The 72,089-nt window shown below is 26.0% G+C and overlaps 6 protein-coding genes across 6 annotated transcripts; 3 read left to right on the plus strand and 3 right to left on the minus strand.

Moving 5' to 3' along the window:
• Positions 1–24,111: 24,111 nt before the first annotated feature.
• LOC145849526 (putative proline--tRNA ligase, mitochondrial) lies at positions 24,112–27,753 on the minus strand. Its single transcript, XM_082954475.1, has 4 exons — positions 27,686–27,753; positions 26,938–27,101; positions 25,781–26,073; positions 24,112–25,446 (listed from the first exon to the last, which is right to left on the minus strand). The coding sequence occupies exons 2-4, from the start codon at positions 27,077–27,079 to the stop codon at positions 24,580–24,582; spliced, it is 1,302 nt and encodes a 433-aa protein (XP_082810601.1). The 5' UTR covers positions 27,080–27,101; positions 27,686–27,753; the 3' UTR covers positions 24,112–24,579.
• LOC145849540 (uncharacterized) lies at positions 27,102–28,951 on the minus strand. The gene is made up of 2 exons (XM_082954483.1): positions 28,699–28,951; positions 27,102–28,366 (listed from the first exon to the last, which is right to left on the minus strand). Exons 1-2 carry the CDS (start codon positions 28,933–28,935, stop codon positions 27,875–27,877), a joined length of 729 nt encoding a protein of 242 aa, XP_082810609.1. The 5' UTR covers positions 28,936–28,951; the 3' UTR covers positions 27,102–27,874.
• Positions 28,952–41,740: 12,789 nt separating this feature from the next.
• On the plus strand, positions 41,741–52,667 carry LOC145831218 (LRP2-binding protein-like). The gene is made up of 7 exons (XM_082938367.1): positions 41,741–41,969; positions 42,553–42,666; positions 47,321–47,463; positions 48,900–49,057; positions 50,132–50,303; positions 50,962–51,127; positions 52,324–52,667. Exons 1-7 carry the CDS (start codon positions 41,802–41,804, stop codon positions 52,387–52,389), a joined length of 987 nt encoding a protein of 328 aa, XP_082794493.1. The 5' UTR covers positions 41,741–41,801; the 3' UTR covers positions 52,390–52,667.
• A 695-nt stretch (positions 52,668–53,362) lies between these two features.
• LOC145836805 (PDZ and LIM domain protein 3-like) lies at positions 53,363–57,698 on the minus strand. Its single transcript, XM_082944581.1, has 7 exons — positions 57,609–57,698; positions 56,226–56,377; positions 54,351–54,500; positions 54,207–54,276; positions 54,102–54,145; positions 53,785–53,976; positions 53,363–53,555 (listed from the first exon to the last, which is right to left on the minus strand). Exons 1-7 carry the CDS (start codon positions 57,696–57,698, stop codon positions 53,363–53,365), a joined length of 891 nt encoding a protein of 296 aa, XP_082800707.1.
• Positions 57,699–63,924: 6,226 nt separating this feature from the next.
• Positions 63,925–66,308, plus strand: LOC145836816 (trypsin 3A1-like). Its single transcript, XM_082944592.1, has 5 exons — positions 63,925–63,967; positions 64,238–64,415; positions 65,087–65,246; positions 65,653–65,877; positions 66,150–66,308. The coding sequence occupies exons 1-5, from the start codon at positions 63,925–63,927 to the stop codon at positions 66,306–66,308; spliced, it is 765 nt and encodes a 254-aa protein (XP_082800718.1).
• A 2,527-nt stretch (positions 66,309–68,835) lies between these two features.
• On the plus strand, positions 68,836–71,518 carry LOC145836828 (trypsin 3A1-like). Its single transcript, XM_082944603.1, has 5 exons — positions 68,836–68,872; positions 69,283–69,460; positions 70,110–70,269; positions 70,854–71,078; positions 71,360–71,518. The coding sequence occupies exons 1-5, from the start codon at positions 68,836–68,838 to the stop codon at positions 71,516–71,518; spliced, it is 759 nt and encodes a 252-aa protein (XP_082800729.1).
• Positions 71,519–72,089: the final 571 nt, after the last annotated feature.

Below are 72,089 nucleotides of genomic sequence, written 5' to 3' on the forward strand. Positions count from 1 at the left end.
ATTTTTTTTTAATTGTTAACTTTTAAATTTATTTGATTATTAACTTGAATTAAAATAAAGTGTTTTGTTATTGATTAAACTTGATAATGATTAAAGCTAGTTTAACTTAATTTGTGTAAAACTTTATTTAAGTTAGTTGGGTAAGCCAAAACCTAACGAAAATTACACAACTAATTCGAAGTAGGATGAGAATCTGTAACAACAAAATAAATATTATACAGAAGGTTAAACTATTAACGTTGAACTTAAAACCATTTAAAAGTAATAAACTTTTACACGTTTTCTATTGATGATAATGTTTTTATCGAATAAAAAAAACTTTAAACAACTTTAAATGCAACTTTTTGCCATTTTTAGAGATTAAATTGTTTAAAAATATATTGGGATAATAAAGAAAAAAATATTTTTTGATTTATTATTTTAATTTTAAGAGGTTAAAAATTTTAGCAAGGAGGTTCCAGTAGAATTTAGATTAAAACTTTTTTAAATAAAGTGTCTACAATATCTACATTTACTTTAAATACAGGTATTTTCAAATACTAAAATAAGTTGTCAATTTTTAGTTATGTTAAACAATTTAACTTCATCATTGATCATAACTGTAAACACATATAAAGATTGTTTTATTAAAGCTGGCATTAAACAGCCTAATCAAAAACATTAATCTTGTTATCAGTCTCGTTAAACTTAGTTTTTATTACTTTTTATGTTCGCCATTTAACAACATTTTAAACATAAAAAATATACTATAACTAAAATAAATACCAGTTTACTATATTCATGCTTAACTTTTATTTAAAACATTACATTTCCTCTGAGGCTTAAATATTTTTTCTTTTTTTATTTTTTAACCGTAACATTTTAGTAAACTCTATATTGCAACACACAACCATCAACAACTTCGACCTGGTTTCGTTCTCTCAACATTTGTCTTATAAATCCTAATAAAGACGAAACGAGGTCACAGAATTCCACGTGGACTTATTTGATGTTTTTGCAGTTCAGCTTATTTAATTATATTAAAATTTACATTATATCAAAAAGAACTGTACTTTTTACTGGTCTATAAAAACGGTTCAACTACAATAAACATCAATTTTTCTTTTAGTCTTCAAGTCGTTTTTATTTTCGAACCTTCAAGTTTATTTTAGTTTGGTAAGTACATATTTTCAATCAGTTTTTCTTTTTAATGTTTCATTTTATGTTGTTGTTAACGTTTAATAATGTTTTTATCACAACAGACGTTGATCACAAACTTGACATATTGAGACTTATAATTTATTGTGTAATTAGTATCCATTTTTTAATATTTAGTTTTAAGGATTATCAAAGTGTAAATTTGCCAAACATAAGATTTTCTAGTAACATTGCATTGAGTAGTTTTCTACCTTCTAAAACTTTTATTTGATTGAGAATGTATAGCTGACTTTCATAACTTACTAATTTAAAACAAGCATTTTGCACTAAAACCGAAAAATTGTCTAAAAAAAGTTTTTCTGATACCGAAAGAGATTTATACTTTAAGAGTTGATGGTTTTTCTACTTGTTGAGTCTGAGTAGTATTTTTTTACCCTATGGTTAAGTTTTAGATAAACAAAAGTGTTCACTCCTTAATCTAAATAACGGTTTTGTTTAACTTATTTTATAAAATAAAATTTTATTTCCTTAAAAGTATAAAGTAAAGGTATCACATTTCTCTGAAACTTTTTCGTAAAAAATATTATTAGTCTAAAAATTTATAAACTTTTAAATCCACAGTTTCTTCTTCTTGGTCTTTGTTAAAGCTTTAGAATTAAATAGAAATTTTGTTAGAAAACTTTATAATCATTAGAGTTAAAGCTTGTTTAAAATATTTGTCTTAAAAAGACTTATATAATTTTTGTATACAGTTATAAGGAGAAAGTTATAATACAGTATTTAAGTCTTTAACGTTCATAAACCTAAAATAAAAGTTTCGACCATCTTAGATTTAAGCGTAGTTTTTTGGTATTAACCTAAACTTTAGCTTAGGATCAGACTATGTTTTAGGGTAGCCGGACCATGGAAAAGAGCACCATGGTAAGCAGCAACTGATTCACAGTAATAAATAATAACCTCAAATGATGTAAAAAAAACTTTAGAAGCTTACATAACTTTTAGAAGAAAAAAAAAAGTAAAAATAAGTTTTTCTTAAATAAAAGTTTTTTCGATCATGTGAGTGTCCTTTGATGTTTTAATTTATTAATTTAAAGTTCATATATAAACTTGTAACTTTAGCCAACGGAAATATATACTTGAAATCAATAGACAAACTGCTTAAAAATCACACGAAAAGTCGTTAAAATAGCAATAAAAACTTTTTTATTGAAAAAAATTGTTTTGTATGCAACTTTTAATGTTTTTTAAATAGTTTGGTTTTAGTGCTGGTTTTAACTAAAAAAATTAAACATAAATCACTCATTTTAAAACAGTTTAGTAATTAATTTTATTTAGCGCATCATCAGTATAATCTTGCTAAAAACTGATAAAAATATATTGTAAATTTATTTTATACAATGAATTTTAGAATGTCTAGCTAAAAATAGTTACGTCATAAAGTATAAAAGTCTGTTTAAAAGGTGTAAATTAGATTTAAGTTATACTTTGTTGGTGTGAAGTTATTCATAAGACAAAATTGTTAAAACAAATACATTTAATATAGTAAAAATTTTACTTGAAACTAAATTAAGTAAAAAGTACATTACAAAATACGACAAAAAACGACAACAATAATACTAAAAACACAATATTTATAAAGTTTTGTTATTATTTTTTTTTTTAGTTTTATCAAACAACTTTAACATGGTTTAGTTATGTTTTAAACGCCAAAATACTCACGAAAGGTCAATTTTGCACGAAGCGTAACTATTTCACGGTGTCACTTTAACACAGCGTCACTTTTGCAAGAGTCGTAGCTTTTGCTAAAGCGTCACTTTTGCACAAGGTTAGGGTCAGGGTTAGAGTTAGAATTAGGTTCAGGGTCAGTGTTGGAACTAGGTTAAAGTTTAGGATGAGGGCTAGGACTGGTGTCTATATGAACAAAATGAATCATAAATTCAATAGTAGATTATGTTTAATGGTTTACGTAAATTACGATATAAGATAGGAGTGGGTAACATACTGCACAAATGCCGGATCCGGCCTAGAAAGTGAAAATGACCGGTCCACCACTTTTTTTTTTAAACTTAAGTTAAATCCGGTCCGCGAAAAGTAAAGTTGCTGCCCGCGAGAATGTAAATTTGACCCGTTAAACCAAACTTTGTTATTAATACTAGATTTTCTGAAATTTAAAATCAAAGCCGAAAAAAGGTACAACTTACGGCAGATTTTTAACTAACAATAGATATAGTACAATAAATAGCATATAATTAATATTTAGTAGAACTGAATTAGAAAATTGAATAATTTTAGTAAACTTAAAGAAATTAAAGTTCTCCTGAACGCCAATAACTGAATTTTATACATCTGGCTCGCCGACTAAAAGCATTGCCCACACCGAATATAAGAGGTAAAAAATAAGTTATTTTAATCTTTTTTTTTCAAAAATTCTTATAATGATTTATCTCGTAAAAATTAGTTAATTTTTTGAAAAACAAGAGGTTTTAATTTTATTTTTGTACTTTAACATACAATATAGTGTATTTTAAGCATAAAACAAAACAAACCTTAAAATATTATTTTTTAACAAAAGCATTTTTAAAACTTAGAATTTGTTTTCTATCATAAAACATGTTTCAAACATTTTATTTTTAGTTTAAAAGTAAAAAATTTTTACCAAGTATTGAGTACTTTGTTTATTATTCAGTGAAAGATACAGTACTTCTTAGAAATTACAATATTTAATGTTTGTTAATTTTAATCTTTTAGAAATTTGTAAAAGTTAATAGATTACTTTTATAAAATGACAGAGTAGTTTAAAAAAATTAGTAAATTTATAGGCATAGTTTAAAGTTTTATATGCATTGTTAAGTTAAATCATTTTAATTTGTTCAAAGTACTAAGTAGTTTTAATCCAAGAAAAGTGTCGTTTGTAAAAACAGTAGCTATTGATCAAAATATATGTACTCGTTTGTTTTTTAAATCCTACACTTTTTTATAGTTTGCACTAATACAAGGTAAATTATATTGAACAAAAGTGAAAACGAATTAAACTACAGCTTTTATAATAACAGTGCTGTGTTATTCACTAAAGTTTGTATATAAATTACTAGCTTCCTAAAAATTTATCAAAAGTTTTTGTACTATGTGTTGTTGACTTTTAACATGTCTTTGTTGAGATTTTTTACTAGATTATAATAACAATTTAAGGTAAGTTTTAACGATTTTAAAGAATATTTTTATGCAATTGGACTGCAACTGACATCTAACAGTTGATTTTATAAGTGCCATAAACTGTTTATGTCAATTTAAAAAACTACTGTAAAGGATTTTAGTTTGTAATATAAATAAAGAATATCAAAAACTGAAAAAAGCATAGCTCTTTAACTGTTATTTTTTAAATTTATCCTCAGTATTTTCAGGATTTTTACGTTTATCTTGCTTATTAAGATGCAAAAACTTTAACTGCATAAAAAAGTTTATATTACGTTACATTAATAAAAAATCATAAAAAGGTCTTATACAAAATTTACTTAGTTTGTTTATTTTAAAAAATAAAAACATTACATAAAAGAATATTTTAAATGGGATCGGGTCAAATATGCCCGAATACACTTCTGCACAAAGGGTCTATTTTGCACGAAGGTTCATTTTTGCTTGAGAGTAAAAAAAACTAAATATACAAAACATTATAAAAAACCAAGAAAAAAAAGATTAAAAATAATTTACCGAATGAGGGTAAGAGTTAGGGGTGACAGTGATAGGAAAAATGATGATAAAAAATAAATAATAAAAATGTTTATTAAAAAAACATTAAAAAAAGATAATAAAAATAAATTATAAAAAAAAGTTATTGACCGAGAGTAAGGGTTAAGGGTAACAGTGATAGTAAATAAAATAAAAAAGAATAAAAACAACTAATAAAAGTTACTAATAAAAACAAAAAAAAATAAATAAAAAATAGAAAAATTAATCAAGTTAATTAAAAAATATAACAAAAAGAAGAAAAAATATGTAACTGACCGAAGGTAAGGGTTAGAGGTAAAAGTGATAGTAAATGTAAAAATAAAAAAATTAAATTAACAAAAAAGAAAAAAGTAGAAAATTAAATTGATGAAAAACAATTTAATTTGAAAAAATCGACCCGTGCAAAAGTGACCCTTCGTGTTTATTTGACTCCTACCTATTTTAAATAAAGATTTTTACATGCTTTTTCTCGGGTAAGGTAACGTTTTTAGTTGTAAATTTCATAAAACTAAGTTGATGAAAAGTTAGAACAAGTTACAACAAAATTTAAATACAGTTTATAATTTTCTTACGATATTGTATAACTAAAGATGACAAACGTCTCAACTAAAATAACTTTTATTTAATAGATATACGACATTAATTTTGCTCTTTCAGCAGTACAATAGAAGTAAAATGAAAGCTCAGAAAATTATCTTTGCTTTGTTAGTGCTAGTATCATTAACAAACGTAATTAGTGGGTATGATACTAAAGAATTCAGTTCTAAAGAAATGCATGATGAATTTATACAACGTTTCGGAGATTACAAGTTTCACATTTACAAAATGTGCTACTCTTTTGATCTAAGTCTTAACCTTGTGCCTCATTTTTACGAAGAGGTGGATAATGACTATTGGTATGAACTGTGTTTTAACCTTCGTCGCAAGCCGGGGTATTTCAAAAGTTTCATTACCAAAGCAAGAGCACGAATTCTAAAAGAAGTAAAGGCAGAATTTGAAAAGAAAAAAACAACTAACACTGAAAGCTAAGTCATACATTGCGTCCAACTTTTTAAAAGACCACTATGGTTTTTTTAAATGTATTTCTAAACTTACTATGGTGTATTTGAATTAAATTAAAACTGCAAAACTACTGCGTTTTTTTTTTGAACTTATTTTTAATGAAACCGTAAATAAACTGATAAAAATATAAATACATTGCGTCTAACTTTTTTAAAAGAACACTATTGTTTTTTTAAACGTATTTCTAAACTTACTATGGTGTATTTGAATTAAATTAAAACTGTAAAACTACTGCGTTTTTTTTTTTTTTGAACTCATTTTTAATGAAACCGTAAATAAACTGCAACAAAGTCTGTTTATTAATACAATTACAGTTGTGTATATGTTTAAAATAATTTGATTTAAAATATAGTCTCGCTTTATACAGAAACTTAAATATGATTGAAACTTTAATTACAAATAAATAGCTTAGGTAGGAGTTAAAAAAAGTATAAAGTTTTTAGATTAATATATTTTTTGTTAAATACAACCTGAACAGTGTGTATGACCGTTTATAACGGTTGAAACAATTAATTTTATTATGATGAATACTTAGAATCATATTAAGAGAATATTAATGCTTCTGAAACGTTTTAAACATAAAAATTTTGACAAAATACTTTAAACTTGTTTAAAATTAAGCTACTTATATATTATCTTTTTCAATGTATTTAGTTTTTCTAAATTAGTTTTATAGTTTTAATAAAAATGATAAATAACCAGATATTGTTTAGACATGATTAAAAACAGTTTTATAACAAAGTTGTTATTACATATAATAAATATTAAAAACTTCATAACTAATGTAGGTTAAAACCTAAAAATGTACTTATATAACTTAATATGAAAACATCTCAAATAAGGCCATTTTGTTATTCAAACTTTTTTAATATTTTTTTATCAATCTCTTACAAAACAAAAACTGTGTTTTACTAAATACAGTCAACTTTATATATCAATAAAAACTAATATGTTTAATAAAACGAAAGCATTTGTTTTATTAACGAAAAAAGTATCAATCTCTTTGTTATACAATACAACAGTGTTAATAGCACCTCATTGCACATTATATATATTACAAAAAGTTATCTTTGAGTAAAAGAAAGTGAAATTTTATAACTAGAATAGATTGCTTTCTTATATAATATAGGTTAAGTATTATTGTTAGAAAATTAAATCTGAATTATAACAAAGTTGAAGCAAGATGAACTTAGCTTGTTGCATGTTTTTAAATTTTGACTAAATATAGTTCAAAACTTGTCAAAAAAGAAACATATTAAATGACAGTAAAACTAAACATCTAAAGAACAAGAAAAAGCATTAAAAAATATTTATTTAGAAATTAATAAAGTACAAAAATTTTTATATAAAAAGAGTATTCTATTGCAAGTAACTTGAAAAACAACACAAAAGTTATTAATAGATATTTGAAAACGATTTTTTTTATATAATTTAGATAAATATTTTTAAAGGTAATAAAAAAATAAAAATCAATATCAACTTTATATCAATAAGATAGGATTATATTAAACTCAAAATAACTCATACTTTTAAGTATTGGAGTTTATAATATAATATCTTCATATTTATTGTTAATTTTTTAAACAAAAATGTAAAATGTTCAGTATTAAAGTTTTAGTTTTTTTTTAGATGAAATCTAAAAAGTTAGTTTTTTTTTGTTACAATATATATGTTTTTAGCTATATTAAAGCATAAAAGTATAAAATAAATTTTTGCAAATGAAGAAAATCTGAATTATAAACAATGTTAAAAATAAAAGTTTTATACCACTTGAACTGCAGTCTTAAGTAATAGTAATATCTGGTGTTGGTCTGTTTTTTTTTTTAATTTAAGATTTTCAACTTCAAGTAGTTTTCCAATCTGACATTTTTTTAGATTTCCAACGTTCTGTAACCTATGTAGGTACCTTTAGATCATAAATTCAACTTATACTAAGTAATGATACTTAGGGCTACTATATATAATACTAGGCATGACATGAGTTAACATATTTTATATAAAGAACAATTGCAAACACTAACAAATATATAAAGAACATCATACTTTAGAAAACACTTTAAATGTGGTCAAAACCTTTACACAAGATTTAATCTAGCAAGAATACTTTAAGAATGTATAAAACATTTAAGATTTAACTACTTAGAATGTAAATAAGAAATACTTATAAAAATAACACTAATAAAAAAACACTTTATAAAACACAAGAAAACAATATAAATGTCTATTCTTCATCATCACTTTTACTGCAGCATGCTGTGGCTAGAACCTCCCCTCTGTCTGTTGTATCAGCTTATATAAAACATTCCATAACTCAATGTTGCATCAGGGTTTCTGGTCTGCACTTTATATTCTCCTTTTGTCAATGGTATTAAACTTGCATCAGTATAAAACTTGACCTTGCGAGCTTTCTCTAAACGCTGGAATTAACTTTTAGCTCAAAACTTTTAATTAAATCTAAACAAAAATCAAGTGCAACTTGATATCCCCTTTCAGTTCCATACAATATAAATTTTGGTGCTTTGCATATTTGTTTTATTAACTATGTAAAGTTTAATCAAAACAATTTTAATACTAATTTTTTATAATATTATAATACACGTTTTATAAACTAAAAAATAATCAATTAAGTTTGAAGATATCAGAATTTTCTTTCCATTATTTGAGTCAAAAAACAGTCATGTCCCGAGTTAGTCAAAATATGTCCGGAGTCATCATGAGCATACTAAAGTTTTTAAAAACTTCATAAAATCCTAAATTATCCTGAGTGTGTGGAAAAATTTTGATATAAGTTTCTGATACACACAAAAAGTTTTAAGGATATATTTTTAAATGTCAATTTTTTCTATGTTTTTAAAATTTTACAAAATATATAACTTTTTCTTTATCTTAAAATCAGTTTATCTAAAATATTTAGAAGATAGCAAACAGTTTGTAAAAAAGCGGATTTTTAAAAATACCATTTTTTATGTAATTTAAAATTAAATAATTCTAAAATTAATCAATTTTGACTTTTAGATTGAAATATATTTGAAAAAAACCTGTTTATACAAGTTGCTTAAAATTTATTCATTATCTAATTGAACAAATTTAAAAATGATTTGATACAAAACTTGATGAATTTTTCAACTCTATGGTTGATACAAAAACAGTCTTTGATTTATTCATTATCTAAGTAAAAAAGGAAACTACTATTAATAAAATTTTCAAGTTTACTGAAATTTAAATAAAACTTTTTGTAAAGTGAGGTTATCACAGTGTAACCTATTTATTGTTTGTTTTATATTATTTAGTATTTTTTTATGCAAATACTTTTTTGTTTTATACTATTAATTATTCTTATTAAACTATGTTATCAATATTATTTATCAACAATTTAATTTTATTTTATTAGTAGTTATTTATTGATATTTTTGTTGCAATATGTTTATTTTTGAATCATTATCACCATAGTTTTAGCTTGATGGTTTGTTTACAAAATGTTAGCATTTTTCCTGGTAGAAAAATCAATCAAAACTGCTATACTACTGCGGTGCACTACAATAGGTGTGCGCATTTTTAAATCTTAATATTTTTCGAATGCATAAATTTTATAAAAAATCTGATGGAGTTTTCATCAAAGCCGATACACAGTTAACTCTACGCACCGGAATCCGGCTATGCATATTTGGTATTCAAAAATTCGTTTAACTTTTCGAATACTTCATAAACATAATTGAAAAAACAAAATAAGCAAGGAAGTTAAATAATAAAAAAGCAAAGATAAAACTTTTTTTTCTTTTTTTTCTAGATGGCACACATGCGCCAGTGTCCCTCCCCACGCTACGTCCTAGTTTATACTCAAAGTATTTTACATTAAAAAGAATTTGTTATTTCTGTTAATAAAGATATTAAAAATAATATTACTTTAATCTAAACTACTAATTTTAAAACAATAGTTAACAAATTCCGTAGTTAAAACAAGAAAAAAAAACCTTTACAATAGATTCAAACATAAAACAAAACAACTAAGTACTAAACTAGCATTATTCTGTTTGACACTTGCATCAACTTTTCTATTTCTGTTACTTAAACCTTTCATTTATTTTATCCTTTAAATCTAAAAGTAGTTTTTTAAATATCAAAAATAAAATTTCCTTCTATTAAAATTCTCATTCTGGATCATTTAGCGCCTAGTTTAAGGCCATTATGACATATATGCGGAAGAAGATTTCATAAATATTTTGTTTTCTGTAGTCTCTCATTGTATAAAGTGTAAGTCAGATAACTCGATATCTCCAAAACGCTTAATATTATTATTATCGTTTTTTTTTAAAGATTGTTTTGTATAAAATAACAATGTACAGCAGAATTGCCCGAAATAAATAAAATCTAGCTTCATTGCTGTAAAGTACGGATGAAAAAAAAAACTATTACTATTTTAAGTTTGTGTTATATACTGAATATTTTATATTTCTATGAAAAATTCATTTTTTGTAGTTTTGATTTCAATACATTGCTAAAATTAAATTAGTATATTTATTTCTTAAAACAATGACTAGTAATTTTTTTTTTATAGTTTACAATAATGATTACCTTTTTTTAGTGTGTTAATTTTTCTTCTAAAAAATAGAAAATTACAAAGTTAAATGTTCTATTTAAATAATTTAAAAGTTGAAAACATTTTGTTTTATTAAATTTTATTGTAACAAGTTCGAAAAACGAGAATAACTACAAATGGCTTGTTTTTAAATATTTTCAAACACAAGAAATCACTTTATAGCTTCAAGTGTTTTAATAGATTTACTCTAAACAGTGCGATAAATCTAAATTTTAAAAAATAGCGTTCCATTAAAACCAAGATTTAATAATTTAAGTGCAAAAATATTTGTTAACATTGTTTTACGAAATTCGTTATGTATACCGATTAGTTTTTTAAATGATATCACTTTTACTTGTATACTTTTTAACCTCTTTTCGTTTACCATTTTATCACAGTAAATGTTTCAACTTGGAATTATGTGTACAAATTGATAAAATTTCAAATTTTTAAATACCTAACCGTTTCTGTTGTATTTGTAATACTTAAATTTAGTTTTAAAATAAATTGTTCTAAGGTTGATCCACTTAGTTTAACTTTATAAAATTAACTTGTTTAATATCTGATATATTTCGATTGTAAAAATTAAATAGGAATTGTTCTATTAATTTTAGCTTAATCCTTTAAAATATTTTTTTGTTGTTTAATTTCAAAGTTTTAAACTTTTTCTAAAACTGTTTAACTTTATCGACTACCTTTTTTTCAGATTATGGTGAAATAAGTTATTGCATCATTTAAAATAGGATTTATTAAAATCTAATAAGTTTTGACATTTGAATTTTTGGTTTACACTATTTTTTTATAAAATTTGTTTACTTTTATTAGTACATATTAAAAACTGATTTTATTTTTTTAAGTTAGCCGTAACAGTTTTAAAAACTAATTTTAAACAACTTTATAAATAGTTTAAAATAATTAAAATATATAACTGATTATGTTTTGCTTACTTATTACAAAACTATGTATAAATGTTATAAAAAAGGAGAGAAAAAGAAAGCTTAAAATATTTACGCCTTAAAAAAGAGAAACCTCTAAGTATAAAGAATAATGCATCTGTTTTTTTTAATTAATATTGTGATAGTGATTAACTTTAGCCTAAAAATGAATAAGCTTAAAGTTTTAATTGCTTCGCTTTTATTTTTTGCTGTAGAAACAATCAATTTATTTCAGGAAAACGTTTACAAAACAGTTTTTAAACATGATGCACAGTGTTTAGATATAAAGAAAACGGCCTACGGTGGCCATTTTTATCGGTCAAACACGTTTAACCTTAACCGTTTTTTTTCGAATCTAAAAAAGAGAAATTGCACAACAAGTCTTTTATATGAATGCCGTTTACAGAACTTTAAATTTTTTTCACGATATACCAAAATCATTTACGAGTTTTACTGCGACGAAACAGCATTTTTTAAATCTTGTTTAGGTTTCTTAAGTAAATGGGCTAAAGTTAGAAAACAAACAATAAAAAGTATTTATGATCTCGAAATTTATAGTAAAATTGATAAATACAACATGGTGCAAAAAGGAAACGATGTATGTGTTCTGATTCCAATGAAAAAGGCTGAAAGTTTCAGCGAAATAAAAGTTTTCAACTTTTATGACACTAGATGGTTCTTATTTTCTAACACAACAAATGAAAAACCTTTCGAAAGGTTGGTTAATGTGAAAATAAATATTTTTAAACCTTACTTTGAAATGTTTACTTTTGAAACTTTATTAAACCTTTTTTTATTAAGAAGCAAAAGTGTCTAGTTTAGAAAATACTGCTAAAAATATCAAAGCTAATTATCTTTTTTTTAAATTTAGCCTAAAATATTTATTCTAAATTATCAAGTTACAGAAAAGCAAAACATCATTTGAAATAATGAATTAATTTTAATCAGGTGAATAAAATTTTAGCTTAAACAATACTTTGTTTCGTTAGTTTAGTTCACAACTTTTAATGTACATAAGTCACACATACACCATTAAAAAGAGAGTTAATCAATGTTAATCTATTTTTAAACTTAACAGCCAAGCTGGGAAAATAACAAGCTACGTCCTCATCGTTATCGCATCGGTGTCAACGATTTCTTCAAGTTTATTGCTTATATCTATTTTTAAATTACCAAGACGGTATCAAACAACTGTTCACCTCTATAGAGGATTTATTGTTTCAAATAACTTGTTTTATAGCACGGTAATATCAACTTTTTTTATTATTAATTTAATAAAGGCAAACAAGCTTGTTTTAGAACCTTATAATTTAAGACAGTTAATTTACGAAGATAACTTTTTTAATTTTTTGAACTTTGAAAAAAGTGATAACAAATTTATGAACAATACAGTTTTTTCAAACTTTTTTGGAGTTTTTATGATGACTTTTTATTTTGCTTCTCACTGCAGTCTATTTTTTAGCCTTAGCGATCGAGTTTGGGCAATTTTGTTTCCCACTCAACAAAAAAAAATAGGTAAAAAGGTAACAATAGGTGTTATTGTTTTGATAGTTCTGACTTCTTTATTAGTATCTGTTATGCCAATTGTTATTGAAGGTTACAATCTGAGTTATGAGTTGATAAGGAATGTTTTTGTTTTTGTTAGAGGAATCAAGAACTTAACCTTTTTAATAACTATATTTTTAGCCCCCTCAGTTTTATTAATTTTAATGTACACAATTTACATATTTACATTTATAAAATACTACAAAAACATGACTAATACTCGTAGTAGGATTGAAAAAGATATATTTAAAGTACTCAGCTACATACTATTGGTATTTATGATAAACATAATACCGACTTTCATTGTAATGTGGCTATCAAATTATATGGAAATTATCAAAAACAAAAGCTTTTTTGTTATACCAACCAAAAACTTTTACACGCTAATAGATTCATTAATAGTAACAAACATATTTTTGACTTATTTTAAAATAATTTCAGATAACTTTTTTTTTTATAATGGTGATAAAAATATTAAAACAACTTCAAAAAGTTTAGCCAAAAACTTCAAAATTAAGTGTTTAAAAAGGTTTACAAGTAGAAACAGTAATGTGTTTACAAACGGCGTACGTGACTTGACTTTTAATCCTCAGATCCCTCCTATGTTTTTAGAGAACAATGTAAAGAGACCTAGAATTTATAATGAAACTGAACTATAAGTCAATGCAAATGTTCATCGTAACTTTTAAGTAAAGTAAAGTGGACTTTAAGTACATCTATTTCAATATACTCGTTAAAATAAATGTGTGTTCTAATAATGAACTTGTAAATAGTATCGTTGAACTTCATTTTGTTTTGAAATCTTATATTTTATTATCCTTAAATAATAAATTTACTAAAGTGGACAACTTGGAGTTTTGTTATTATATAAAGCTTTTTTTGTAATTTAGTTATTAATTTCGGAATTAGAATAAGTTTTTGAAATAAAAGCTATCATATTTATAGAGTTAGGTATGTTTTTTATGGCAGGCAGAAACTAAAAACGCAAAAAAAAAAGATTAATCTACTAAAGACGTATTCCTTTCTACTATTTTTGAGCAATCATTTTTAAACTTCGTCAGTCTAACATTTTAGTAAATACAATTAACTTCAAGGCAACAGATTTTAATTTTTGATAGAAAATCAAATGCATTTTTACACGAATTTAACGAAAAATTCTGTACAATTCTTCATAATAACAAAGAGTAAAAAGGTTAATGACTCGAAAATTTAAAGTCTTTCAATTTAAAGACAAATAATAATTAAGTTCTTAAAGAAAATTTGAGACTGATTTATTGTTATACTCTTGAATAAGATTATAGTTGCATTAAAAGTAAGCTATTACAAAAATATTACAGTACCTATACTACTGTAAAAAATTACAAGATAGATTTTTAAACAAAAGCTAGCTAATTTTTGTTTAAAATATATAAAAACCTCAATTTTTAATTTAAGAAGTTGCGTCGTAACTTTTTAATAACACAATGAAAAAAATATTAATTTGTTTAAAACAAGCTTACTAGTTACAAACAGTCTAAGACTAACATAAGCTATTAATAATTAGTGTAACACAATAAGTTCGGAAGTTTTTTATTAATTCTGCAAGAAATACTTCATAAAAATTTGAGGTCTCAATGTCAATTAGATTCTTTTTTAATGATTGTTATATTTCTAAGAAAATTCATTAAAAAAAGTTGTGGTCCATAATCTTTTAAAAAAGACTAGTTACGCTAATTATTACTAATAAATAGCTGTTTTTTATAGCTCAAATATAGCTCTAATAGCTTAAGTTTTTAATTGTATAAAGACTAATTTATAGTTGATAAATTACTCTTTTATTTAAAAACCATTGTTGCTTTATAATCACAAAGTCGTTTAACTGTGCTTATAAAAAAAGTGTTTTATTAAAACTAAAACAACTATAAAATATTTAAAGATTGTTAGCCATGGGTTAAAAGCATTAAATTTTTTAAGAAAGAAAGCATAAACTTGCAATTTATTGTTACATAAAAAGAAATAATTTAAAATATTAAAACTATTGTTTTAAACTTAGTCGTTCATAAACACTAGACACTAAAATTAAGTTATAGTTCGTTATGAGCTTCGGTTAAAAGCAAGCACTATTTTTTTAAAGATAAAACTTCCAGTAAAACTTAAGACACGACACAAATTTTTATCCACTTTAGGCTTACTTATTATCATATTAAACTATTTATTTTGTAGCTCTGAACTGCATCATTTAAAACTAAAAATTTAGTCTGTATGTATTATTACTTTGGTAAAAACATCTTTTTTAATTTTTCTAAGACTTTCTAAGGCTACTTGTTTTTTTTACAGAGTATATCTAAACATTGCAATCTTTTTTTTATGTAAATGACCTAACTTTTATATATTAAAGTATATTATTATTGTTAACAACTCAATTAAACTTAATCTTTTTATAAAAGATAGTTAAGTAATACATACTATAGGCATAGTAAATAATAATAAAAATATAACAAAATATTCAAATGCCATGTATGTAAAATAAATAAAAGTTTAGTTTACATAAACTTAAATTCAAAATACTATCAGGCTAACAAATGCAAAAAAAACATTATTAACACGGTATTGAACATTTGTATATTTCTAGCTTATCAAAAATGGGTATCTTAGATCATGTACCGTTTATGTGCTAGTATCTTTAATTTGAATGATCATGCAAACAAATGCAGGTGGTTCTGTTTCAAACAGGCTGTCTTTTTTTTTGTTATTTATTTTATTATAAATATTTTATAGTTTAAGAGTTACTGCTTATTTTTTGAATTTTGATAACATTCTTGCTTCAATTAAAAAATACTTTATAATAGGTATTTAAGAAGTTTGTAAATATAACATTCAGCATAGAAAAAAAGTCAGATAAAATAAGCAAATATAATAACATACGTGAAGCTTCCGACGTTTATTATTTTCTGAGTTTTAACACAGCCTCCACAAAAGTTGACTAAAGTAAAATATAAAAATTAAAACTATGCTGTAAATAACGTTTAGTTTCTAAATCCAAAAACTTAATTATGTTCATTAATAAAAAAAAATCTTAAGATTAAGTAATATATGTTACTTGAAATACTAAACTTTTGCTTTCAAAAGTATAAAATGGATGGAAAATTTTAGACTTTACAATAAAAAACATTAAGTTTTGAGTTCGGAACAAAGTCCCTCAATAAAAAAAGTGCACGGCTAACAAATTCGGAAAATTAAAATTATCAAGACTTTTTCTATAGGGCAACAATTTAAAAAGCAATATATGTTTGAATAAAACAAAAAGACCCAGGTAATTCATACCTACAAATACTTTTTCTTCGAAACTTTCTATAAATTTTTGGAGATATAGCTGAAATAATTTTGAAAATACAGTAGTTTTTAGTAATTTTGAAATTTATTTTTTAATAAGTATCTTTTCCTAAACAAAAAAAGTCTTTATAGGTATTAGTTAGACCCACATAAGCATTTTTTTTAAATATATATTATTTTTCGAGTTGCGGTCCTTTCAAAATTTTCTAAGAATTTTAATTATCATGAAACCAATAATAAATTTAGTTAAAAAAACAAGAAAAACTAGCTAATGTTAAAACTTTGTGTGAAGCATACTAAATATTGAAAAATATTGATTATCTAATAAATCTCTGTAGACATAGAGTATTTCTATTTACTAAAAAAAGATTACAAGTGAGATAAAAATTGTCTGGTATAAAGAACTACTTTTGACCTATTTACTAAATTTAAACTTTGTTAAACTTGTTTGACTGTCATTACTCTTTTGATATCTTTTTTAACAAACTTTAAAAAAAAATTTAATGCCTTTAACAGAATTTTCTCAATATTTTTTATTGGCCTTAAGAAAATTCTACAGTCTAAACGTAGTTGCTTGAAATTATTTTGGGTCTATGCAACTAAGTTTAAGTTCTACCTTAATACATCCTACTAGTTTAGGGCTTCTAAATAAGAAAGAAAGGAGAAATACTTACGTATTATTAAACAGCATTTTTACAAAGTCTTTTAAAGTACCTCATTAGCTAAATTTACTTTAAAAGTTACTACTTCAAACACATTCAACATTTTAAACAAAACATAGTTTAAATTTCAAGATTTTTTTCAAATCTTTTATTTTAATTTAACATTAGTAAGTTATGGATTACATAATTACTTTACATAATTACATGAAATTTAAAAAAACGCTGTAAGCAGCTTAAGTTTATAAAATTTACAAAAGACGAATGTTGCCTTATAAATATCATACTGTCAAAACCTTTTTTGTAAAAAAAGTAAGGTTATTTGTAACACGTGCTAACAGTAGGAGGCAACTTTTTTCAATCGTATTTAATTAAACACAAATGATAACCGATTTTTGTCAAAACATAATTTACAACTTAATTTTTGCTCTATGAGTAGAAAAGGACGTCTTTGAAAAAAAAAAGAGCTAAACTATTTTTATCAATTTTTTTTGTTAAAATACTTACTCCCTATAAATTAAGTTTTAGTTTTGTACGCCATAGTATTTTTTTTCAACACATTTATATTACAAAATTTACTATTCTTTACTAAACAAATTTAATTTTTAAGCCAAAATAAGTAAAAATTTCACACACAAAATTAAATTACTAATATTTAGTCTGATTAAAAAACTTTTAGTCTTGAAACTACAGCTAATAACAAAGCTAAAATAAAAACTTTCAAATTGACCTACTAATCTTTCAACTCGTATTAAAGCAAAATTTCAGAAAACAAAAGAATAGCTAAAAAGCAAACATCTTGCTTAATTTAAGCAAACGTTGCGTAAAACATCCTCAATATGTGTGAATACGATATGGATTTAACATCAAATCTCTGTGGACAAAACAGTGTGTTTTTGTTATCTGGCAAAACATTAGTTTATCTTACTACTGTTAGTATTGCACGGTGTATATTTTTAACAAGAACGTGCAAGCAGATAAGATAAAATTTGCCTGAAAGTGAAAACGTAAATGACTACTTTTAACCTACTTACTAAATTTCAGGTTTGTTTAATTTTGTTTTCTTATTAACCATAAGTTTATCAGTTTTAAATACTTTATTTCTTACTTTCAATCTAATGACAAGTTTCTTATAAAACTGCTTTTTTATCGCCATAAACAAATAACTTTAAACAACTCAAATGCATTAAAAAAGTTGAAACTAAAAAAAAATGTTGATCAGTTCAAAATAAAGAAAAAATAAAAGAAACACAAACATAAAAATATTGGAGTATATGTTTAAATTAAGCTGTTTTTATAAACCAAAATCAAACAGAACATGCTAACAATAGTTAATAAATTAACAACTTAACAACTTAACAAAAACAAATTGTAGATTAATTGATTTTTTTTTTGTTATATGTTGTTCAATTTAACTTTCTTCAAAACAATTTAAATATAATTTTAATAAACTTGCACTAACAGATTAAACTTTTACTTTAAAAATCAGTTTAGTTATTACTTATTTTTGAATATTACTACAACTTTACAAAATACTTACAGTAAAACAAAAGTACAATTGTAGAAGATTTTTAAACGTACACTAAAGATTTCAAATATTTAAAATTTTATACAACCTAAATAAGTCATGCATGTTTTCTTAAGCTTGTTTAAGCTTCTTAAATTTCAATTTTCTTAACTTTTTGCATTAACTACCGTGCTCTAGATTATTTTTAACACTATGTTGTTACATTTTTTGTAAGTTATCTTGTTTGACAAATACAACGAAAACCAGTACATACAAACAGTTAATTTAGAATATTTTAATAACAGTTTTTTTAACTAATTAAACGTCTATTTTATTAATTTACAGTACTTTAATTGTATTTTTTAATTAAAAAGTCTAATTATCAAACATTATTTTATCAAATATTTCTAAGATATTAAATCTAAAAGCAAGCTAGACCAGGCCAGTTGATAGGTCAAAACATTTTTTTTTCAGTTTTGTAATATTCTTTGTTTTCCAATAATGCTTTTTTTCTCATCAAAAATGGATAGTTTTTAAATTACAAGGAAAGAGGTATGCAGCACCTTTATGTTTTAAGCAGATGGCAGTAAATGCTACTGACGATATGTTCATTAATATTGTTTAAAAACTTTCATAGGATATTACTTGCAGTCACACAGTGAACCTGCAACTCGAAAAGGAAAAAAAAAATCTTTAAAAATAAGCTCTTGGAAAGCAAATGTTATAATGTGCTTTAAGCTTCGAACTAAATTTAAAAATTAAGGCTACAAATTTAGTTATACCAGTTGGCTTGAGGTCATTTGAAGATTTTAGCTTATATAAAATAGGATAAATTGAAAGCTAAAAACCCAAATAGAAAAGAAAAAGAGTTAAAAAAATACTTTTAAATTTAATACTTTTCGTTCTTTATACTTTTTAAATTATTTTTTTATATGTTATTTATTTTATAATAGTTTGAAAACTATTTTACAGTGATTTGTTTACTAAGTTTAATTAATATTTTAAAATTTATAGAACTCAATTCATTTAAATATTAAAAACTTTTTTTTTTGCTTCTTAACCTAAGTTTATAAGTTTTTTATAAATAGCACACTTTAACCTTATTAATGATTTTTAAGTTAGAACTTATAAACTAGTATATTTAAGTTATACTAAAACTTACGATCAAATGTTTCCGTTTTTTTTTAAGACTTTAGCCGATGTATTTTTATTTTCAAACTTTTATTTAATGGCTTCATTAGAACATGTATCCTTTTTTTGTAGATAGTTGTACTACATTTTACCAAGTACTTACAAGTTTTTGAAAAATAACAGTATTTAAAATATCAAGCTAATTTGATTAAAAACTTGTAAAAAAACAAAACTTATTTAAAATATCAAACTCTTTTTTAAGTTCAAAAACACCTTAACTTTTAAAATATAAATGGGTAGCTACTATTTTAATTATGATAACTTTTGTTTTAAAATGTATTTTTTTTAATCGTTGAGTAAAAGTTAGGTTACATTTATTACAGTCGTGGACAAGACCTTAAAAGGTATATATACATTCTTTTTTATAAAACTTTAAGTAATAGATCTTAATCTTTAACTCAGTGCGAGTGTGGCCAACTGTGAGTAAGTATAAAGATTGGGCTCAATAAACTCGACTTAATTAAATGTTGATCTATTACAACAAAACAGAACTTTGTAGAATTTTTTAGTTTTAAAACAAAAGATTTATTGATTACAAATATTTTATTTAACAATGCAGAACTTACTTTTTAAAAAATGTTTCTGTCTAAAGTTTAACCAATTAAACGTTGTTGTTCATTGAACTACAAAAAAACACTCAAAAAGTTTCGTACAAGGACTTGGTGTACGAAAAAACCTCTCGGTAATCGATTCATACACGGCAGATGCAGTTTAATATCTTAAGGAGTTGAGGACGTTATTGAACATACTTTTATTTATATTGTGTATGACGAAGAAAAAACAATAAAAAAACTGTTGATTTAATTAAAAACGGTTATTGACAAAATTTTTATAAAAGTTTTATTATTGTATATTAATAAAACAGAAATAATGTATTTTCCAGTTGTTTTTAAGTGTTGAAGTTAAGACTTTTTTTAGTTAATATCGTTTAATAAATCACATAAATTTTACTGACAACTATTTCAAACGATATAAAAGCATTAATATCACAAGATTTTGTCAATAAATGTTTCAAACGAAGATATTGTGTTAAACTTATCAGAATATAGGTAACTTGAAATATAATATTTTTTTTTTACCTGGAATTTTTCTTACTAAATAGAATTTTTTTTAAATAAGATTTGAAATTTTTGAAAGCTGTTTGTTTTCTAACTTAAGGAAGTTTTTTATTTTGCCAGTAATTACGAAATAATAAATAATATTTTTGTCTTAACACGCATAAAAATATTATTATTTTAACGAAATATACAGTTTAATAAACATTTAAACTTAGATTTTTTAGATCGTAGTTAGTTACATAAACCATTTTTTTTTTATTTAACTTGCAATAAAACAATCATATCAACCAGGAAGTAAACTACTTTTTCTTAAGTTTTAAATGCTTTTATTTAAAATGATTACCTTTCTTAAGACGTTAAAAGGTATCCATGTGGTGTACGACTCGATATTTTGAGTGTCGTTTTTTGTCGTTTAATAGAATAGATAAATACTGTTTTAAAAATTTCATAACAAAAGTTTTTCTGTCATAAAAAGGAGATTCAAATTCTAAATAGGGAAGTTAACTATTTTTCTATTTGTTGTATCTGAGAAGGTTTTTTTTACGTTACAATCAAGTTTTAGATGATCTAAGGCAGTGCTTCTGAAATGGGGTTCCGCGGAAAATTTAAAATTTAATTAATTTAAAAAAGAAATTTGAAAAAAAAAACATAAATCATAAAACTTCAAAAAAAATGGAACACATAAAATGGAAAACATATATAATTATAGCATTCATTGATCTGCTTAGTGTGTATCTAGCGGTAGGACTTTTAATGGGTATTCATTATTAATAGGTGTCCTGGTTGCGCAAATTTTTGCAAATTTTTTGAATTTCTATTTTTAGTAAAGTCATGAAAATATTGTTATTATCACTAAAGCAAACAATGTAGGATCAATCAAAACAGATTCTAAATGTTTACACAACAAAACTAAATAAAGTATCTCTAGTTTCACTATTGATCTGTGCGAGGAGGTTGCATCAAAAGCAGTTGTTAAAAAACTTATAACAATTCCTCTGTCTAATGACACCATCCAATCTAGGGTCATGGAGATGGCTAGTGATACAGAGGATCAACTACTGGAGAAATTAAAAGCCAGTCTATTTTATGCTGTGCAACTAGACGAGTCCACTGACACAAGCGGCAAAGCCTTGTTACTCGTTTTTGTTAAATATTGTGGGCAGGAAGGATTCAACGAAGATATATTATTTTGTGGAGAATTACCCAAAAAAAACATCTTCTGTTGAAGTAATGAAATGTGTCGAAAATTATTTCATCAGCAAGGGTTTAGGGTGGAATAAATGTGTCGGCATTTGTACTGATGGTGCAGCGTCTATGACTGGGTCTAAAAGTGGTGTAGTCAGGAAAATGAAGGATAAAGCACTTGAAGCTAAATAGATACATTGTTTTTTTACATAGAGAAAATTTGACAACAAAACATTTTCTTTCTTCTTTACAAGAAATTTTCTCAGCGTCGATTAAAACTGTTAATTTTATAAAGCAAAGTGACACAAAGGCCAGATGTTTCAAAGACCTTTGTGAAAGTTTAGATGCTGACCATCTGCGACTTCTTTATTACAACGAAGTTCGCTGGCTGTCGAAGGGGTGGATACTGGTTCGTCTCGTTGAATTAAAGAAGCAGGTTTTCACCTTTCTTAAAGATGGAGGCTCAGAATTAGTGAAGTTCTTTGAAGATGATGTTTTTTTGGCCAGGCTAGCTTATCTCACCGATATTTTCGAAGAATTGAACGCTTTGAACTTAAGCATGCAAGGGAAGCAAAATTCCATTTTTGTCATGACAGACAAGGTTGAGGCGTTTTAAAATAGAATTAACTTTTGGAAGAAAAAGGTTAGCAATGGTAATTTTGCGATGTTTCACCGGTTTGATGAGGCCCATAAAAAATGCATAGAATTCAACTTCTCTGACGAAATATACAACCACCTTGATATTTTGTCTATACAGTTTCATTTATTTTCTTGAAGATGTTCGCATCGGAAATTTATGGGTTTTGAATCCTTTTATGTGTGATAGTGCCCGTTTATTACAGTAGTCTGTGAATTCGATTAGGTTCATTTCGTTATTGTTTGTAGCTCTCATTTTGTTTTTATTATGCAAGGAAAGATTTTTATGACGTTGCGATTAATCATGTTTGTATTCGTTTATTTATTATAGAATCATAAAATACCTATTGCCTCTGGCGCACTTTGAGTTTGACTGCACTTAGTACTATTACAATTGGTATGATTTCCAATAATGATATGGTTTTGCTAAAAAATTCGTTTTTTACTGAAATTCTTTTGTTTTTTGCAGGAAATATTATATCAAACATTTTATGTAAAATTAAATTAGGGGTTCCGCGGAAAAGTTGAACATTGGAAAAGGGTTCCGCCACTAGAAAAAGGTTAAGAAGCACTGATCTATACCATATAACATTAGAGAACTATATATTATCAGCTACATCAGATTTAAGTTGTAAAATTGTATACTGCTGCATGGAATTTATAAATATTATACTTTCAAAAAAGTAGTTATAAACTGGTTGAAAAACGTATATTATAATTTCAGATAAAAGTAGTTATCTCATAAGTCATCTACCAAAAGTTTTAAAACTAAGAATGAACGCAGTAAACCTAATTCAAATTGTAAACCATTTATCTATTTAAATTTCTTATTCTTGATGCACCATTGCCTTTTGATTTTAAAATCAAACATAGCGTAAAACTTTGGTTATTAGAAGATTCTATATTAAAAGTATACAGAACAGAAACTAAATATTTTATTTTTACATTTTTCTTAATAAACTGTTGAACAAGTCAAAAATTTAGTTAAAAATTAAAACATTTTACAAAACGATTTTAACACACAATTTTCATCTTCACTTTGAAAGTTCTTTAATCTAAAGTTGCAGCTTAGAGAGCAAACAACAACTTGTTTAGAAAAAAGTAAAAGTGTTATGAAATAAACTAGCTTGTGTACTTTTTTTTAGTCAGTCTAATTTGTTTTAAAAACAGATTTCTAATACAACTGAACCTAGATACTGACATAAAAATTTTAGTCAGTTTTAATTTTGATTTTTAGTCAAAAAAACTTTTTTTAAGAGCATGTTTAGAAATAATTTTACACTGTAACTCTAAAAAGTATAACAAAAGATAACTATTTTTATTTATACTTGAACTTGAGTATTCTAAGAATTAAATACCTAAAATACTTTTAAATGCTTTGGTTTTCAAAACTAAATTTTTAATAATAAACTCATACTTTTTAAGTTCTAAAAGTCAGAAAGCACCCTCATTTTTAGGTTTGAGAATTTTTTTATATTGTATTTTAGTCTTACTTATTTTACAAACTTTCAATACTAGCTAAAAAAGATGATAAATAAATTTCAAATGCTATTAAGTTCGACAAACTGTTTTCCACGTTTAGTATGGCTTAATTGAAAAAACAAAATACTAAGTTTCTAACGAAATACTCTTAAAACAAAATTTGTTTACAGTTTACTTTTTACAATTAGTTTCACTCAAAGTGATGATCAAAAATATAAACTAGTCATTCTTAATTTTTTTTAAGTTAAGGTTTATAAGTTGATTGAAGCCTTTTGAAGTTAAAAAATATTTTTACAATTACTTTCCTTGACATTAAAATTCTTATCAATTGAAAAAAAGTTTTACTTAATATATTATGATTAAAAAAAAGAGTTATATATACTTTTCCTCCTTTAAACTTCAAAATAGTTTACCTATTTTATCAAAAACATTTTAATGAGTTTTGTGCTAGTCAAATTCTACTTATCGACCTTATGCAAAAATAAACAAACTATCAAATCAACAATACGACCGAATTTAAAAAAATATATCATTGTTTAAATAAATTACCTAACTTAAATAAAACTGCTCAAGGTGAACAGCTTCGGCTGTCCTGGAAATAATCGCGAACGTAAGAAGCGACTTGATCCACATGCAGAAGAGTACTCCCTCCATCGCTCTGATCTATCACCTCGACTTTGCCTTCTACTACATCGTTTCCGACGACCACGACGAGCGGATGGCCAATCAGCTTCGCCTGCTTCAGCCGCCAGCCAATCGTGTCGCGGTGCCGGTCGTCCAGCAGAACGTCTCCTTTCAAACCCTTTTCTCCGTCTATTTCGTCATACAAGCGGTCTCCGACCAGGCACGACATCTCAAAGCTCTTCGACCCTTCGCGCGCCGTCACCACGCAGACCTTGTACGGGGCGATCGCCTTAGGCCACCGGAGGCCGCCCTCCGTCGACATGGTTTCCAGGGCGGCGGCGACGATGCGGGTCACGCCCACCCCGTAGCAGCCCATCTGGCACGTCCCGGTCCTCCCATTCTCGCCCATGAATTTCACGTGGAGCCTCTTCGAGTAGACGTCGCCGAGCAGGAAGGCGTGGCCGAGCTCGATCGTGTTCTTCACTTCGTAGCCGTCACCGACGTCGTCGACATCGCTGGTCACGTGACCGGTGGCGTCGTTCACGGCGATTTTGTCCTCGCCCACATCGGCCGCCAGGTGGAACTCGTGCGAGAGATCGCCGCCGATGAGGCCGGGGTCGGCGCGCAGGCTGACGATGGGGAGGTTGAGGCGGCGGAGGAATATTTTCTCGTAGCACTCTCGCACCTGCTCGTAGGTGCGCATGGCGGATGCGTGGTCGCAGTCGAACGTGTACAGGTCCTTCATGAGAAACTCCCTGCCGCGAAGCAATCCGTGCTGCGGGTGCGCCTCCGCTCTGAACTTGCTGCTTATCTGTAAGTAGTTGTTTGGAGATAATTTTTGAGAATGAAAGTGTTGCCTTTAGCTGTATGCCTTATACATAAATAAAAAACTAAATTTACTTTTATAGACATGATCAACTGATAGTAAATTTATTTTAAGCAAAACCTAATAAATTGTTAGGTTAAACTTTTACAACTTAATAAATACTTATAAGAAATTAATACTAATAACATAAAATAAACAGTTTAGATCTATTCTAGATTTAAAAATGAGTAACTTGAAGCCACAATATATTGTTTACTATATTAAAAATGAATTTATTTGAAAGAAACAAACAACAAGTGTTTCGTCAACTCAAGTTCACCTGGTACAGTTTAACAGGAAGCTGCTTGTAGGAAAGATTGTGCGCGAACGAAGCGACAATTTCGCTGACCGATTCTTCGTGAGTGGGACACAAGAGGTACTCCCTCCCGTGAACCCTGGTGGTCACCAGCTCGCTGCCGAACTTGTCCCACCTTCCGGTTTTCTGCCACAGCCTCTTGGGCGCCAGCGTGGACATCTGGAGTTTCTCGCACTCGATGGCTGACAGCTCCTCGTCGATTATGCTGGTCAGCTTGTTTATGGAGCGCATCAGAACGGGCATGTAGTGGTAAATACCTGTTAGATGGTTAAGTTAGTTTATCATTATAGGAACTATTAATCAGCTATTTAGACAACCGAGACTCTCTTCATAGGAATTGCAGCATAAGCATGATGATTAGGAACTGTCATTTCCTCGAAATTATGTAGATAAGAATTGAGAAAAAAAAATAACTGGATACTTTTATCTAATGTTTCAATATACAATTAAGAACGCTATCTTGTCAACGTTATACAAAGTCATTTCCAGATCTAAGGTATAACTTAAGACTAATTTAATTTTAGATAGCTACTCAAATTTTTAAATTTAGAGATGAAAACAATATCTAGATGACCAAACACTAGCTCAAGTATACATAAACTAAACAGAGCCATTTATATACAAAAGATTTCAAATATATTTTTAAAGAGATTTTAAACATAGTTATTTAATTAAAGCATTATTTAATTACACACCTTTTATATTTATTATTTAAAAGATTTTAAAACTTATTCAAGAATGATAAAAAAAGTAAAAGTGATGGTATTATAATTAGTTAATACACAACTTACTTAATCATCAGATGTAAATATTTATATTTTAATTACTCTTAACTTTTCAAATGCAAATTTAGTAAGCCTGGGGTTTTAAAACCTTAATTAATACAAGACAACATATTTTCTTATAAAACTATTATATTTTTTTTACGATATGGGTTTTATCTTAATTTTTTAAACTGTTTTACATTATATATGCTGAAAATCTAAAAAAAAACCAAAGACGTTATAATTACAAACACATACAAAACTAAAAATTAACAGTGTCAACCCAAATTTAGTATTTAATTGTTTATAACAGTACGGTTTGGAAAACTGGCACTACTTTTTTTATTTAAAGGCTACCTGGTGAAATTTTGTGAATCATGCCAGTTCTGAGCATCAAATTAGTGGCCAAACTCATCGATGATTTCTTGTCGCTGATGACATTTTTCTGCATGTGTGATCCTCCTAAGGAAGTGAGCATTCGCGAAAACCTCTGCCTCATTGATATTTTTCTTTTGTTAAAACTGAAATTAAAATAACTGGTTTTTAAGCATTTTTATTATACTTGATAAAATGCTAAATTGGTTTTTTTTTGATTTCTTCAAACTAAAATCAAAACAAGTTTTGCCAATATTGTTTTAAATTTGTAAAAACATAACTCTAAAAATAAAAGCAAGCTTTTTTAATAAGTATAATGAAATGTACTAAATTTATGTTAAAAAAAGATAATTTTATTTGTTTTCATTTTTTATTATAGTTAGTTTAAGCTTACTGGTCACCATCTTTTCAAATGGTCCTTTATGTACATAAAAGTAGATAAAAACTATACGTCAAAGAAAATTTATTTGGTAGTAAAAACATTTGACATGAACATCTGTAAATTGATTTTTATCTTATCTAACTGAAAAGTAAAAAGAAAACCTCAGATTACAAGACTATAAAACATTCTAGTTTAAAATTTAATCTAAAATAAAAAATTTAAAATTCTCATTTCAAGAAACAAATTATAATTTTATTTTAATAATTAAAAGGTTATATTTATAAGTGTTTTATAACAAAACACATTAAAAAATTCTTAAAATAAAGTTTTTAAAAATTATCAACAAACTTTAAAAGTGATTTTTTATATAAAAATTACAAATGTCTTTATAAGTTAGTTCCAGTAATTCATAAAAAAAATAATCTGAAAAGCCTTTATTTTATTAAGGTTTTCAAAACTTTTTAAAAGTGTTTTAGTGCATAACAAGTTTAAAACAAAGAATAGTAAATTATGACAGATAAAAATTTTCTATGGTAGTTATTTTGTATCACTGTCAGAACTGTCTATGTCATCAAGCATTACAGTTCTAGGTCCTTTAAGGCTGTTTTGAAAGTGTTTCATTGGATGGTCCTCAGGTAAATCGGAGACAGTCTGCCTAAACTTAGGATTCGAATGCTGAAGACTATTTCTAAAATAAATAGTTGCGATTATTCCCAAGTAAAGAACAAAGGCAGTTGTCAGGTAAAGGCGAATAATGGCCTTCTTGTCCATTTTAATGTTCTTTTCTTCTTGCTTCTGTTTGTAGGCATTCCAAACCAAGTAAAAAGGATCTTTTTGGGGAACCGAGGGCCGCTTGTGACCAAACTCCCGGTCATAGAACTCTTTGTAAACGCTGTCGTGCTTGTCAACATACCCCGACCTCATGTAGTCCTCATTGTCAGTGGGGTGGCTCATGCTTGGTTTCGGACGATTCCTGTAGAAGTTCATCTTGTCATCGTATTCTGCCCTCTTTGTTTTGTTGCTCAATACCTGTTTTAAAAATTATGATTGGGTTAATAAATAACATAACTAAATATTTTTTTTTAAATCAAGTATTTTAATGATTGTTTTATTAGTATAAAAAACATGTTTTTTTTTTATTAATAATATTTTTTATCATGAAAATTATAAAAATAATATCAATTTTTTGATACAAGTTTTAAGTAATAATCGTCCATAATTTTTTTTTAACTTTAAAAAAAGCAACATTTTGTTTTTACATCCAGTTTTATCTTATGCTGTTCTAAAAAAATAGTCATTCAAAAAAATTTTTTCTAGTTTAAGAAAATTTGAATATTACATGAAAACAAATAAAAACCCACCTGGTAAGCCTCATTAACTTTTACAAATTTCTCATGAACACTCTCATCATCAGGATGCTTGTCGGGGTGATACTTTTGACACTTTTCCAAGTACGCCTTTTTAATTTCCTTGTCACTTGCCTTGTGAGTAACTCCAAGAACGTTATAGTGGTTGCAGCATGAAGAAGTCAAAGATATGAAACGGTTTTGAGTTTGAAACAATGTTTGGATAGAGTAAAACTTGCAAAACACCCTCATTTTGTGAGTTTTAAATATATCTGTATTTAACATAAAACTTTTTATTTTATATAAGTTCTAATTTAAACAATGTCCAAAGTTAATCTAATACACAAAGTTATCAAATTTATGTAAATTAATGAGGCTGGCCATTGTTTTTTTTTTTTTAGAAATTACTTTCACGATTTCAGATTTTTATTTTTATTTTTAAAGTATTGTTATCTGTTTTATACGTGGTTGCCACTGATCAAGCTGAGAAAAATTCCCTGACTTTTCCTGACTTTTTCCTGACTTTTTACCAAAATTTTCCTGCTTTTTCTAAATCAAACTCTTAAATTAAACTTATTCTAAAATACATAATCTTACATTTGAAACTATATAAAGCTTTCAATCTAATTTTAATACAGGTTAAAAACAAAACTTTTTGCTAAATTTTATCATCATACTTTCAGTACATCACTTAAACCATCTGTGTATGATCGATGTTTGTAATAAACAGCTCTATCAGCAAAATACTTGTACTTTTTAACTTATAAACAGAGCTTGTCTGAAAAAAGAGACAATTTTTTAGCATTTCCTAGCATAAATATATCTAGATAAACAAACAAAATATAAGGAACTTTTACAATTAAAACCTTGAATTAATAACTAACTTTCACAACTAAAATCTTAAAATAATAACAAATTTTTTACAGTTTAAACCTTAAAACAATAAAGAATACATTTTTTTAGAATTTCTTAGCAAAAATGTATCTAAATAAACGAAACGACATATGAGGAACTTTTACAATTAAAACCTTAAAACAATAAAGAACTTAATCAAATACTGTTTTTTAAATGTATGTACTAAAATATATTTTCTCGGTTTTTTTATTAGCACTTCAACCTCTTCATCTAATAAAGATATGGTTTCCTTCATCTGGTCTGCAAGTTAAAATCATTTGCTTCATTTTATTTAAATCGCTCTCATCTGCTTCCCCTACACTTGTTGAATCTTTTCTCTGTATCAAGCCACAACTTGTGGGGTTCATTTCTTTTCTTTTGGCACTCATTTATTTTTACCTCCATATTTGCTGCCACTGATTTCTCCTCATCCTCCATCTCTTCCTGCCTTTTTTCTTTTAAAAATGCTTGATATCTGAATAAAAAAAATCTATATTAAAAGTATACTTAAACGAATTTAATTATAAATATTACTCTAACACTAAAACGTAACACTCTAAAAAATACAACATACCTTGATCTTACGGTGGCTACCAACATCTGCATATCTTTCGAGATGTTTACTTGATATGGTTCTAGTTTGTAAGCATACATGTAATCTTTAATTCTTCTTCTGGATTTAATACTTTCTTCTTCCATGTTATCTTCAAGCAGAGCTTTGTTAATACTAAACCCTTGTTCCACCTCGCCTGTCCATTGTGCAAAACAAACAATAATTGCAACAGTTTTCCAAGAGAAGATTTGGTACCAACTCTCAATGTTTCAAAATAAAACTGGTCCATACGATCTTGACTTCACTTGAAGCTTTTAAACTTTAATACATTCATTGCGCAATTTATCAAAATTCTAAATTGATCGATGCTCTCATCACCTTCAGTGTTGGAGCACATTTTTTGTTTCGTTAAGGAGTGCACAATATTGACAAAACGCTTAACCTAAACTGTGACTCCTAATTTGTCTAGGTTATGAGGATTTAGGCATGACATGTTTTTAACAAATGTAGTTCCAATAGCCATTCTGCTCCGGAGACTTTCAACAGCTTTTATAACAAAAACTCTACATTCTTTATTAAAATTTAAGATCTTTTGTTTCTCAATTAGGTCTTTTTTCCTCAAATTTGAAAGCATATTGGTTGCTGCACACCCAAGATCGAGGGCAGGTTTCAGGGAAGCTAATCATTCAATTCAATCTTGAATAACTTGGGAAGGCTAAGGTTTGAAATTACCCCGTCTTTCATGAAGATCACAGCAATTTAATTATCAAGCACAAAATGTCCTCATGCATAAAGGCAATAATAGGCTGAGTACTCTGGTATAGTATTAATTTATACCAGATGAAGGCATTGGAAATAAAATTAAATATATTTTCTAAATTTCTCCCAAAATTTTTGAATTTTTTCCTGACTTTAAAGGACTTTTAATTAATTTTTACCATTTGAAGGCCTTAAAAAACAAGAAATTTTGTAAATTAAAACTGACAAAATCTGACTTTTTATTTTATTTTATCGAATTTCCTGACTTTTCCTGACTTTTGTCATTTTTTTAAATTTTTCCTGACTTTTCCTGATTTCCTGACTTTTCCTGACCAAGTGGCAACCCTGATCTTGTACCTTAGTAAAAACTATATAAAGTAAGATCAAAAACTAAAAAAGGGTGTTTACCCCCCATATGCCCTTAACATATTCTAATTCAAGTTTTGTTTGCTAAATGTTAAAATTAAATTTCATTTAAATTCTATACTCATATGTCATTATACTTGAAACTTAGATTTAAACTGTCTACTTACTAAAAAAATTTGAAATGATTAAAACTATACTTTACAGGATTGCCACTCGTTTTTTCAAAATATTTTTTCCAGGTTTTCAAAGTTTTTCCATGGTATTTTAGTTTAAAGTTATGTTTAAGGTAAGAAGCTGTGTTAAATAGTATAAAAACATTAAAAAGATACTGTAAGCTACTTTAAATGTGTTTTTTTAATAAAAAAATTTTGATGATGACAAAAAATTTTTATTTACATGATAGATTTTTTGAGTCAAATCAAAATTTTACTACTGAACATGTGAAAATTGTTAAAACTCCAGGTTTTTTTAGTGATTTTTGTTCAAAATTCCAGGTGTTTCCAGATTTATTTTGCCAAAACTGTCAAATTCCAGGATTTTCCATGTTTCCAGGTTAAGTGACAACCCTGTATTAATAGGATATTGAGTGTGCTAGTAACATAAAAATAAAGTTTAGGACCAAAAAAACTAAATAATTTCTGTAAAGTCTTTTATGTTAGTTTTTAAATTGATTCTACTTGTTTGATCATGTTCATGGAGTTATAACAAGTGTAGAAAGTAGTTTATTTCAAAAAGGATCTAAAACTTTCAAAAACATGTGATATACGTAAATATTAAAAATTTGTAACTAAAATGTTTTGTGATGCATTCCTATGTACTAAGGATTTATCAGTAAAATACTAAACATTAACTATAATTGTGTATTACAGTTTTTTTATCTGTGTATTCAGTAGTGTATATCTGCTTGGGATGGTGCTGCTAGTTGTCATTTAAAATTAATTGTTAGTACACAAAAAAATTCAAAATATGTTTGTGGTGTGCCTGCACTGACTTCAACAAACTTCTTGTTTGTTAAATCTGGTATTCTGAAATTCAATAAAGTATTTAATTTGCAAGTTTGTAAATTGGTGCTGAGTACTTTGAGAAGACTTGAGCTTGACCACCGTTTTTTTACTAAAGTGTGTATGGTTCATAAGTACAATACCAGACATTCAAAAATCAATAACTTTGCAGTTGAAAATAACCTAGAATCCATCAGATATTTTGGTCCTAAGTTGTGGTCTAGTGTAGCTTCAACTTCATTATTTATAATAATCAAGTTGTTATTCTGTATATCTATGAAAAAAGTTATTTATAGATTAAAAGTTCAAAAAACAATTTGTTTTTATCTCAACTCTCAATGTATGCAGAAAAAATCAAGCTGATATCTTGTATGTGCAAGGTGTAACCGCATAGTTGCCAAATTTCAACCAGCAAATGGTCATTGGTTACACATTTACTCAGATATTCTAATAAAAATATTAAAAAATCAGTTGGGATAACACGTTAGCTATCTGTTAAGCTAGTGTAGTTTTAGAAACTTTAAAAAAGACACATTTAAATACAGTAACATTTAGTTCTTGTTTAGCCAGTTTACAGGGTTAGAATGCTTTGAATATGTAAATTGTTTTTTATGCAAATGCTGCTTAATTGTTTTAAGTTGGTATTTGTCATCTGTTTATCTAAGTATACTTATGGTTAGCTTTGTTTATTTTTATACTAATATATGATTAGCTAGTTTCGGATTGAAGATAAGGAAAACTTACTAGTATGTGCATAATTGTATGATTGCTGTTTTTCGATTTGATATATTTTAATTGTTAGTTATATTCTTAGATTTTGCATTATTTATATTTTTTTGAACTTAATTTTATAAGACTCATTTGTTTTAAACCTTTTTTTTTTCCTGGGTAATATTGCAGTAAAATATTAAAGATAGATGTAAAATATAAATGTTTTCTAATAAAACTAGTTTAATGTGATTTTTCATCAACTGATTATGGGTTCACTCTGGTGGCAATGTTCACATGGTTGAATTGTTGGCGAGATCGTTTTTTGTTGTAGCACCAGTATTGGATTTTAGGGCTTCATTATTTTCCCACAATTTGTGATTTTAGTATTGAGATTTTAGCCTTGTTAATGTTCTCCAAATGCCTTGTCACTGAGGTTTTTTTTTATGGTAGAAAAACATCAAACTTACTCTTCCCTCTTTGACAACAAATTTTTTGAAGGTCAAGCAAGCAATTTGTCACCATCTGGATTTCCTGCTGCCCCTTTAAAATTAATAAAAACATTCTATAAAACAAAAAAATCTACTGGTGACACTTCATTTGGCAAACACTCTCACAGTTAAAATCTCAACACTAAAAACCACAAAGTGTGGGAAAAAACAATGAAGCTCAAATCCCCAAGTTCATACCCATTTGTTTAATATATGTTTTTTGGTAAATATCTAAGAAGATATCCAACCAATATTAAGCTGAAAATATATTATACTTAATTTCTTTTTTAACCATAGTTGTAGGATTCTTATTTCATAAATAAATAAAATTAAATTTAATAAACGTAACCTAATAAAACTTAAATATTTAATTGCTTTTTTTAACACTATAAAGCAACTATATCAATACAATAATTAATTAAGATAGTGTAAAATAAAATAAATTAAATATTTCAGTTTATAATAATAAAATTTAATTCTTTCTATGTATTTCTATAGCTTGTTTTAAACAAAGCATCTTTTTAAATTAAACATATTAGGCTTAAAACATTGATTTTTAGCCTAGAAATATAATTAAAAAAGACTTCAAATACAATACAATTTCAGCTTAATATTGGTGCAACATCATCCTAGATAATAACTTGTTTTTTTTTTTGAGAAAATTACAAGTTAAATATTGATAGGGCTGTTAAAATACACACTCACTATTGATAAGAAAACGATTATCGTTGCAAAGGGTAGAGTGACTGAAGTTTCTTTAACTAAAAAATATATATAAAGAATAGAAATTGAGCCTCATGATTTTCCAACACTTTGTGGTTTTTGGTGTTGAGATTATATCCTTGTGAGTGTTTGCCAAACGATGTGTCACCACGGTTTTCAATAAAGGGTTAGCATTAGTTTTTATTTTTATTTTGGTTTGGTAAAAAATAAAATTTCTGCTTATTTATTAAGCTATTATCATATGTTTATAGATAGATTTTTTTTTAACATCAGTCTCAAACTCTACCCCTTGCAACGATAAACGTTTTCTGGGGAAAAGTGAGTGTGTTACATCATATGTAATTTTATCTGCCCAATTAATATTTAACTTTAACTACCCAAAAATAAAATAAACAAAAAACTATCTTTAAAAAAAATAAAAAAAAACCTTGGTGACACACCATTTGAAGAACACTCACAAGGCTAAAATCTCAACAAAAAACCACAAAGTGTGGGAAAATCATGAAGCTCAAATCCCCAAGCAAGTGTTCACCGGCGCTACAACCAAAAAAAATCGCACCAACAATCCAATCATGTGATCACCACCATCATAGTAAACTCACAACCAGTTGTTGAGGAAATGCATAAAACTAGTATTATAATGAATACATTAGCATTAAATAACTATCCTAAATCTTGATAACTAATTTACTGAAATGGTACTCAGAATAAACTAAAAATTAAGCTAAACTAGAAAAAAAATAATAATAAACTATTAAGAAAAATGTAGTTTTTGAAACTTGTATTGGTAGAATTAATTTTAGTCTAATAAAAGTAAGAAGAAAAAAAAACTTATATTTATGCAATAGTAATTAATATTTACAGCTAACAAATAAATATAACAAAAATATAATAAAAACTGGATAGCAGCAAATAAACAATCATGCACAACCATACAATATATTTCCCCATCAACAGACCAAAACCAGCCAATCATGATCAGAGTAGACACAAACAAAATTGACCACACATATATTAAGAGAAACAGATAAAAATAACAACCAAAAGCAATTAAGCAAAATATGCATGAAACACAATATACTCAACCACAGCACTCTAAACCTACTCAGTATACTTGCTCAACAAGAATTTTTTGTAACTATATTTAAACTGATCTTTTTTTAGGTCTTGAAAATTTCTGAAACGCTAGACCACAACTTAGGGCCCAAATACTTGAAGGAGTTTTAATTTAGTTTTATTTTTATTTAAAAGGTAAGTTTTTTCTTGATAAATTTAAAGATAGGGAAGGTAGAACAACACATGATTAGCTAAAACTCACTCGCTTGATCATGAAAAAAAGTTTATTGTTGCAGAAGGGAATCTGAGTTATGATCTTTTCCTACCTTAAAAAAATGTATTTCATTAAAAGCTTAATTGCATAACTTTTCCACTATAAAGAATTGTGATTTTAGAGGAGGTTATTTCCCTAACTTTAAAGTAAACTTTTTATTACAGTGAAAAGCGCAACTTTGTATTAACACTATTTAAAGTTATGCAATTTAGCTTTCTGTAAGTTAAGCGGTCTTAATGCAATAGTTTTTATAACGTTGATCGTCAAGCAACTAGTCTTGAAAAACAAAGTTGAAATATTAAAAGTTTTTCGAATATTTTTCTTCTAGAAAATTAATTAAACACTTAACAAAAATCTGAAAATCTCCAATATAAAATTTCAAATAAAAAAAAACTAATGTATTACAAGAAGAAAAATCAATCAGTTTAATTAGTATTTGACAAACAGTGACTATAAATTTTAGATGAAAACGATAATTCTAACTAGTTTTAATTATTCTTTTAATTAATTTCAAAACCATTTATTTCAATATATTTTTGATTAGTCACGAATAAGTAACAACTACCTGTATAAATAAGAAAAAAACTAGAGTTTTTTTTTCATTATGTATAAGTATAAGTCTACTATTAAACCTACTAATTTGCGTACTAGTTGAATAACTACTTAGACGACTAGATTCCCAACTATTAAACTACTAGTTGCCCAACTAATTGCCATACTATTTGGCCTACTACTTGTAGGTCCATTAGTATCGGCTAACTCATATAGTTAATTAAATATAGCAACAAACAGTAGCATACATACAATTAATTTAGTAAGAGTAGATAGCTGAAAAACTTTCTTTAAAAAAAAGGTAAGTATCAACAACAAAAAAGCAATCACTTTATTATCATTCTATCACTATTAATCAAGTTAAAATTTATATTTGTTGATTTTAATAATACAAGCAATCAAAGTACTTGAAGCATTGGAACATCTAACTAAACAATTGAACTATACATGTTCATTCGTTTATCTTTTATAACTTTAAATTATTTTTTTGTGTTTTTATCCAAATAGATGGTTTTTAAACTAGGCCAAGGTTATTGACCTATGCCATGTAAACTTCTTTTCTATATTTATAGTTTTTATTAAGATAAAAAGCATAATTTTTTATGGTAGTAAAATATATAACAACAATATAAAGTTTTTACTAGTAGTTTATTATTAGATATAAAAATGTTTAGTATTTTACAAATGAACGAGATAACAAGAATATAAAAGCATAAATGTCAGAATTACTTTTCCATGTAAAGATGTTGCTTTTTTATTTAAAACTCAGTGTTATTCTGTTTAGATTCAGGAAAAATTCAAAAAAATAGCTTTAAATAATTGTACACAGTACAGTAGCTATGGTCATAATTAAAACAAACTCATACAAGGTTAACTAAAAATCTTTGTACTTTTTTTACTAAAAAAAATTACTAAAACAGTAAAACTATATGTTAAAATATATATTTTTTTTTTTAACTTTTTATTATTTTTTTTAGGAAGCAAAAGAACAGGTATTATTTTAATTTTATGACGTAGGAAGAGCAAGTTTAAAAAGAGTTATAATGTTATAAAGGGATGAATCAAAATTCTACAGTTTACTATGTTGTGAAATTATTTAAAATATTTAATTTATCTGAAGACCGTCCTCCTAAGAATGGAAGACAACAATATTTTTATCAAAAAATAAAAATCAAAGCTGATTAGGTAAAAAGAACTTAAAAGGCAAATTAATTAAAAACGTGTTCTCTTTTCATGTTTTTTTTTTGTGGAGCTTCAAAAAAACTAGTATGCTTTGAATGATGGCAATTTGCCATTGGCAATACTTAATCAATATTTTAAAATATTTGTTATTATATAATGCTTAAAATAGTTTAACAAGCTTGTGTTTGAAATTTTTATTAACTTTTTAGCTAAATACCCTTTTTAATAGTCATAAAATGTTAAAAATACATTTTAAAGAATAATAAAAGTTTGGTAAAAGTTTTCAACTGCATTCAAAACAAATATTCCATTACTATTCTTTTTAACGGATGCTTTATTTTAACCGTATAAAAGAAGAAAAAAACGAAGAAACTAGTGAACGATGTATAAATTCTGAAATCATTTATTTTCTGTACAAAGCTAATAGTCGTTTAATTTATTTTATTAGCTTAAAACTCCAGTTAATATTTTTCTTAGGTGAAAGCTACTATATTAGTTAATTTTGCCCTCCGTATTTCATTAAGAATACCAACATTGATATTATTAATTCTGAAATGGTGTAACTATAAGCTACAACAATGCTCAACACATCTTTAACCTAATATTGCATGTAGGTTTTAATTTCACTGAAAAGTTATATTTTTTGGACAAAATCATCAGTATAAATAAATCTGAAAAATTAAAATTATAACATTACATAAGCTTTTATAATACATTTTGTTCTCCTTCTTTGAAATTGAGAACTCTGATAGTTTAATTATCTTAGATACTATGTTAATTTTAAAAAATTTCTAGAGTAATTTCTAGAGAGAGAAATTTCTACCTAAAAAAAAAAAATAACAATAATAATTGTCCTAGACATGACATCAAGGACATTAGTGTGTTGCCTGTTAATTTCTATCCTTACTTTACAAGTATAAACAAAATTCACAACCATTCAATGAGATTTTCAGAGACAAATTACTTTTTGCTAGAGTAAATAGTCTTATACGGTTCTAAGTCCTTATCATATCTTGGATGTAAGGTATAAGAGGAAATTCCAAGAAGCTTAAAAGAACAAAACTATCTTATAGCATTTTAATCTGGACTAAAAAATGTATTACTCAAAAATCGATCAGACAAAGGTCAATCTTAATATTCCTTTTAAAATAGTATCACATAAAATGATTTCTTAGTTAATAGGTTTTACTCTCTATTTTTATTTTTAAGCAATGGCAGCTGTGTTGGCTGGGTGTGAGGAGAGTTGATTTGGTCTTAGGTATAGCTTTTGAACAAGCAGTTTTTATTTACTAACTTAACTTTTTTTTTCATGTGAGTTTGTTATTATGATTAATTAAGTATGATTATTATTTTTATTTATTTATTTATTATTAATTTTTTTTTTGATAACTGTTGAGTTTGTTTTAGAGTAACAGGGTTTTTAAACAGGTATAGTTGAAACTTATTTTGTTTATTTTTATTCTTAAGTGAGATTTATTAACTAGTTTTTTATTTACTTAAGCAATTGTTAATTTTTTTTCTTAAACTTTTGTTTTATTTTTAAAAAACATTTCGTTTTAGAAAAGGAAAATATCTTAGTTATAGCATTTTCACCACTTCTCCTTTTTTTGTTTTATTATTGACCTTTTTATTGCATTTTTCAGGGTTGGTCTTGTAGAGAGGGCAACAAAAAAAATGTGAATGTAAATGATCATAAAAATCAAAATCTTTGGGAGGAGACGGTGTGGTGCCCATGGTAGACTATGATTTTCATGGTTAATATTGGCAGTTATGTGTTTAAAAAAGAGTGCATACCATTTTTTTTGTTAAAGAATTAATTAATCTAATTAGTTTAAGTTTAAAAAACATCATACATCTATTTAAAATTAGATTTTATCAAAGTTTTAAATAAAACTTATCAAAGTTATTTACACATATATGGTGTGAGGCTTGATGAACGAAAGGTCTTTCTCCACACCAATCCATTGACCAATGTTGTGAGCGTTCACTTCTTTCTTTCAAACTGTATCCTGGTGTATGACTCGATAACCGAAATGTTTTTTTGTAAACCAGGTCCTTGAACCAAATTTGTTAGTGTTTTTCAATAAACAATATATCAAGTAGTACCCAAAATTTAAAGTTAAATTTTCTGTTTTGCATAATTATAGTATAACAAAAAGTATAATTGTTATAGTTAAATAATTTCTCTGAACACTAACAAAATTTAAGTTTATGAGTTAAAAACATCATAATTGCTTATAGAGCAACTAAATGACTATGTTTTTTAAATATGATAGTAAAACATAGAAAAACCTTAAGTTATGCATGGTAAGGCATTCATATACTACCGTATTACTACTTGCCCATTTACATTAGAGTTAACTTTGAAATAATAATTTTTTAATTTTAACTAAAATTCTTTTATCATAATTATTTTATTTCTAATAAAAATAAACCTCTTTAGACAAAATGAAGGTTTAAAGAAGTTTATTGTGAAATACATGTGTTAATCAAAATTCTGTTAGTTCTGAATTTTGTGAATTATCTCTGTTACTTTTATTTTAATTCAATTTTTTTGAGATATGGCTAAATTCAAATTTATAAAACTCTAAAGTATAGCCATTTCTAGTAACCATGAATATTTATTTTATTTATTTTTTAAATAATTCTTTGTTAACTTTATAATCTTATTAATCAGACCTTCAAACTTCTATTTATTTAGTATTTTATAATTTTAACTTATACTCTTTTACAGTCTTAAAAGGTAGGGTGCAAATGAAAAAATTGACAAACCGCATTATTTCTACTACCATCTTAAATGAAATAGGGTTTTTATTAGATATTTCTGCTATTAAGTCTGCTTTTTGTTTGTCTATTGAATTTATGAAATAAACAGAACTGTTGCAGCAACAGGCCCATTTTGTTTTTGAATATCAAGTTATTTATTATACCTTAAAATTTTATAAGGGTTTAAAATTGACTTATGTTTTAATTTTTTAATACAAAGGGCTTTTGCTAACAGTAAAGTAGTTTCTATGCACTCTTAATGAAAGCTGATCTTAAGGACTTAATTTTAAAAAGTAGTTTAAAATAACATTATAAAAGTTAAAAGAAATTATGTCAATCAAAAATCATTTTGAAGTAGACTTAAAGCATTTAGAAAAAAAAAAACTTTTAACTCAAAGTAACACATAGTTGTAAAAATATTTGGAATTAATAATTTTCTGAATAAATGAAGTTTATTGAACTCAAAAAAAAACTTTAAAATGTGGTATAAAAATCTTATGTATAAAAAGACCTTTTGGTCATCAAGTCATGCAACACAATCTTATAAATTTAGATAAGTAAAATAAATCTTGTGAAAGTTAATGATATATTATTATAGTACGGATTCTACTGTTTGTTTTTAAAATAGTTATGTAAAAGATGTTTTAAATGACCCAAAAGAAGTACAGAACCTAATGAATAAATATTTTGTATTATTGCTGAAAATTTGTCAAAAATTGACTCATAATGTGTTCAAAAAAAAAGTGATGAGTTTTCCTGTGATACAGTTTAAAGCTATCTTTAAAATAAAGTTAAAAGTTGTAGTCCTGGTTAAAATGTGTAAATGTAAGTAGAATGAATTTCCTACTATCCAATCTGTAAAACTTGTTTTAAATTTGTTGCTCTATCTATACTTATCTGAACAATCGTTATACTTATCTAAGAAAAGTGTTGTGTTTAGTTTATTTTCTGAATACCCCAGGTATGTTTTAAGTGGTCCCAGTTTACAACTTTTTAAAAGTTTGTATTCTGTTGTTCTTTATTAATTTTAATTATTTTATGAAAAAATACTAGGAAGCTGTAGTCTACAAAAATTTGATAGAAGACTGCTTTAAATAAAAAGTGTTCAAACATAAGATAAAGATTGTTTATTAAAATCTGTGTAAGAATAAGCTGTCCTTGTTGGTCTTTCAAAATGAGTTTTTTGCTTAATTACTAAATGTAAAGTTTTTAATTTATAAATTAATAAAATCATTAAGTTTTACTATAAAGATTGAAAATAAATAGTATTTACAATATGATTTTTTTTTAATTGATTGTAGCCTTAAAGTTGATATTGCTATTTTTATTTTTCAGATATATTTTAGAGTTCTGTGTCATTTTCCTTGTATGTTTTAAATTCAAGCTGTGTCAATTTTTTCAAACTTACCCACAAACGGTCAATTCAGTACTTTGTACTTAAGTCGCTTGGTTGGATCACAACAGCAGTTTCTTGCGACTATGCCTGCCTGATGAGTCCTAAATAGGACAAAACCGGTTATAGGTTGTTTTGGATGCTGTTGTTGTTGATCTTGCAGTAAAGTTAATTAATTATTATTGATGGCCCAAAACATCTCTACTCTGTTGATGATGGCTGTAATAACTACTGGTTAAGGTTTAACTTAAAATAGAATTATGAAGGTTTTAATAGAGTAATGTTCTAGACTTTGTTTACATTATATTTTTAAAACTTATAAGCTTTTATCAGGTAAAATGTTTTAAATGCTTCTAAATAATAAGTTGTTAAATAATTGTAAGTTTACTGCATTTGGAAAATGGAAGAAAAAGGTGAACCAGAGTTGGTAGCAGAATCAAATAATGAAGAGCTCAATAAGGAAACAACAGAAGAAAAGTTCAAGAAAATAGAAACGCACTTGTATGGTAAAATTTCAAAAGGTGACAAAAATTCTCAATTTCTCTTAGGCCAGTTCTACTATGAAGAAGTTAGATACTTGATCCTTACCTAAAAACTCTAATTTTTGAACACATTATTGATTTTTTTATCAATAAAAAAATTTACCAAAAAATAGTATTGTTCAGTTAAACACACGTTTTACTATTTATTTAAGTTATTTTTAAACTTATTTTTCTGTAAAGTTTTAAGATAATGTAAAGTTTTAAGAAATTTTAACTTCACAATATTTTTTATAATTAACAATGTTACATTTTAGATTTACTCTATACATTTAAAATTCTTTTGTCATAAAAAATGAGTATTGTGTAAAGTAACAAAAAATTTCATTTGAAAATTAAAAACCATAATCAAAAAATCAATATTTTAGTTTTCAGGTACATAAGTAAAAAATGTTATAGTTTATTATTATTTTTTGATTAACTGTTTTACTTATTTTATATCATCATTTTATAAATTATTTAAATGTTAGTTTGAGTGATTTTCATATTTTGTTAGTTAATTTTAAGAACTTTATGTCTTCAACTTCCAATAATTACTATTTGGTTCATGAATTAAATGTTAAATTCATTAATAATATATTTTTTTATTAAATTTATATTCGTATATAACAGGGAAAACTGGATGAAGCAATTAGACAATTTGAAGAAATTAAAGACAACAATGTACAAGCCATGTATCAACTTTCTACGATTTACTATGATGGTATAGGATGTAAAAAGGATGAGGTAAAAATTATAAAAAAAAGCAGTAACCTTGAATAACTATAATTGAAAATGTATATCATGAATACAATTACTATGTTTTTGATTTGTTTAAAATTCCAAGTTATAGCAGTTTGGTAGCTATTTAGCACTTTAAAATGTCTTAAAAACTATCTATTTAAATGAAATACCTTTACTTTATTAGTTATTACCAGTGGCGATGCTGGTATTTTTGTTTTAGGGTATAGAAACTTCACAAGTATTTTTCAAATAATTTCAAATATAATAATTTTAAATTTATTTAGTAAGATTAAAGTACTACAAATACAAAAACTGTTTGTGAGCAAAATTATTTGACAAATATTAATTTTAATAGTTTTATAATATTAAAACAAGTTTTTTGATTTTTTTTAATGGAGCATCTGCTTCAGTGCTCCACCTCACGCGATGCCCCTGGTTATTACATTATATTAATTTTATTACAAACTTAAGCTTTTAAAGAATAAAGAGTATGATTTTACCACGTTTGAAATTTTTTTTTATTTGTCTGTTTTACTATATTATGTAATAACACACAAACATATATATACATATTATATAAAACAAATACTATTTGATGTAAATTTCAGTTTTGATTCTTAATGCACCAAACCTCTCTTCTAACATTGCATGTAGCATTGAGCCTAAAATGTGTGTAAAGTGGTGTCTTTTTTATCTTATAAATAATTTGCTCTTCTTTCCTATAAAGTATAGAGCCCTATCTAACGAATTTAAATTAAAAAACATGGTATCTCAACTTTTTTAAAAATAAACTAATACATATTTTATTTATACAAAAATATCCAATAATTACAGCTGTTTCAGCGCTAAGTTTACCAGTTATTAAAGCAAATAATTTTTACCGACATAATTTTTTTATTTTCAAAAGTATGTGTATTGTGACGTTTTAAATTAATAAACGTTGGTCTATTTTTAGCATATCTGAACCAAAACTGGGTTTAGCACAAACTAATGTAAAACTTCTTCTCAAGGTCAGAGTTAAATGTTGCTTTGTAAATAATGTTTTCGAACGGAAATTGCCTCCAGTCCTATCAAATTAGATTTGCAGCTACCAGCACAATTACATAGACTTTAAATTTGAGTTTGTTATTTCTTATTTTCAGGTCATGTGCTGTAATTTTCTGTACATGAATAGCAAATTAGCATACTATGTTTATCAAAAACTTTTGTTAATGGATTGTTTTTGCTAAAATGTTTTTTTATTACATTTATGAATTTACTACCAAATTTTTTAACTGAATTACCAAATGAGGAATTTTCCAAATTTGTTTTCTTTTTGTTTGATGTTTTTGTTTGCTTTAGTTTTTTCTTCAGAGTTTTCATGTTTAAGTTCATACTTATATCCGTTATTTTTTCATTATTCACTCATAATTGTTTTTTATCTTTAATAAATTTTAATTGTTACTAGATCTTTTGTTAAAATATTCATTAATTGATTTTGGGATTTATCTTATGATGTTTTGTTGAGAACATACTTAGTGTAGTTGGTAGATTACCATTCACTACCAATAAAAGGTTTTGTTGTGATAAAAATTTTATTAATGTACATAATTTTTGCTTCTGGCATTTTATAAGGCATACAAGAAAAAATATTCAAGCTGAGCTTCACATCCAGGTAGTTAATTGTCACCATTGGTAATTCCAATGTGACTTGTAACCCCATAGATTTGAAAAAGGCTTAAATTCAATTTTAAAGCCATATTAATTGGCCAATGCATATTCTAGATTATTGTCTCTGTTTGACCCAACTCTTTCTAATCCAGAAGTATTTTCAACCTGTCCATCAAAAAAGTCCCATTAGCTCACATAGCACTTATAAAAGATCTCTACGCTACATTAAAAAGAGACTACTTGTATTTGCTCTCTTCTTGTGTCACAGTGTCTTTTTTGCAGAGATTTGGAAAAGTTTTTAAAGCACATAACCTGAAAATATTAAACAAATAAAAAACTCAAATTTAAAATCAGTTTAATTCCGCTGGTAATTGCAAATATATTTTGAAAGGAGGTTTTTACGGTTCAAAAAAATATTTAGAAGGCACATTTAATTCTGACCTTTAGGTTCAGAGATATGCTAACCATAGAAAATATTTTAAAGATGGGGTATACGAAAATGAGACTGGGCTTTAAAAGTATGTCTGCAGTTTAAAGCACAAAACCCTGACCAAAAAATAACTTGGGAGGTGTTAAAAAGAGCACAGCCTATAACCAATAGTAACAATCTGGTTTGAAGTATGTGCTTAAAAGAAGCCACCGTCGTTATGTATGCTCTAAATGAAAAGGGATGCTTAAACAAGAGTAATAAGTTTATTTCATCCTGTAGCCATATTAAATAATCATTAACAAAATCTATTTTAAATTTTTAAACTCCCTTATTAGAGTTTTATAGACTTTGCATGTTAGTTAGAAGCAAAGTTAAAAATTTGTAACAAATATTTGCACTAAATTCAAAATTATACCGCAATATTTTTTAAGTTTTGAGTAATTTTTATGAATCTTTACGTAAATTTTCAAAATGGGTGAAGATTGCTTTGCATAAAGCGTATGTACCATTTTTAAACTACATTTTTAAATAAACTTATATATATGTATATATATTTATCTAATTAAATAAAAACAACAGTTTAGACAGCTGTTTTGTACAAGAAATATAAAACTTCATGTACTCCTCAGTAAGCTACAGTTTATAACAATAGTAAACATAAACAACATTAAAGGTTTTGAAGTTTTTTATAATAATTATGACGTAGTAATGATACAGTTTATTGTACAATTAGCTGAATTTGAAAAATACGCTGTAGTTGTTAATTTATGCATTTTGGAAAAATTGGAAAAGGTTATTTATTATTAGATAAATATTTAGCTCCAATTTAATTTGTCAAGCACTATTGACCAGAACTTTTTATAAAATCTTATAAATCATTTTTATAAATAAATTTAAAAAAAGTATATATGTATATATACAAGTTTCTTATTTGATGTAATAATGAAGTAGAGAGGTTCTCCACAAGAGAATTTGAGGGCATAGAGAAGTATGAACATTTCTTTACATAACTTATCATTGACACAGTATATGAAAGCTTTGAGTTTAACATATAAGTCATTTTTATGGAATAATAGTGTTTTTTTGAGATATTAATATTTTTGTAGAGGTTTCCAATACAATCTTATATACCACAGTTTTTTGATTTTCATTTTTTCAAAAATAAAATAATCACTTAAATTATTTCAACTGTTTTTATTAAAATGAAATAACTTCAAATTTTTAGAAAACATTCTTTAAATAGTCTAAAGTACGTTGAATGTTGAAATTTTTTAAATATTAAAAAATAAAAGAAATTACTTAAGAAAAATGAGATAGTTTGATGACGTTAAATCTTTTATTTTCAAAATTAATTAGTTTAAGTATTAGCAATGGACTACATGTAAAAAATTGAAGAAGATTGGTTAAAGTTTATAAGAATACAGACTTTAGTGAAATAGTCTTTTAAATATTTTTAGTTTGCGCCTTCCATTAGGAACCTATTGAATTCATCGATTTCGATTACTTATATATCAAATTTACTTTTTGTTTTTATAAGCAATAAAATGTATTTGATAGCTAAGACAAAACTCTACTAAATAATTTTTTTTTTTTATGAGGTAGATCATCCCCTATGTCAAAATATCTTCTTCAAAAACTGATAAATTTAAGGGTGTAGTTCTTAAATAATTAAGTTTAATATGTAAATTCACGCTTACACTTATATTTTTATTTAATAAAGTTGACTGACCAAATGGTTTATTTTATAAGCTTTTGAAACATTTGTCTCGTGCAAAACCATTGTGTTTTATTTACTGTATAAGTTGCTTAAGTTAAATTTTCTAACGTGCCAACACATTGATAATTATTTCTAATTGTTTATAAAAGGGTTGATCATGCCAATTCGATCATCAGACCACAAGTTCGGTTTCGTCCTTATTAGGACTTATCAGTCAGTCACAACCGAAAAACTTGTAATTGCAAATGACAAAGGGTTTATCGTGCTTTCACATGAAGCAACCATTTGCTGGCAATGATTAGTGGCGTTAGCATTGTCTTTGCCGCGCAACGTTTAAAACATTGTCCACTATGCAAGACATCTGGTACGCTCGTTTTAGTACAATCAACAAAAAACATCGGCGAAAGTCTGCAGAACAGAAGTCCGGACTTTTGTTAAACTTGAGCTTGTCTCACGGCAAACGTAAGTCCGGACTTCTGTTCTGCAGACTTTCGCCGATGTTTTTTGTTGATTGTACTAAAACGAGCGTACCAGATGTCTTGCATAGTGGACAATGTTTTAAACGTTGCGCGGCAAAGACGATGTCACTAATCATTGCCAGCAAATGGTTGCTTCATGTGAAAGCACGATAAACCGTTTGAAGATTGACGACTACAAGTTTTTCGTTTGTGACTGACTAATGAGTCCTAATAAGGACGAAACCGGTCTCAGTCTACTGAAACTTGTGGTCTGATGATCGAATTGGCATGATCAACCCTTAAGTTAAACTTAAGCTTGTCTCACGATAATTGTATATAATATTTATAAGTTAAAGTTTATGATCGGGTTGCTTTTGCAACAATAGTTTTTTTTTAATATAGAAAAAGGCGTTCACATACATGATGAAGATAGCAACTTCAGAGGACGTTGAAGCTGCCCATCTCAAACATTCTGCCATGTTCAATGTGGGAAAAGCTTACTTTGAAGGTTTTGGCGTTCAGCAAGATGACAAAGAAGCAGAAAAGTAAGCTAAAAATAAGTAGTCTAACATAAAGGTAGGCAGAAAACGGGCTTGATCCGTAGAAAAATAGTCTTTTGCTGGCCGGAGCATTTCAAATTAGTGATTTACCGGATCCAGCCGAAAAGTGTTTTTTTTTTATTCCGAACCTGACAGGATACTAATTTTAAGTCGAGATCCGGATCCGGCCGGATTCTAACTTGAATAAAAGTTCCGGATAAGAAAGTATATATACAGCTGATAACTTTTTTGAGTCCTTAAAATTCACAAAACTTTCTTAAGTCTTACAACTTAAGATGTAGATTGAGACATATCAGATGTTGAAATAATGTTTATAAATAGAATTTACATTATAATTGACAAAGGTACGTATGTAAAATATCGTACTTAAAAAACACTTTGTTTGGGGTAATTTGACAAAACTATATTCTAACTAAGTTAGAACAACACAAAATATTAGGACAAAATGGTGTATTTGTTAGTATACATTAATTTATAAAACCATTCAAATTCTTACAGTTTTGTTTCGTTAAAATATGATACAAAGTTTTATAAAAAATTTTAATATTGACCCTTTTGCGGGCCTGTCACTTCGCTCGCGGGCCGGTCATTTTCACTCTGCCGTACGTTGCCCACCCTTAGTCTAGTAAAACCTTATTAAGTGATTATAGTAAATTTTTTTTTAATGTTTTCCGTTTTATCACATTTATTATTTTATACCTGTAAGTTGTGACTAAAATGTTTGCTACTCAGTCTGTTTTCGTCTTATACTTTTATAAGAAAAAGTTAAGCAGTAGTTTGTAAACTAAACTTGATCTTTAAAATATTTTTTATTTGCAATATATCAAAAAATATTTATACTTATTTTAAGCTATCTTTGTTTTTAAATATAATTTTTATAATAAATACTACTAAGTTTACATAAAAGTTGTTAAACGTATTTAAAAATGGTTGTATTTGTTGACTGTCAACTTTTTTTTTGTTTTTTTATTTAACGTTTTAGAAATATTTGTGTAGTTTAAGTGACAATTAATAATAAGTTTGTATAAATATACCATCAAGTTCATAATTAAAAATCAATTAATTAAGTTACAGGTAGCTTGATTGAATTTTTAATTATAAAAAATTTTGTGTTTTGGAGGTTATAATATTTAGTATTAACAAGAATGTTTCAATGAATTTTCAACTTGTAGAAGTACTTAAACAAATAGTTCAAGTAATACAACACAAATATTTTACTAATAAATATCCAAAAAAATTAATGTTTAAGTATGTGTTCGTATAGTTTATATTTATATTATAACTTTTTATTTCACCAATAACTATAACAACTACTTGATAACTATCACGCTTGTAATCAGTCTTTAAGTATAATTAAAATATTACATTTGTTTGAAACTACCACTATCAAGTGTTCAGTATTATAATGATTACAAACAAAGGTGGTGGGTGTTGGCAGCAGGAGACGGGGACCATCAAGCCAGTGTGGAAGCTCAGACCATGCTGGGAATGTTCTACTCCCGACCCGAGTTCCTCAACCTTAAAAAGTCCTTCTTCTGGCACTCCGAAGCCTGCGGCAACGGTAGCCTCGAGTCACAAGGTTTGGTAGATGTTTTCGAAAAAAATTTATTTTATTATTTTTTTAAATAAGATAAGTCAGGGTTTCTAGAAAAAACTTGGAAGCCTGGAAAAACCTGGAATTTGACAATTTAGGTTAAAAAGACTGGAGTTTGAGAATTTAAAAAAATGATCTGGAAAAACCTGGAATTTTAAACAATTTTTACATTTTAAGTAGAAAAATTTTGATTTGACACAAAAAATCTACCATTTATATAAACAAATTTTGTCTTTATCAAAAAACAAAATTATTAAAAAACACATTTGAAGTAGCTTTACAGTATCTTTTCAATTTTTTATACTATTTAACATAGTTTTTTAACTTAAACTTATTTGACAATATTTGTAAAAATAGACCCAAAAGTCTGTACTTTTAAAAACCTGGAGGAAAGTTTTAAAACCTGAAGAAAACTTGCCAAAAGCATTTGGCAACCCTAATAAAAGTTAGTTCCAAAGAACCAGAAAGAATTGTTTTATAAATCACGTTTAGTATTGGTTTCAAAAACATTTGACAGTTTAAAAAATAATGTATTTTTTTATTTAACATTTATTATTGTTTTTATTTAGTCCATATAACAGCTATAAATTAAAGCTGTTTAGCAGTTTTTTTATAAAATTATGTTTATTTTAACTTTATTTGTTTACTTGTAAATACTAGTTTATGTTAAAATTGCGAGCTAACCTTTTATAAGCATTTATGGTTGAAACACAACTACACATAGACTTTTTTAATACTAGTAAAGTATTATTTTAAAATTGAAGAATTTATGTGTAGTTGTTTTCTAATAGTTTATTTACAACTAGTATTTTATAACCAGTTATTTACTTCTAGTTTTGCCAGAATTTTACAACTAAGTAGCACTATATTTTTTTAATCTTAAAATTTAGCTTTAGAGTCATCATTTAAAATTAAGACAATGTCAGAATAACCCAATTGGAATTTTCCGTTTAGTTTTGAAAAACGTGTAACAAACTTGTCATAACTTACCAAAAAGCGTACTAGAGATTTCAATGAAAAAATTTATAGTAATCAACAAAAAGTTCAAACTAAACACAGGGATCCTGGGCGTGATGTACTTGAGAGGGGAGGGGATCGGGAAGAACAAGGAGAACGGGTTCCGCTGCCTGAAGATGGCGGCAGAGCGGGGAAACGTGTACGCTCAGGGAAGACTCGTGGAGTTCTACTACAAGAACAAGCTGTACACCAAATCGTGCGACCTCGCCAAAAAGTTTGTTTGTATTTTTCTTTTGCGTTGTTTATGAGATATAACTTAGTAAGGTGTTAAATCCTAGAGATGCTGAGCAGCAAAACGTTTTCAGTCAATAAAGAGCTTACGAAAACAGCTGTATTGTTTGTCTAAAGCAGGGTTTCCAAAGCGGGCGATTTTAGTAGTTTGGGAGGCATTAATTAGTAAAGGGGCGAAAGGGGGGGGGGGAATTTTAAAATTTTTGGCAATTTTTAATTTCTAAAACTTACACTAGACATTCTTGAGTTGCAGATGAAGAGCAACAAAAAAAAAGGTCTTAGGTGTTTTTATTAGTAATTTTGAAACTTATAATAGATATTTTTGTGTTGCAGATGAATAGCAAAAATAAAAGTATTAGATGTTTTAAATAGTAGTTTTGTTTAAGGGGGCAATAGCTTTTTTCAATTTCTTTAAAGGGGGCAATTTGAAAAAAAAAGTTTGGTATAAAGTATCAATGAAATTTTAATAAGATTAATTTGTTAATCTTTTCAAGTTATTTAAGTTTCGGTTATATGTATTTATAAGTTCTTTAAAGTTACTTTTGTGTTAATTAACTATTCAGTAAAGTTTTTTATAATTATTTTCAATAATTCCATATTTGTAAGTACATCATATAAGTAAACTATTAAATTCGCATCAGAGTGGTGTTGTACGAAAACATAGAAAATTTGGCTGACGATACTTCGTGTCTTGCCTCGTACATAACGAAGGGAATCGCGCTTGCCTGTTTCTACTTGTCCAGGTGTCTGCTGTTCGGCAAGGGTATGAAGAAAAATGTTGAAGAATCGGATAAGTATTTGAAACGGGTAATTTGCAGTTTTTTTTATAAATACTTTATGAAGTTTGAAAAGAAAGCTTTTATGATAAAGTTAGGAACAAAAGTTATACAAATTAATTTGATTACTTTTTAACTCAGCAAGCTTTTTATTGATTCAGATTTTTTTAGTTAGTCGTTGTAATTCGCTTTACAATACTAAAAGTACAATACTCTACAATGTTTCGCTAAAAAATTACTTTCTTGATGTGATTAATATTTTTTTTGGGATTTTATATGCTATTCGGGACATAAATTTTTTAAAGACTTATGGTGGTTTAAACTAAATAGAAAACCCGTATTTACTTTTTATACAATCTCTACAACTTGTTTAATTATTTACTTTTGTTTTGTACTTTTATTATATTTTTTCTTAGTTAGCTCTTAAAACTTGACACTTTAATAACATCTTTAAATAGTATAAAGTACTTTAGAAAAATTAGATAGCAAAAATTACTAACAACAGTAAATGTATTTTACTTCTACGAAAAAAAACAAAGTTTGTTTAAAAACTGTTTAAGATAACCTTATTTATATATATCAATAAATTTATTAGCTTAACTTCTGCTACCACTTTTTAAAACTAATTGTATTAAAAATCTTGTTTGGAGCTATACAAAAATAAGTACTCCATGCAGCATAAATTGCATTTAAATCCAGTTTTTATTTTATTTTAAATGTTAAGTACAAATGTTTTAACTAAATTTCATTAAAATTACTTCAAGCACTAATATTAGCCATGCTAAACATCAATCATTTATTGATTGTAAATATCAGTTTTTCTATTATGCTATCTAAAACCTAAACATATTATTTAATAATAAGATAAACTTTTTTGTATAGCTAAATTAACGTAATTTAGAACTTAACACCATAGTTATTTTCTTAATTGAAAAAAAATCAGTTTAACAGATGTTTGTACTTATGATTTTTTATACAAATCAGACATTCGAGTTTAATTTTACAAAATAAATGACTGTTAGCTTAAAATGTGATGAAATGATAAATTGAAAAAATATTTATTAAACTAAGTCGATTCCGAATTGTAAATAGACTTTTAAATACCTCTTAGCCAACTTTTATTAATTGATTACACAATAAAAGTTGTATTATTACTTATTAGGCTCTATAAACAATATTTGAATTTTTTTGAACTTTTAAAATTGAAATAGTAATTAAATTTTGCAGGTTTGTGAGTTGGATATAGATCTTGCTTATGATTGCCAGAAAAATATGACTTTCGGTTTTGTTTAATTTGCAACTTATATTTTAATATTTTCAACACTGTTTTACATTTTGTAATTTACTGCCCAACTATTGCACTACATAATAAACGAACACTGCACACTGTTTACGTTGAATTGTTTATTGACTTAAGTTTGAACGTTTTTGTTAGTTTTTCTAGACTTGGGAAATATTTTAATTTAAGATCTGTGTTGAAAGTCTAATAATTTCCAAGATAGTAGTTTTTAGAAATGACACTTACTAGTGAGATTTAAAATTAATGTTTTCAATTTATAAATGTTCCAGTACAACAAGTTCCTGAGTAAATTCCCAGTTGTGTATTTTTAAAGTAAATGTAACAAATTTTAATTAGTTATCTAAAACTTTAACCTCAAGCTGATTATAGGTAAATTGGAAGATCGAACATTTTTGTTTTATTATAGTTTCTGTAATAACTTTTTGAAATGTAAAGATTAAAAATTGTTATAACTTTAGTGAAGTAACCGTTTAACTATCGTAGTCTAAGATACTTTTTTATAATAAATAACCGTACTTTGAAAAAACATGTATTTATATTTAAAGTTAGCATGGTAAAATACAACATTTTATTTCCATATTTTTCACTTTCTAATATTTAAAACTTTTAATTAAAATATTATTTTACAAGTTTGTACTAAATTCCAAGCATACATTATTATATTGTTTTTCTCGTTGCAGATTCATTTACTAACAAATATTTAATGAAAACTTTATCCAAGTTTAGTATAAGAATTTCATTTACCAATTATACAACTGTCCTCAAAACTAAGTATACTCGATTGAAAACTTTTACACCTTTTTTAAAATTCACAATATCTGGTCAAATAAAAAGTATTAAATTTATTTTCAAGACTTTTTACTTAGTTAATTTTTCGAACTGTATTTCTAAACTCTTTGTTATCAAAAAAAAAAGTGTTTTTTACATTCGAAGTGTTTCTTTAAGTTAATAAAGCTTCCAATCACTTCAATCTTGATGAATATATCTTGTCGTTATGTGTCTTTTCTCATCAACACCTGAAGTATTGCTATACTGCCTTTCATATAATTTTTCAAGCAAGTTTACTGACGGGGACTGAATCGGGTTCTCGTCTTCTGAGTCAATGTTGTGGACCAGCTTGTATACAGAGCTGTTACGGTCAACTTGTATTGGTACGCTTCTGTTTAAATTAAAGTTATTACCATTAAAAAACTCAGGTAGAAATATAGATTTTAATTCTGTTTGATTAATATTTTATTACTAACTGATGATCTCTTTTTTAAGTGAAACATTTTTTTTTAAATTAAATCTTAAATTTTTTGAAGTTATGTTACTCTGCTTATCAGCAAACTGAGGTCTTTAAGTGTTATCTTTAAAAATAAAAGTTTTACAAGACTTCCTTTACTAACTTTAACATTTCTGCATTTTTTCGTCTTCTGCCGTCTGAACTGCATTGCTCGACAACTGTGTTGTGCATGACCACATCGCTGTACAATGCAGCAGGAGTGTTGTACTGCTTGTGACGCAACTTTATTCCCGGCAGTTGAATCTGCTCGCCGCTTTTGTTTTGCGACAAAACAGTGGACTTAAGGTTCTCTCCGCTTTGTAATTAGAGTTTAACTTACCAACTACGATGCTTAATTTTTGTTTTAAACATTATATGCTACTACAAGCTTTTATTTACAAAAAACACGTAATATGTTGTGAGTATTTGAAATAAACTTACTTGCTTTCGTCATCTGCAACCAGCTTCATCAACCTCAGCTTTCCCTGTGTGACGTATAAAGTCTTACATTTAAAAATACAAGTTTCGTTTAACACTATTTGTAACCTGCAGCCAATGAACCTGCGGCTCCAAGCTGTCTTCATCAAAGTCGTTTTCCTCGTCTATGTGCTCTGTGCTAAATTTTGGTACGCAATTTAGCTTATTTATACTTTAATAAAACAGGGTTTAAAATAAATAAACTAAAACTACTCGTCAGCGGATTTTTCTGTTTCATTTTTTTCATTGCTGCTTTCTTCATTGTGGCAGTCACTTTGGTCGCGTTTCAACTTGATACTTTTCCTTGCTTTCGGTTTTGGAGGTTCTTTTTTGTATTTGTTGTTTATGCTTTTTGACATCTCTCTTTTTTCGGATATTAAGAAAGATTTTGCCTCAAACATTTTATATCTATCAAATTAAAATTAAGTTCCTTAATCTTTTGTAATAGATAAATAAACAGTTTTTAAGAATATATAATTTTTGAAATCAGAACTTTTGATAAGTATCAAAAAGATAAGCTTTGGATGAAGTCTTTTTAGTAAAACAGCTAGGTTTTTGCTTTAAAAAAGTCTAAATATTATTTAGTCATTTAAAATGTGGAATCAAAGCTATTTTAAGAAAAGCTTTAAAGTAAATCATTACGTTAATTCTAATTTTGAAGCTCACTTTTCAAAAAGATTTTTTTTTTAATTCATTGTTAAGAACTTTTTTTTCAATCGTATTTATTGCAGTTTTAGTTTGATTTGTATCAAGATGTCTCACTAAGTTATATTTTTGTGGTTTCATTTATCATACGTACAAAAGTTTTCACTTAAAGTTTTAGTAACTTATCAATAAAAAATTATAAACTAACAGTGTAAAAGTATAAAACAATCCACAAATATATTAAAATAATATTTGTCAATAAATCAATAACTTTATTTACAACTAAAATATATTATAAGTTCTTAGGTTTAAATGCAATTCTAAATAGACGATAGTAATTAATTTTTATTATGGCATTCTCAGATTAAACTTATTAAAACATTTTTTAACCTTTCAAAACAATGTTCAATGACTAAAAGGTATGTTGAGACAAGCATCCGACAAAAAAATCACTTAGTTTGTGATATTACAGTTGTCATTTTAGTTTAGGTCAATATTTTTTAGCTTTACATAATAAAAAACTTTATAGTGTAAAAATAACTTTAAGTCATTTTTTGATAAGTAAACGAAGTTAATAAAGAAGCTAAGAATTTTACCACAGTTTATTTTGTTTGCTTTAATTATTAAAGACTCACTGTTTTTTTTCAAACACTTTTTTGAAACTATGTAAACTTTTATTTAGCAGCTAAGGAAATAATTTTTTTTAAGGGTTAGTTTAAAGTGAAAATTAAGAATACAAAATAAATTTACTTGTATGCTGACGATTCAGTGTAATGGCTGTGAACATATCCTTCAGGTTCAGTTGTGCTAATTTTTTTTTTAAAGTTTTTTTTTATTAAAGCTTAAAAATTTTAAAACAAGTAGCTCTATACAACTATAATTGATTAATGTCATACAAATAACAATTGCAAACTTTTAAAAATTAGTTAGTGATTATGATAAGTATTTTAGCCGTAATTTTTTATTTCATAAAAAAGCTATTAATCTATGTTTTATACAGTTATGAAAACAGAAAACTAGTAAGTAGTATTGAAAAAGTTTAAGTAATCTTTATCGATTTATTCGGTACAATATCATTTTTACTAAACTTAAAATACTTAACTTAACATAAATAAAGTAGTTATCAAACTTAAATCGTTTGTTTATAAAAATTGTAATTTAAAACCATTCAAAACTTTATGTTGTGTTAAATTTTACCTAGTTAATTAGTGAAAATTTAATGGATTAATTTTAACACGAAACCTAAACAGGTAACAACAAAAATTCAAATAAAATAGATAGTAAGCAATGTAACTAAGATGTTTTATATCTTAAGATTAAAAGTAAAATTAGAACGCTTATAATTTTTTGTTTTGTATGCTTATTTAATCTAATTAAGTCATGAGACAGTGGATTAAACTAACTGCACACAAACTACGATAAAATAAAAAATTTAACACAAACCTTTCTAAAACAAGATGAAGATGTTCATTGTTTTCTTGTAGCTTTTCCATTAGAAAATCAGGTGACAAATTTTCAACATACTCACCATTCACTGCAACTAAAATGTCACCTAATGAGACTCCATTGCTGTGCGCTTTCCCGTTTGGAGCGAGCTGAATTTTTTTTTAAATTGTGTTGTGTTTTAATAAATTTAGATTCATTGTACAACAAAAGTTTAGTAAAAAAAAAGTCCCATAAACACTATCTTATAGGAATTTCCTACCTTTAATGTTTTGCGTTACTTTGCAAATATTAGTTTTTTGTTTGACCGTAAAACGAACTCTTAACAAAACAGCTAACTGTTACAAAAATATAACAATATTGAACAAGTGTGTTTTCAGTTTTAAAAAACTAGATACCAAAAGATGTAGTAATCTAAAATCTAGTAGTTAATCCGATTTGGCTAGACTAGTTTTATCAAGAATGCCTTTATTAAATAAACAAGTCTAAATAAAGCTCTATAAAAATGCTAATTAGTTAGGAACTCCTGTTCCACATCATACAGGATAATGTTACTTCTGTTTGGTATTGTAAATAGTGCTTTTTAAGTTCCAAAAACAATGATATATGTAAGATACCACAACAACAGTTGTTTATTCTTTTCTGAATTGGTTAGAAATGGCTTTTTGATACTTTATACAGACAACTAAAAACTAAAACCCAATTATTGTTAACAGAAAAATCAATTTTGTAAGAAAATGTACAACTAAAGTATAAATTGAGACTTCAACTCGTTTATAAGCACATAAAGTTTTAGTCTTTTTTCTCAAACGGAATAAAACCTTACTTTTAAGTTTTAGCTCAAATCTAGATATAAGTGTATATAGAATTTTACTTAAGATACCTTATTTTTTCTATTTTATAATAGATTGCATTTACATTTTTACTTTATTTAAACTACGTAAATAAAGCTTTAACAATCGTTGTTACATCAAATTAACAGATTGCAATAGTCTTAAACAAAAAATGGTTTCTAATATTTTATTTTTGTTAGCTATGTATTTGAAAGTTCTATGAACTCTTGAATAAAGTTTTACAAAACAGTTTTGTTCGATTGTCGTGGACGAAAATTAAGTAGGTAAAACTAAACAAAACAACAACCTGTACTAACATTATCAACCTTTTAAATAGGTGTAAGAATTTTTTTTTAACTAAAGTTTTACTGCCTACCGAAGCTATCATACGTTTAATAAAAAAAAAGATACAGGTTTTTTATTTTGTAAAGTAAATTTTTAAAAAGAAAACAGAAAAAAATTAGCGTTAATCTAACCATTTTTCTATTTTATTCTAATTCAAAATTTAAAATGTTACGAATATTTTATTTAAATTTGTATTTTAACAAACCTTTGAGATAAATATAGGCATCATCATTGCATTTCCTCCAGAAATTCGGAAACCCCATGGAGGTTTACCACTTAACAAAACTTCATGCATTTGTCAACACTGACGTTTCTCACTAAATTTTTTTGCTTAAATTTTTTTTTAATGTTTAAAAAAAAAACCTGCTAAGTTTTAACTTTAATATGAATTAAGCATATTCTGAATTGAATAACCTAGCTTTTTAAAGTGTTAATTGTAAGTAACAAATATTTTCTTTCATGGTTACTGGAGAAAGTTGAAAATAAAAATATTGAAAATAAGAGAATATTGAAAAGGTCTTCCATAAGAAATGATCTGTTTTCTTTCTCTTACTGTCATGATGACTGCTTCAGCATAGATAAGAAGTGTTGTTAAGTTGTTACGTCACCTAAATTTATTTGTGTTTTTAATTAATACCAAAAGTTATTGTATGCTAGTAACTAATGCAAAACTTGCTTTTTTTAACAAATTTCAAATTAAAAAACTTAAATCATTGTAACTGCATGCTATATTAATTTCGTTGACATTAAAAGTAGTCTAAAATAGCTTTAAAGAAAAAATACTAAATATGATATAAAAACATATAAGTTATAAAAAAATTCATATATATATATTTTTAAATTATAACTTTTTTAATAGAAAATTAAAATAACAGGAAATTACAACATTTAAAATATGGAAGTAAAAATAATATTTCAATTTTAAGTTGACTTGACTTTAAACAGTATAACAAAAAATTCAAGTTCGATATCATAGTCAAAAACGAAGAGATATTTTTAGGTTATAAATTTACTTAAATAAAAAACTAGGTTTTCAAATACATCTCGAAAAATAAATAGATTGTTTTTTAAAAGGCTCACAGGTCAAGTTTTGAAAAAAGTCAATAAATTTATTTATAGTAATATTGTCAGATATTTTTTTGAAGTGTATTTATTTTCATCATAGAAAATACTTAATTTGTATATCATTGGTTTAGTTTATAACTAGCAGTTAGAATTTATAGTTTATTTCAAAAGATATATAAAAAAGTGAACAATAAATTCATGAAATTCATCAATCAATAATTTAACTTATGCTAAAATTTACAAAAAGTTTTCAATGTAGAACGGTGTTAAATTTTTTATATTGACCCTTTTAATTAATGAGCTTCTTCGGTTAAACAGTACTGATTTAAAAAATTTCTCGTTTTTAAAGCCTTTTAGATTTTAAAATTCGTTGTTGTAACTATTTTATATAGAACCTCAGTATCACATAAAAAAATTCTTAGTAAGTGTAGTATTAAATTAAACATGTTACCATATATTTTAAACAACTTTTAGTTATCTTTAACTTATGTAAAATATGATCTAATATATATTTTAGTGCAGGTCTATAAAAGAAAAAATATATCAGTTGTAGCAAAAAAAAAATTTTTGGTAATTAGCAAAAGTTTTCAATATATTTAAAGTTCAAAACTGAAAATCATTAAAAAGCACTTTAAAAATCTTTTAGTACATTTGAAAATAATTAAAAGAGATTTAATTTCAGAACTAAGTATAAATTTTAACATGTAAGTTGTTACAACATTGTACATATTTAACAATTTCAAATTGACATTATTTTCTAAGAATATAGAATTACATTTTTTATAACAAAAAAAGGTTTGCTTAATTGCAGTGCAGAACGATAATTGAGTTATAAACTTTTTTATATATAAGTCATTTGCAACTTTTGTTTCAAAACAAAAAAAGTTTCATATGTCTATTGGAATGTTGCTTTAGGTTACGAAAAAACTTTTTTTCATACTCTTTTAACCTTTTTTTTTAGGTAAGTTTTAGATAAAATCTTTTTTAATTTATAAAAGTTTAATAAAAATGTGTTACTTTATAAGCTTAGAAAATGATTACTAGATTTTTTTCATTTATTATGAATTGAATTTAATTTTAGATAACATTAGCGATTAGTTAACTACATATTAAACACATCTTTTAGCTTTACATTTGACAGAACTCTTTAGTTAATTTAACATTGTCAAATACGTGTGGATTACAAAATAAATTTAGATGATACTAAGTCTAAAAATTAACAAAAGCTAAATCTATAATCACGTTAATTGTTTAAAATCATACTAATAGTATGTTTTAAGTACTTATACGGTTAAATTTAAAAAAGTATAAAGATTTTAATAATTAAAAGTCATTACAGAAAAATGATATATAAATTTATAACATTTAAATAAATACATAAATATGCAAAAAAAAATGAACGAAGAAATATAATTTTCGAATGTATATATATATATATATACGTAAAAAACAGTTTAGTATTTTATTATAACGTATAAAAACAGTTTGCTTGAGTAAAACAATCTTAAACTGATGTTTATAATAGAAATTGAAGGTTTGTCAAAAATAATAAAGTTGATATTAGATATAAAACGAATGTGTAGAAGTTAGAAAAATATATTTTTACAGTTTAGGTTAATAAGTCACTGGTTAATAACAGTCTAGAGTCTAGACTTTGTACCATACAAAACTGCGAGAAATATTTTAATTTCAAACTACAATATACGTGTAAATACTATAGAGTCATCAAATTATAACAATAAAGCATTAGTAAAAGTTTTTTTTTAAACTGGTATGTAAATTGATTTTTGTTTTTAGAAGCTCAAAGCTGTTTTTTAAATTATGATTTGGCAGAAGCTACCTATCGGTTAAAAAACACAAAACTTGTAACAGTGACTCAACTTGTGGCTTTTATAACTTTTTAATTGCTTTTTAAACGGCAAATTTAGTCTTCAAACAAAGTTTTTATAGCTTTTTTTTATATAAACTTTTATATATACATGATAACATACCTTAAATTTCAGTGTACGCTTTATAGCTTTATGAAAAAAAATGAAGGTATTGGTTTTTGAATTGTGCATCATTCTACTTATATCAAGTGGTGAGTTTAGTTCTTAGTTTTAGAAGTTTGTTAAATTTTAATCTATTCTTAAGGAATAAAATAGCCTAAGTAATAGCGTTTTTAAACATAAAATAATGATATTTTAGTTGTTTTACAGTTTAAGTTTTTAAACTTGCTTTTTCCACAGTAACACTAAAAAAAATTAACCAAGTTAAGTCTTCGACCAGTACTTTATAGAATTATGCCCGTATAAAACTACAGCTTACAAACTTTATTTTAATCTTAATATATTTTTTAAACACGAGATTTAACAAAGATTAATATTTAATTTTAAGATTTTGATTAGCAATTGAAATAGTATTTTAGTCCAACATTATTTAAACGATTGTTTGAAAACTCCTGATTGCGGAACACTATCTTATTTTTTACAAACATGGTGTTATCTTTGCAACAGATTTTTATCAGTAATTATGTATTTCAATCACCTTAATTATATTAAAGAAAAATATATATATAAGATCATTTCGTTTACGTAAAAATTTAATAAGCTAAATCTTCTTAACCAAAACATTTTTAATAAAAAGTTCCAAAATAGAAAGTAAGTAATTAATGTATTTTAATACTTTATTTCTACGAAAGTTTCAGTAAGTCTAACTTATATTTTGGGTTATAACCAACTGATCAAAATTTAAAACTTAGATAATTGTTTATTATGACAATAACTAGGTAAAACATTTTACCTTAAAGCTTTTTAGTTTGTTAAGTATTATACTTTAAAAGCTTTTAAATATTTCATAGTTATATATTTTTTTACTTCTAAAACCTTTAAACTTCATTTAACTTATAGGATACCCAAGAAAGTGTTATTACTGCAGTGGACTTGACTGTTTGAAAATAACAAAAAATACTCCAGTATATGAATCAGACACACCATACTGTGCGATTGCCACTGGAAGTAGTAATTTGTTTTTTATAAAATAAAGCTAACATTAAAATCACATGTGATACTATATTTATACTATAAAAAAGTTTTGATTATTTATTTTTAACAACTTATATTAGATATTTTCAAATTACAGTTACTTTGCTTTTTTATTAGTCATTAATTTGTTTAACTTTAAATTTAACTATACTACGCGTTTCTTTTTCTGGTTTTTTAATTTCAATTATTAAAGTATAAATAATTTATCTTAAAAATAACATTTTGATATAATAAAAGTAATTAATAAAAGCATACAATTTTTGTTTTCAAAAGCTTGAAATTTTAAACATTCAACGGTGTTAATTTTAGTATTTAAAAAATATTTTATTAAGTTTTATTTTATTAGCTATAAATTCTTAAATATGTATTTATGTAATACTAAAAAATGTTTACTTACTTGAATAAATACACAAAAATACTACTATCCCACTTTTATAGCTTTTACAAAAAGCAAACGATAGTATAATATAAATAGACAATATTCTATCAGAGCTTGACAAGTAAACAAGTTTAAATGAAACAGTAATTTTTTTGGCTTTGTATACTGTACCTCTTGTTAACACTGTTATCTCTAGAAAACAGCACACATTTCTATTTCACAAGAACAAGCTACCCGATCCACGTCGGGGAAACAGTTTGTGGACTTCACAAAGAAACTTCTGAGCCTTGTTTGTGGACTTGCGATACAAAAGGTTAGTCACGTCCTACAAGATTTTGTTTGTAGTTTCTAAAACTAAAATAGATTCTAACGATTGTTTGCATAGTTTTTATTTTTATATAATTTCATGGAACAGAAATAAATAGTTTTTAAAGTTTTTTTTTTAAACAGGTATTATTTCAAATTATAAGCACTCGTGTAGATTACTTTGTTACAACTCAAAAGCGTGGTATCAGCAATTAAATTTTTAAATACATATTTTAATTGAAACAATTTAATAGACATGTGCAATGACTTGGAGGAAATACCAACAAATTTAAAGCACACAGTTGACGATTGACTAAAAACAATGGATTAAAAGTTAGGAAAATAGAAGTTACGCTCCCGAATGCCGCTAAACAAACTTTTACTTAATGCTCTAAGCTTATAATCACACTTATACTTCTTTACTTTGTTTCACCGACATTTTTGTAAGCATTCTTTCTTTTTATAAAAAACTTAAACTTTTATCTAAATGAGTTTGTGATAAAAGTTTTATAAACTGTTATACTGATAGTTAAAATTCTAGTATTCATACCATTAAAAACTTAAATTACATTATTGTTTCTCAACTTAAAATAGTATTTACACTACTTATTTTTGATAAAGTTTTTTAAGTTTTGAAATTAATAGAATGTAAACTTTTATCTTCAGCATTAAAAATTAAAGTTTTGTTTTATAATAATTTACAGGTAGTATACATAAAAAGTACACTTTTATGACAAAAAATAATTTGATATTTTTGAGTTTACTCCTCCGTTATAATTCAGGTTTTTTTTTAAACCGTGTCTTCAACTGTTTGTGTTTTTACGTTTCGTAAAAGTTGCTTAGTAAAATACTTACTCATGAATTAAAGTCTAATTAATAACTTAAGTAAGGCGCTATGTTTTTATGTTTATTATTCTTAAACTTTAAGACTATATAAAACAACTAGTAAAAAAATTATAAATAATAAATATTTACTTAAATCACGTACAGTACATACAAATCAAGTAAATAAGTAAAATGTTAAAAAATGGTTTGCTCTTTTTTGGCATTATAAACAAAATAAAGGAATTTTCACAACTTGCATGATATTTCATTGTAAATAACAAACTTTATAATATTAAGTTTACAAAATTTTTTTTACGGTTTATTATTGTAAACAAGCTTTCTTGAATTTTACTATAAAAACGTGCTTTTATGCGTACTAGCTATCGCCTCTACTTATTTTTTTTTTTAATTAAAATATTTAACCTAATTTAAACTTTTCTATGGGTTAAATTTATTTTTTGGTTTTATTTTGACCTTTTTTGTAATTCATTTAATGTAAGATTAAAATTGGCTAAAATATTTCATATAAAAGTACAATTTCAAAATATATGTATAAATAAAAAAAACTAAAAGTCTTAATATTTATATCATACCATTTTTTAAACAATACTGTTTAATAATTTTTTTTTAAGTTTAGAATCAACTATTTTGATTAAATTTTTTTTTATTACAGTTGTATCATTTTAAATGTATTATAGTTCTACCTCAAAACTTTATTAATTTTTTTTAAGTTTATCAAGTTTGAGCAAATAAACATATCTTTGTTTAAAAAAGCTTATTTCAACAAACTAGAGCATCTTAGTTTGGTGAGAAGGTTGACAAATGTTATTTTGACTTAACGTTATCAGTCGCTTTTTTGTTAAAATATAACGGAAAAACATGAGACAGTTTGTTTTTTTATTTTTAAACCAATATTTATAACTATGAAATTTGCAGCTTTTTTCGCCGTAGCTCTTATTGGTCTCGGTAAGTTTAGCTAGAATTTCACAATTTTTTTTAACAATAATTTGCAATACGGTTTAAAGACATGTTTACCTTTGTATTATTCTGATCTATCTAAAATGTATATGAAAATTTAATTTTATAGTTTGAATATATATATTATTAATTAATGACAATAGTTAAGACATGAGCTTTAAACAAAACCTACCAAATACCACAGTGAATAGTTATTTTGTTAAGCCAGTAGGTAATCATTTGTATGTCTGTAGATTAACATAACAAATTTCATACCAGTGCAATGTGCACCACCACAATCTCGCATCATCGGAGGTGAGCTGGCTACATCAACAGCTCAGTCTCCATGGCAGGTTTCCCTCCAACAGACTGGTACTCACTTCTGTGGAGGATCACTCATCTCACCTGCGCATGTAATGTCTACAGCTGACTGTAAACCCGCTGTCGGATGGAAAGAGCTAGTTTTGTTTTTATAAACTATTTTAAATTTTAGACAAAACTAAATATTATTATTCTATCAAGTTATAAACTTATTAAATACGTTACATAAATATCTATTTAATGTTACGTAAAAATTTTACAAAAACTCTTTCTTTTCTAAAATTTTTTGCTTGAATTCTTAGTGTACTTTTTTAAAGTTTATATAACTATTAAAACTACTTATTCATTTTAATTAATAAGCAGCTTATATTTCTAAATTTAGAGAAATACTGAGGTTCATATTGAGCCGAAACAGTAAAATTAAAATTGATCTAATTCACTTGCTTAATCTCTGTAAAATGTTCATCGTTATGAAAGGAAAAGTGGCTAAAGATTATTTTTTACCTTTATAACAAAAAAAATACAGAATATAGTATTAAACTCATTGTCTTTAAATTGGGAATTTAGAATGAACAAACTTAATATTTAGATTTCTGGTTTAAGTTTAGTTAACCTATACTGTTTAAGAGCACTTTTTTTTCAAATTTCGTTATTTGTTTAAATTAACAATTTTTTAAGTTAGTGTGTCTTGTCTTATTTACTTGCTTGTATCCTTCATTAACTTTTTACTAAACCTGACCACCTTAAGCTAATTGAGGTAGCATAACTAATTTAGAACATGTTATAAACTATAAAAACATATTATAGTACCACTGTTGCACTTGAAGGACTTCAATGGCCAAGACTTAACCAAGTGATGACCATCAAAAAATGGGTACAACACCCAGAGTTCATCAAGAAACCAATTATAAATTTTGACTATTCTGTCATCACGCTTGATAATGCTGTAATTCTTAAACCTGGAGCAGTAAGTAAAAATCGTTTTATAAAAGATAATTTTTTATTAGTTGAAAAAATTATTTCAAAAAATAATTTCTTGTATGTTCTTTACAACATATATATCAATTTAAAATCATTTTTCATAGAATTTTCCATACTAAAAATTATCTTTTTTATTTTTTGTCACTTTCTCTTATGCTCATTTGCAATTACTTCAATATTTTTTTCCAAAAAAGTTATGATATGCGTTATTCTTTTTTATCAAAAAATAAACGGTTGAAAAAAAAATTGAGAAAAAATAATTATACTTTAAATAAAAAGTTAGGTTATTCTACTTACGGTTTTTGATATTGAACGTTACATTAAATTGACTAAACCAGTTTTAGTTATACAAAAATTAATTAGTTGAACAGAAACTTTATTCTAAATTGCAGGTCGAAACCATCAGACTCCCTTCTAAGGACCAAGTTTTCACCGGAATGGCAACAATCTCCGGATGGGGACTGATAGATCCTAGAGTTCGCATTCCACCAAACGACCTTCATATTGTCGACGTGCCAATTGTTTCTGACGAGGATTGCGCGGCTGCGTTCGGTGATGCTTCACTCGTCACACCACAAACCATCTGCGTCGGTCTTGGAGGAGTCGGTGCTTGCAATGTAAGTCAGAAACTGCTTTTTATTTTGAATCTATGATAGAATGGACTTTACCTTATCTAATGGTTTTATGAAATTCAATAATATTTTAGTTTAACAAATAACTAATTGAAAAATAAAACATGTTATACTGGTTTATAATGTCATACCAATGTTTACAACTTTTAATGATAATTAATGACAGGCAGAACGTTTAGAATTTTATTCAAAAATATACTCATTTGTTTTTTTATAGAAAACTACTGAATGATTAAAAAAAAACATTTTGTTGTTAGGGAGACTCTGGTGGTCCACTGTGGCAAAAACAAAACGGAGTGAACTATTTGATTGGAAACAACTCATGGGGTAAAAGAAATTGTAATGCAGACAAGTTCCCATCAGCTTATGCAAAGAACTCTGATCAAATTGAATGGATATATGCTAATATGTACTAGGAACATTTTAAAAAAGAACATTGTATATACATGCATTTTTTCGTTAACATTTTTACAACACGCAAAATGAATAAATAATCAATTGACTATATAACTTTTTGTTGTTTTTTATCAGTATAACTTGAGGTTATGTACTAAAAAAAATAAATGTAGTAAATCATATAAGATAATTAATTTATTAAACTGTATAAAAGTTTCATGAGTTCTTATATAGTTTTAACAACTCACAAGTAATTAATAAATTTAAAATTAGAAAAATTTTTCCTATAAAGTAACTTTACTCAAAAACGTCTGTACATATACTCATTATTTTAAATTGTTTTTTTTTTTTACATAAATTTATTGTTTTAAAAGCATAACTTCAAAATTTAAGTTTTAACTATAAGATTTACTTTAAACTTAATAAATTTACGGGTGATCTGTTTTAATATTTTTAATTTAATTTAAATCTCTTCTGAAAGTAAACAAATTAAACGTTAATTATATCAACTATGAACCTAAATATAATTGAAGTATAAAATACTATAAGATTATAAACATTTAGTTTTAATTAGGGATAAAACTTTTTTTCATTACTTGAGTTTTATTGTAAAATTTTAGGTTAGCAAAGGTTATCATTTTATTACTTTATAAACAGTAAAGACTAACTAGCCATTATAATGTAAAATTGAAAGAAAATTTTATGCAAACATATGTCATACTTAATAAAGTAAATAAAAAGTACTTTAAAGTTTTTAAAAAATTAGTAATTTAACAATTAAAGTGTTATTTAAACTAAAGTACAAACTTTGAAATGCATCTTTCTGTAAAAAAATATCTCTTGGTGTATCGTTTAAAAGCTTCAGATTCTATTTTAAGATAAACATACTAAATTGTAGTTATCTTTAAAATATTTAAAGCAAATACAACTACTTATAAAACTTGCTATACAACTCTTGATAATTATAATTGTAAAATATTTTAATCACTTAGTTTAGTTACTTTTAAAGTTTTTAAGCGAATATATAGAAATAGATATTTAAAAATATTTTAAGGTTGACACATTTAAAAAAGTTTCCTAAACTAAGCTTCTTTTTTTTTCTTTTTTAAATTAAAGTAATTGAACTTTGAACAAGTAGCATCTGTTTTAGTTTACTAAATACAATCCCTTAAAGCTAAAATACTTTTCATAATTTGTTTTCTCTTCAAATTAATTAAAATACTTAAGAAATTAGGCGCAAATCTTAAAGTTATAGTGAAGCAGTTTTATAATTATAGTTTATTAAACGACAAAAAAGAAGCTCAAAGTATTTGGTCATATGACCTGGTGCACGAAGAACCTTGACGTTATCGATTTGTACACCACGGATACATTGTAACGTCGTATCCAGGACAATTTTAAAGTTTAAAATAGTTTATTACTTACATATAGCTAATAACAGCATTTTAGAATATTTTTTATTTTTAAATTAAATCGTTTATTTATTGAATAAATATTGTATTTTTATATATTTTGTTGAAACTTTGTGAAACTCAGCTAACTACTATTTTCTAATTTTAAGAAAAGTAGTAGTTATATTTAATTGTTTTCTACATAAATGCTAAGTTAAGGAGTTAGTAGAAAATTACATAAACTTTTACCAAAAACACGTACATTTAGATCATATAAAATATGTAAACATTTTAAGTGAGTGTTCGCTCTTTTTAGATATTTTAATAAAAGGTTAAAAGTTTCAGTATTATTCAATGATATTTTATAATAAATAACAAAATTTCTTACAAATGTGTATATGAAAATTCTAATCACGTTTGTTATTTTCAACAGCATTTTTATTAAATGGTTTTAAAAACAAGCTCATAGCTTTTAAGCCTACTTTTTTTAGAATTTTATTAATGTTTTTTGTTGTTTAAAAAATAGAAATGTTTACACTTTTGTGAAGTCTTCCTAGTTGTTAGTTCTTTTACTTTCCATTTATTTCATTATTTCATGCAAAATTTAAAATGCCTAAAGATACATTTAACAATTTATCCTGTAAATTTTTAAGGATTAATTTAAAAATTTGAGTAGGTTTTTAGTCTGTAATTTAAAAACCTAGTAAGTAAACAAACGTATTTTGTCTAATATCTACCAATCCTTGTTAAAAATAACTTTCTTAAACTTATTCTAAAATGAATTAAAGACCAAACTGACTTTGAAATTGTGAATCAACTTTTATTTATTTTCCATTGTACAATTTAATTTCAATAGTTATTGAAAAATGTTTTATTTTTATTTCTGTTTTGTAATTTATATTGATTACAATATATTAAATACTTCCTAAACAGCCTTAATAAGAACGATCCTAGATATCAGACTGTTGCGTTGGTTGTTTGTTTATTTCCAATATATGAACAAAAATAACTACATGTTTAATAAAAAAGCACATCCAAACTTGGTGAGAACTTGAACAAATGCTATTTTGACTCTACGTCATAGGTGGCGTTGTTTCTATATAAAAGCGAAAAAAACTAACATGGTTTGTATTTAAATTTTAAATTAACTTAAACAATGAAAATTGTAGCGTTTTTCGCTCTAATTGGACTCGGTCAGTTCAGCTTTATTTTATGTTGTTTAAAGTAGTAGTATGCAATAACCGAATATGACTTTTACTTTTACTCTGTTATAATCTTGCTAGAAAAGTAACTAAAACATAGCTCAATAACTTAAGCATAGAGAACTGTTTTTCAGTAATGACAAAATACAGATTGAAGAATAATACCAAAATATAATATCCAAGTTAAGTTGAGTCTAATAATTTGAGGTTCTTATCAGTTATATTGTATATAATTTACCTTAAGTCAGGGTTACAAGAACTTAATGAAATAAAAGTCAAAAAAACTTAAATATAACATTTTATATATCAAAAAACAAACATTTGTTAAGCCTTAGTGTTTAGTTAGCATAGAAGCATTAGCATTCTGGCAACTTTGCCTTAAATAACAAATTTTATAACAGTGCAATGTGCACCACCAAGTTCTCGCATCATCGGAGGTGAGCTAGCCACATCAACAGCCCAGTCTCCATGGCAGGTGTCACTCCAACTGACTGGTGCCCACTTCTGCGGAGCATCACTCATCTCACCAACTCATGTCATGTCGGCAGGTCACTGCAAGCTCGCTGTCGGATCTGAGCAGTTAGTTATATTTTTAAAATGTTATTTTGGTATATTTTAAGTAATAGAAGTTAGGGCACTTTATTTTTGTTTAAAAGATACTTTTTAGTACGTTAAATCAATTGTTTTTTTTTTAATTCTACTTTTTACAATATAGGTTCTTTTTTTTTAAGTACGTAAAGTTTAATGTTTTTTTAGTTGTAAAATTTATTATTGTGTATAAAACTTGGTCACATTTACTATGTGACTATTAAGTTAGTTTTGGGTATCAATCAATTGTAAATCAGTATAGAAATCAATTTATAAGTTTAGTCTAGTAAGTAAAATTAGATGTAGTTTCTTTGTCAAACCTCTGTAAAGCTAATGAAAGATGTTTTAACTTTTAAGTGGAAAATAAGATTCATCAACAGAGCTTTAAAAAACAATAATTATAGGTTTTTTAACAAAAGATTAATTGCAAAGTATTTGGATTCATCTTTTAAATTATTATAAACACATATATACTTTTTATCCCTCTTTTCACTAAAAGTTTAGTTTTAGCGAATTTAAAATAATATGTGAAACTTTTTTTTTCTAATACACTTTTTTTACTCTTCTGTTTGTGTAAAAATTGATTAATTTTTGAGTTTATTTACCAAATAAACCTTAATAACACTAAAACACCTAACAGAGCCGTTGTTGCTCTTGAAGGGCTTCAATGGCCAAAACTTAAACAAGTGATGACTATCAAAAGATGGGAACAACACCCAGAGTTCATCAAGAGTCCAATTATAAATTTTGATTATTCCGTCATTACACTTGATAAAGCTGTAGTTCTTAAACCTGGTGCAGTAAGTTTTTTTTTTTTGATAACTCAAACTTTATTTGTTTAAAACTAAAATGAAAACATTTAAGAGCTGATAGCTTTCTTTAGTAGGTATATTAAAAGCTTTACTACAGTTTAAACAAATTTCTTAATGCTAAACTTTTTTAACTGTAAATTTTTCGCACTATTTAAAATGTATATGGTCAGCTTTTTGTAAATATATCTAGAATCTATAAACTTTCCCAAGACATTGATAGGGTAAAATTGTAAAACAAAACGATACTTAAGTTATAAAGAAACGTAAACAGTCTGACATGTAGAAAACTTTCAGGATAAAACTAACTTAAACTGGTGTAAGTGAACTACTAGCTCTGTTTTTAGATAAAGATATACTTTACTGTAACTTACTTATTTAAATTTCAACAGAACAAAGCAATAATTAATAATATCGCAAGTTTTTAAAAACTGGAGTTTAAAACGGCAAAGTAGAGTAGCTAACAATAGCTTTATTGTATTGTAATGAGCACAATTTTGACTGTAATGTTTAAGTTAAACAAAAGTCACTCAGTTATTCTTGAAAGTAGCTGAGAGCTTGTTCTATAAACACAGGTCGAAACTATCAACCTCCCTTCTAAGAACCAAGTTTTCACCGGAATGGCAACAATCTCCGGATGGGGACTGATCGACCCAACAGTTCGCATTCCTCCAAACGACCTTCATATTGTCGACGTGCCAATTGTTTCTGACGAGGATTGTGCGGCTGCGTTCGGTGATGCTTCGCTTGTAACTCCACAAACCATCTGCATCGGTCTTGGAGGAGTCGGTGCTTGCAGTGTTAGTTATAAGTGTTTTTCGACATATATAGACTTAAGTAGAAAACACATACCTTACTTTCTCTTATGATTTTTCAAAAATCAGTTATGTTTTCATCTTAAAGAAGCTATTTTAAAAATAGAACATGTTAAATATGCTAGTTGTTGGCAACGTCGAAAAATTGTTGAAAACTCTAATGATAACTACAATATGTGAAACTATATCTAAAACAATCTCAATTATATGTTATAGAAAAAAAGTATACTGTATGAGTTAGAAATAGCAATATAACATTTTTTTAGGGAGACTCTGGTGGTCCACTGTGGCAAAAACAAAACGGAGTGAACTATCTGATCGGAAATACCTCATGGGGTGCAGCAACTTGTAATGCAGACAAGTTTCCAACAGCTTATGCAAAGAACTCTGATCAAATTGAGTGGATCCATGCTAATATGTACTAAGAACATTTTTTAATAAACATGTCGTGTATACAAACATTGCGTTCTTTTATTCATCTTATTTTCACTACACGTAAAAGTATAGTTAGGGTTTATTTAAAGACTGCAAACAAAACTTTTTTTGCTTTAAAATAATATACTTGAAGAACAGTATGTGTATAAAATAAATTTAAATTGTAATATTTCAAATAAGTTAGTAAGTAATAGAACATTTTTAAGGGTTCCCGAAACTTAAAAAGTTTCATAAATTAACTATTTTAGTACTACAGCAGCTATTTAAAAAAGTTGTTGTTTCAAAATGATTTTAAAAAGTAAAAGTAGTGTCAATAAAAAATAAAATATATATCTTTTTTTATTCAACGCTTTAAAAAAAATGTGTTAAAAAAGTATACATCAACTCATTATTTTGACTAAATTTCGTTACACTAAAATTTTTATATTTAACAGCTGCCCTTTTTTTAGAGTTTAAGATTACTTTTAAATATTTAATTTAAAAGTAACCTAAAAATATTTAAGAACTATTTTTTTATGATCAGTTCAAACCTTTTTATATCTTAAATATTATTATAGCTTA

The sequence above is a fragment of the Thalia democratica genome, chromosome 1 (assembly GCF_965202585.1).
Source record: "Thalia democratica chromosome 1, ktThaDemo2.hap1.1, whole genome shotgun sequence".
NCBI lineage: Eukaryota > Metazoa > Chordata > Thaliacea > Salpida > Salpidae > Thalia > Thalia democratica.

Excerpts from the sequence above, each read along its gene's own strand:
- LOC145836816 (XM_082944592.1), top strand. The coding sequence starts at position 63,925 with ATGAAATTTGCAGCTTTTTTCGCCGTAGCTCTTATTGGTCTCG. Across the intron at positions 64,416-65,086 it reads CCCGCTGTCGGATGGAAAGA|TACCACTGTTGCACTTGAAG; the intron begins GCTAGTTTTGTT and ends AACATATTATAG. Across the intron at positions 65,878-66,149 it reads GAGGAGTCGGTGCTTGCAAT|GGAGACTCTGGTGGTCCACT; the intron begins GTAAGTCAGAAA and ends TTTTGTTGTTAG.
- LOC145836805 (XM_082944581.1), bottom strand. The coding sequence starts at position 57,698 with ATGCATGAAGTTTTGTTAAGTGGTAAACCTCCATGGGGTTTCCGAATT. Across the intron at positions 54,277-54,350 it reads ACAGAAAAATCCGCTGACGA|CACAGAGCACATAGACGAGG; the intron begins GTAGTTTTAGTT and ends ACCAAAATTTAG. Across the intron at positions 54,146-54,206 it reads CGCAGGTTCATTGGCTGCAG|GGAAAGCTGAGGTTGATGAA; the intron begins GTTACAAATAGT and ends TACGTCACACAG.
- LOC145849526 (XM_082954475.1), bottom strand. The coding sequence starts at position 27,079 with ATGAGGCAGAGGTTTTCGCGAATGCTCACTTCCTTAGGAGGATCACAC. Across the intron at positions 26,074-26,937 it reads GATTCACAAAATTTCACCAG|GTATTTACCACTACATGCCC; the intron begins GTAGCCTTTAAA and ends ACCATCTAACAG. Across the intron at positions 25,447-25,780 it reads TTCCTGTTAAACTGTACCAG|ATAAGCAGCAAGTTCAGAGC; the intron begins GTGAACTTGAGT and ends AACTACTTACAG.
- LOC145831218 (XM_082938367.1), top strand. The coding sequence starts at position 41,802 with ATGGAAGAAAAAGGTGAACCAGAGTTGGTAGCAGAATCAAATAATGAA. Across the intron at positions 42,667-47,320 it reads TAGGATGTAAAAAGGATGAG|AAAAAGGCGTTCACATACAT; the intron begins GTAAAAATTATA and ends TTTTTAATATAG. Across the intron at positions 49,058-50,131 it reads CGGTAGCCTCGAGTCACAAG|GGATCCTGGGCGTGATGTAC; the intron begins GTTTGGTAGATG and ends AACTAAACACAG.
- LOC145849540 (XM_082954483.1), bottom strand. The coding sequence starts at position 28,935 with ATGAGGGTGTTTTGCAAGTTTTACTCTATCCAAACATTGTTTCAAACT. Across the intron at positions 28,367-28,698 it reads AAGTTAATGAGGCTTACCAG|GTATTGAGCAACAAAACAAA; the intron begins GTGGGTTTTTAT and ends TTTTTAAAACAG.
- LOC145836828 (XM_082944603.1), top strand. The coding sequence starts at position 68,836 with ATGAAAATTGTAGCGTTTTTCGCTCTAATTGGACTCG. Across the intron at positions 69,461-70,109 it reads CTCGCTGTCGGATCTGAGCA|AGCCGTTGTTGCTCTTGAAG; the intron begins GTTAGTTATATT and ends AACACCTAACAG. Across the intron at positions 70,270-70,853 it reads TAGTTCTTAAACCTGGTGCA|GTCGAAACTATCAACCTCCC; the intron begins GTAAGTTTTTTT and ends CTATAAACACAG.